The 63,304-nt window shown below is 41.3% G+C and overlaps 1 protein-coding gene across 1 annotated transcript; it reads left to right on the top strand.

The window, feature by feature from the left end:
• Window positions 1–2,710: 2,710 nt before the first annotated feature.
• On the top strand, window positions 2,711–35,549 carry LOC137880132 (dapper homolog 3-like). Its single transcript, XM_068721289.1, has 3 exons — window positions 2,711–3,096; window positions 31,291–31,420; window positions 32,704–35,549. The coding sequence occupies exons 1-3, from the start codon at window positions 2,842–2,844 to the stop codon at window positions 34,260–34,262; spliced, it is 1,944 nt and encodes a 647-aa protein (XP_068577390.1). The 5' UTR covers window positions 2,711–2,841; the 3' UTR covers window positions 34,263–35,549.
• The last annotated feature ends 27,755 nt before the right edge of the window (window positions 35,550–63,304 follow it).

Genomic DNA, 63,304 nt, shown 5'->3' with positions numbered 1-63,304 from the left:
TAAAGTAATGTTATATTCAAACAAGAAGAGGGTCTAAACATTGTTGTTTGGCATACAGCAACATACAAACAGCAGTGGCGGACTGTGCATTTTATACGTGGGCCTTCAGTGCTGTCCTACTACAGTTGAGCCACTTCCTAATAACCTCATTATGACGCCACAGCTATGGTTATTATTTGTTTCTAGGGGGTGTAACAATACACATATTCGTATTAAACTGTTCGGTACGAGGCTCACGGTTCAGTAAGCATTACGAACCGAACAATACGTTTCAATAATACTAGTGCATTTGGAAAATGCAGAAGCTTAAATTGTGGGAAATATAATGTTCTTTAGGTGGAGGCACTGCGCTCAACCTGGCAACCCACCCAACGTAACAGACAACTGTCTGACACGCCCACCATGGAAGAAAAATATTGTACTCTGCTGAGGCGCGTGTTCTGGGATGCACACTATGCTAAACTAGTTTAGCAGGAAACCAACAGCAGCACACACGCTACAAACTCTCCCCGCAGCGTTTAGCTTTCCCTGCTGATTCAAACAGGGCTAAAGCAATCGCCACTCAATCCCCATTTCTCCAGACCATAATTCTTGCTTTGTAAAAGAAAAAAGATACATGAATACGCGCATGACGGGATGCTTCATCATTAACGGACAATGCATATAGTCAAAATCAACGTAATTAACATAATGACAAGAACAAACTCACAAGAACCAGTCACATATATTTATATGAGCATGATAAATCAATCCAGCAAAACTGCTGTGCTAAAACACAAAGTAAGAGGTCCTCCTGCGAACGTGTACGTTGAGTTGTAGATCCACTCGGGTCTCAGCAAAAGTTTTCAAAAGCACCAGAGCTTGTAAGTATCCTGTCATGCTATGGTGTCTTGTTGCTGCCTCGGTTAGCAAATCTAGCGTAGCTCCAAACACCAAGACGCTTAGTTGCAAATAAAACGCATTCTTAGCCATAAAATGTGCAACGCTTCTCCGACACTGTCAGCCAGGAATACCGTTCGTACGAATCCTTTTCCTGGCTGGGTCAGGGCTGCTAGCTGTGAAGTTGGCCGACCCTTTTTTACGATGTCCAGCTTTTTTGGAAATGTTCTTCTCCAGAAAGGCATTGCCAGTAACTCCCAAATCTGTTTCTCCTTCTCCTTCAGCCATTGAGTGTTAAAAAAACAAAGCTACACCAAGCAAAACGCTATAAATGTCATGTCAATGTCATAACTTCTTACATATCTTTCAACTTGAACTCTTACTACTACTAAGTTCTGCTAGCTAGCTTGAGCTTCACAACAGTAATGCTAGCCCACTAACCAATCACACCGCACGTTAATGCTGAGCTACACGTTAATGCTGACGTACTTGTATGTATTACCTTGGTAGCTCTGACATGTCAAAGAATACGCCCAACATGTCAAACTAAAGATCTGATTGGTTGAAGACTATGACAATCAACAATATCGTCCCCATATACTTTAATCTGCAAAGGCGCCCTACTGGGCCTCGGGCCTCTCTTCTTACCTAGAGACAACATAGAGGTGAAATCTGATTGGATACAAACTGCATTTGAAGCAGCGCTGCAGGCTGGAAGCAGAGCAACTGAGGAAGACAGTAGCTGCGCAATGAGAAAATAAGCTAATGGGAAAAATAATTAGAATACATGTAGTGTATTTATGAAAACTTATTAAATAGCTATAACTTTGTGATTCTATTTAGGCCAGCAGAGAAGGCTTTGCTGGCCCTGATGGCCCACCACTGAAAACAGTGTATACTATGTAATATCCCAGTGAGCATTTTTACATTGAAGAGACGTTTAGAAAACAACGATGTTCATTGGTGAAAAGACGTTCAAAACGGGTTCAAAAGTGAATATTTTTTTCTAATACTTATTTCATTTACAGATGTCCACCTTAAATATGGCACACCATCTGAACCCAATTCCTGGTTGGCTTTGACAACAACATTTAAAGGACAGAGAGATGTTATTTTTTTTACTGTCAACAATCATGTATTTTCTATTTCATTGTAGTCATAGTTAAAGAACATTGTTAATGTTATATTTCAATTGTTGTTGCCTGTGTCACATGGTTTTCTTTGTCCTTTAAGTGGACACTGTTGACGGGTTAATATATAAATTGATACAATTTTAACAGTGAGCATTTTTAAGGTTAAAAGGCGTTTAATAGTTATGGTGAAAAGATGTCAAACGTTTTTCATCAACTATTGAAAACGTTAATTAAACGTTCACATTTAGACCATATTTCAAGGGATTTGCAATAGCTTTTACCTGAGATATGTGGATGTGGTTCTTTAGTTAGGCTCTAAAATGAAACGAAATGCTGTTATTATCATATTGTAGTGGATGAAAAAAATGCATTAATTCAAATCGAAGTGAACTATGGGCTAAATTTAAACGTTTTATCAATGTCTTATTATAATAATAATCTGTTCATCTATTTATTTATTTTACAATTTTAAACGTATTTTTACTGGTGACAATAGTCGTTTTTTAAAACGTCTTTTCAATGTAAAAATGCTATTTGGGCGCTGGGTTCATATAAAGTCTATGGTCTGGGCTGAATGCCCGTCAAATATCCAAATGAAAACTAACTTCACTACGATACTTGGGAGCTCAGGCTAGAGGAGGGGAATGGGTCCGAGTCAGACAGCGGTGAATTCAGCAGCTGAAACATCTACCCTCAACTGCTCCGCTGAGGAGGCTGACTCCAGACAATAAGAAGAGTGGATTAACATTGCAGCAGATTAATTTCGTCTCCCTGAAGAGAAAAAACGGGAAGTTAGGATCTGAACCAAAGCTGCAGCTTCTTTTTAGACATGTTCCTAGCGTCCTCTCTGCCCATGAAAGCGGAGCGCAGACGGAATAAGGAGCGTCTGGAGGCCAGCTTGGCCGGCTTGTGTGAGCTGGAGCTGCTCAAACAGAGGCAAGAATGCCGGGTGCTGAGCGCTCTGTGCCTCGGGGATTCTCTGGTTCCCGGCCGTCTGCCTTGGGGAGCTCTACGGTCGGCATGTTGCGCCCTGGACGCACCAAACGCCAACGCGTCGGATGACTATAGCCGCAGGCTCCAAACTGTAAGTTATGTTTGTCTAATAATGGTTATTTTAGATTGCGATGACTATAATCGAAGTCGTAAAAGTAAAGTTGACTTAAGAGTTGTGTCGCGTTTTCGTAAACTTACATGATCATATGAAGGGCACCGCTATCCGTTTGGATTACAGACCCACAATTTCATGAGATTCAGTCTTGTCTGAAGGGTTTTTGTAGTCAGATGTCACCATTAATCAGCTATACTCTGCAGAGATGTGTGCACAGTGGAGGTAGTGTTCTTTATACATTTACTATATGCTGCCTTGTGTCATGGCTTTGACACTTTAGTCTGTTGTGAGAGTCTCTTCTTGAAACGCTGGAGGTCCCTTAACCTTCCCGTAGTAACTGGATTCGATTACCAAGCACTGATTACATGTGAATAGAGAATCCCCTAAACTCTATTGACCTCAGTGTGCAGATATGAAAAACGCCATCTCGGAAGGCTCCTAAAGTCACACATTACCATTTAAGGGCAAATTCGGGGGTAGCTTCATTCATTTCACGTGGAAGACAATGCATTATCCAGACGTCTCTATCCCTAGAGTGCTGCTTAATTAATCATCACTCAAATGGAATAAATAATCACATTAAAGCTAACTTTTCATGAAGACTGCTTTACTCCATATTTGGTCTTGATTACTTCAAACTCTTTCGAACTCTTTGAAATACATTATAAAAATAACAGTCACATGAGCTATTTTGCTGTTTGGTAGGGAAAAAAGTAAACAATTGTATGGCATCTATACTTATAATGCCTGTTTTGCAAGTGCTACATTTCGGTTTGAGATGTCAAAACAAAATTCAGACTTGACTTGACTGTTTTTTTGAAGACGTTGTTTGAACGTTCACGTTAAGACCATTGCAATACAACATTTTTTCCTCCTCTACATTGTGTTATAATAGTTTTTCTTCATTTTAGAAGTTTACAAAGAAACCGCATAAACATTTTTCAGTTGAAAGTCAACATTTCAAATCCCGGTGAAATATTTAATCAACGTTTTCAAATAGTTGGTGAAAAAATAATTTTGAACCACTTTTAAACATCACCGTGTTTCAAAATCTTTTAAACGTCAAAATGCTCATAGTAAAATATGTAATTAAATACATAGTCATAGTAACACATCAACTGTTTCCACATACAGGACAAAGAAGACCATGTGACACAGGCAACAATTAATTTGTATCTATTAAGTAACAATAATATAACATGACCAGTGTTCTTTAAATACAATGAAATACTCGATTGTTAAACAAAATCTCCCTTTCCTTCTTTAAATGTCGGAGACAGAATCAGATGGTCTGCCATGTTTTCAAGGTGGACATCTGTAAATAAAGAGTACAAAATAAGTATTAATAAAAAATATTGACCTTTGGACCAGTTGTGAACGTTTATAAAATGACCATAGTTATTTTATAAACCTCTTTTCAACAGAAAGATGCTAACTTGGATATTACACAGTATAATACTTTATATTGTTTGTATATTGCTGTTTGCCAAACAACAATGTTTTGAAGCCTCACGTTTATTCCGTCAGCTCGTTCACTTTGCTCCGCAAGTCCTGTGCCAAGATTCCACACTTGTGCATGTCTTAAAGTTTTAGAAGCACTCTGAGCCAACGTTCCTGCGCATGCGTGTTCATACAGTAAACATACACTTGTTTTTTACATGAACATTCAGACAGAATGTACACTGCTCTCATTACGATGTCCTGGGAGCATCGTGTTGGCAGGATACAGTCTGTAGTTCCATATTCATGATGTTTTGTATGAAACATTAAATGCATTTAAATTATGTGTTCCTGTAGACCAGTGTAATATGACTTTGGAGAATTACGTTTACAGTAACCAATATCGTGTCTCTTCAATCTACAACTGAACACACCATCAACAAATTGGTGTTTTGACATGTGGATTTTGTAACTGCAATTTAGCCGGTTGAAAACATGGCCGAATCTTCAGACCGAATTTGAACCAGTTTTCAACCAGAAATTGATGTTGAAATCCCGGTTGGTGCTCACTGGGTGGCTTGATTTTCAATTACAAAAATGAAAATGTAAACAAATTGTGTGTTTATTGGTTTGTGTCTGCTAGAGCCATACAGCCCCAAGCTGTGGCAAACACTGTCAAATTTGGAAGGAACATTCTATGAGTGTCATTTCACATTTCCTCTTGGGATCCGTCCTTGCAATTTTCATCCTGTGTGAAGTTTTTAGCTGTATCTGAAATTAACAAATTTGTATGGGATTGTTCCTAAATTCTCTTTTTTACTGTGTGTGTGTACACCTACAGTAGGTGTATTAATGTACTTTTTAAAAAATTTTTACATTTGTGAGCCTATAAGTCTATATAAGCCTATACTTTTGTCTAAATTTATCGTCTTTTTGTTTTCACTGATTACTGATACTAATGGTATATGATAGAATACACTTATGAACATTGAAAAAGGAAGTGTGGGTATTGGATTAAGTGCAGCGGACCAATCACCGTCCATGGTTGACCACCCAGCCAGACCTACTGGACCAAACGCCACTAAAAGCTGTGTCGACTGCCCCAGGGAGGAGAGCCGAGATGGAAGCTAAGCTCCCCAGCCTGCTCCTGGCTGTCTGATGTCCGGTCACAGGAAAATTAGATGAATGAAATAAGACTTAAGGCGAACCCAGCAACAGGAGGTTGATGACTGTTGTGTCCACATGTTGACAGAGACCTGGCTCCTCCATACGAGCTGCACTTGATGGGCTGACTGCCAGATGGAGTAGAGGAGAAGAGGTGGACTCTGTCAATGACATTTGGTGCTCAAACATAGTCAAAGTTGATCTAGAACATTGTTGATGCTGGCCATATTATCTGCCCAGATCTGCCCAGATTTTTTTATTGCTGTTCCTCCTAATGCCAATTCAAAAAATGCACTACAGGAATGCAGTAGTTTTTTTTTTTTGTTCCTTATTAGGGCCCGAGCACCGACAACGTCGGGCCGCGAGGTCCCTATTGAAACTGTAGGAATTATTATTATTATTATTAGGGCCAGAGCACCGACGAAGTCGGGCGAAGGCCCTATTGTAATTCAAAGAATTATTAGGGCCCGAGCACCGACGTAGTCGGAGCGGAGGACCTATTGTTATTCTAATGTTTTTTATTATTATTAGGGCCCGAGCACCGACGTAGTCGGAGCGGAGGACCTATTGTTATTCTAATGTTTTTTATTATTAGGGCCCGAGCACCGACGTAGTCGGAGCGGAGGACCTATTGTTATTCTAATGTTTTTTATTAGGGCCCGAGCGCCGACGTAGTCGGAGCGGAGGACCTATTGTTATTCTAATGTTTTTTATTATTATTATTATTATTATTATTATTATTATTATCGTACCAGTTTCATCTCAAAAAGGAGGTGCTTGGGATACTGGGAATCTTTTGAAATTTGGCACAAAATTCAATCGTGGTGAAAATTCCAGTATTATTGGGGTGTCCAGCTGCGGCATGACATTTTGGCTCGATAGCGCCCCCTACAGAGTAGCCCCAACTTTGGGTTTCACCTAGCTGTATGAAATTTGGTAGGTATGTGGAACGTGATGGGACTTACAAAAAGTCAAAAGGAGGTATATCCTAAACCAAACAGGAAGTCGGCCATTTTGAATTTTATGACGTTTTTGGACCGTTTCAAGGCACCGTACTTTAACGAACTCCTCCAAGAGATTAAACCCGATTGCCTTCAGATTTGGTCAGTATGCTCTTGAGACCTTGGCAGTGAAACGATACTCAAAGATCAAAAAGTTATCGAACTATGTGTCCGTGGCGTGGCGGCAAAAAAACACCATTCGCCATGAAACAGGAAGTTGTTGTAACTCGGCTGTACATTGCTTAATCTGCTCCAAATTTCTCAGATGTCATAACATCCTGACCCTGAACACATGTATGTGACAATTTAGAATCATAGTAATAGCGCCACCTAGTGGCAACTGGAAGTTGTACGTTTTGTACTTTGACATCCTGCTCCTCACAGATTATTCCAATCCCTCTAAAGTTTTGTCAGAAAAGCCTTAAGATGTTGATAATGCTTCATTGTGAAGATTGTAAGAACTTGTCGAAGGGCGGCGACGTGGCGGCTCTGCGAACTTCGATCCTTCGCCATGAACGAATAAACTGATGTAACTCGACTCCGCATCATCAGATCTTTACCAGATTTCACATGTTTGATTAAACTCCAGGCCTGAAGACATCTGCAAGCCAATTTTGAATCATAGTCATAGCGCCACCTACTGGCAACAGTAAGTTAAAGTCTTTATCCTTTGGCTTGTTTCTCTTAGTTGGAAAATCAGATCAACATCAAATTTGTTCCACACAAATGTAAGAAGTTCATAATGCCAGTTCTCTAAGCTTTTGATGTTTCGTCGAACGCCGTTGCCGTGGTAACGCAGTCTTCGCCGTGAAAAACGATGGTCATTTGGAGAGGTTAAAAAAGCTCGAAACACAAGCAAACTTGACACACAGATCACAAGGCCAAAATGTAGTTCTATAATATGATTTTATTCAATCAGAGTGTTAAATCGGCTCAATAGCGCCCCCTACAAAATTTTGACGAAGCAGCCCTCGCAGTACGTTTCACATAGATTAACAAAATTTGGTAGACACATGTATCACATGTGGACTTATATAAAAGTCTCTTGGGGCCATGCCCTAAACCCAACCGGAAGTCAGCCATTTCGAATTTAGTCTGAATTTCTAGTGTCGTTTTTGCAATTTCCAGGCGCTCTACTTTAACGAACTCCTCCCAGGGAATTAATCAGATCAACTTAGAATTTGGTCAGAACAATCTCAAGACCTTTGTGATTAAAAGTTACTCAAAGCTTGTTGTTTCGTGAAATGCCGTTGCCGTGGCGATGCATTCCTCGCCATGAAAAACAAAGGTGTTTTTGAGGGGCTAAAAATACTCAAAACAAAATCAAACTTGTCACACACATTTAAAATCCTGAATGTAGTTATCTGATGTGATTTTAATGCTTCAGAGTGGCAACTCGGCTCGATAGCGCCCCTTACAATATTTCGACGATGCAGCCCTCGCAGTACGTTTCACCTAGATGTATAACATTTGGTAAGCAGATGTATCACATGTGGATTTAAAAAAAATCGTAGGGGTCCATGCTCTAAACCCAACCGGAAGTCAGCCATTTCTAATTTTGTATGAATTTTTCGTGTATTTTTCCCATTTCCAGGTGCTGTACTACCAACTAGTCCTAGGTAATTAATCAGATCAGCTTAGAATTTGGTCAGAACAATCTAAAGACCTTTGTGATTAAAAGTTTAGAATTCATCAAACATGGACTTGGTGTAGCGGCCATTTTACATGGTTCGCCGTCATCCACCAAGCTGTTGTAACTCAACTGTGCTTTGACAAAACTGTCCCAAACTTGACATGCTTGATTACCGTCATGATTTTATGACTTTTGCATGCCAATATTAACTCATAGTCATAGCACCACCTACTGGCAACCACAGAAGTAAGCAGGATTCTTTAATTACAGCAGCCCAAACACTGAATTTATTTAAAGGGTTCGTGGGTACACCATGAGAAAAAGACTTCTCTGATCTAAATATGTGCAAACTAAGATGCTTGGAGAGCAAAAGTTAGACAACAGTGGTTCTCAAACCATGTTAGTGGGCATATGTATAAATGATCTGTCCAGAGCTTCTACACGAAAATCACGTTAAATGTTACAATGAATGCTTCACACTACAATCTAAAGTTATAGAAGAGCTTAAAATGAAAACAGTGTTAAATTAAAGTGTTAAAGTAAAAGCAAATGACAATACTGTTCTGTTAACTTTCATGTAAGAAAGTCAGCAGGACACTGCAGGGAGTTGAACCCCATCCCAGTAAACTGACGGTCTGTTATTTTATAAACACTGAAACACATTCACACATATTCATTTTCTTAATGATCTTAACAGGCTTACATTTATGATTGTATCGGAGGTACACTCAAAACATTTGAGGCTTAAGACCTGGCAACATGATCTTGCTACGCTGCTGGTTGAGGCAGGAAATATAGTTTAACTCGTGCACACAGTTTATGATTGTCACAGAAATGCATGGCCGCGTCAACCAGAGTCCTGCCAGTACCAGGAAATACTGTTTAACTCGTGCACGCAATGTATGATGGTCACAGAAATGCATGGCCGCGTCAACCAGAGTCCTGCCAGTACCCTCGACGTGCGTGAAGTTGCGAGGGCCCGATCAATGCTGCTTGCAGCTTTAATTATTATTATTATTATTATTATTATTTTTCTCTCAAATGAATTGCCTTTTTGGGGGCTTTATCATATCCCAAAACTCCCCATATCTGGCAAGCATACCAGAATAGCGGGAAATTTGATAATTTATGGGTCCCATGCTTAAGTTTGAAAAAATGGCTCGCTAGCGCCCCCTAGAAATCTGACCGGCAACACCTTGCGGCAACTCTTACCCATTGTGTCCGATTTACTTGAAATTCGACAGACATGTCCACCTCCACCTACTCTACAAAAAAGCCAATCAGACCCCTAAGCTCCGCCTACCAATATTTTCCGCCATTTAGAATTTTGTGAAAAACACATTTTCACAAACTCCTCTTACAAGCTGGGTCTGATTGGTACCAAATTTGCTTTGGATCATTATTGGATCTATATCATCAAAATGTACTAAAAGCTTGTTGATAACCCATTGCAATAGGAATATATGGACCAATGAATTTCATAAGGGCGTTGCCTTTTACAGCAATACATATAACTTCAAAACCATGTGGCCTATCGTCACGAAATCTGGTGTGTATGTCCACATTATGTTCTGTAACAAACATTCACATTTTTATTCCATACAACCACTCAGGGGCCATACAGTAATACTCCCATTTTTTTGCATTTTTAGGCATTTTTCATTGTTTTCAGGCGTTGTACTTTAACGAACTTCTCCCACAAAATGTATGCGATCAACTTCAAATTTGGTCAGGGTGATCTAAAGACTTTAATGATGAAAATTTGCAAAAATGGTCTACTGACATTGAACGACCTTCGTTTTATGTGGCGCCCATGTCACGCACATTTCGTGCCGTTCGCCACGAAAGAGGAAGTTGTTGTAACTCCAAGGTACTTTATTCAATCTGCCCCAAACTTGTTATGCATGATGCTGGTCCAGTCTTGAGCACATTCCCATGCAAACATTTTCAAAAAGTCATAGCGCCACCTACTGGCAAAAGGAAATGACAAGTTTTATACTTTGATGTACTCTGACTAGGAAGTTACCCAGATCAGTCTTTAATTTGGTAAGGTAAGCCCTAAGACATTGATGATGCTTCATCATGAATATTGTGAGTTGATGCAAAACGCTGTTGCCGTGGCAACGCGTCATTCGCCGTGAAAAATGAAGCTTATTTTTATGTGGCTTAGGATGCTCAACAAGCCTTGGAACTTTACACAGGTGTCATAGGTGATGTAAATAAATATTTCATTTGGCTTTTTGGCTTGACTGTTTCAAATTGCCTCGATAGCGCCCCCTACAAATATTCAAATACGCAGCCCCAGTGCTACGTTTGACCTACATTTATGAAATTTGGTAGGCCCATGTTTCACATGGAGACTTAAAAAAAGTCTTTTGGGACCATGCTCTAAAATTAACAGGAAGTCGGCCATTTTGATTTTTGTGTGAATTTTCCCTTGATTTCCAGTCGTTATACTTTAACGAACTCCTCCTAGGGAATTAATCAGATCGACTTCAAATTTAGTCAGTACAGTCTGAAGACCCTTGTGATGAAAAGTTACTCAAAGATTGTTATTTCGTGAAAGGCCGTTGCCATAGCGATGCATTATTCGCCATGAAAAACAAAGGTGTTTTTGAGCGACTAAACATGCTCCAACCAGAACCAAACATGGCAAACACATTTAAAATCATGAATGTAGTTTTCTAATGTGATTTTAATGTTTCAGATTGGCAAGTTGGCTCAACAGCGCCCCCTACAAAATTTTGCCGATGCAGCCCTCGAAATACGTTTGACCTAGATGTATGAAATTTAATAGGCACATGTATCACATATAGACTTAAAAAAAAAAAGTCTCTTGGGACCATACTCTAAAATCAACCGGAAGTCGGCCATTTTGATTTTTGTGTGAATTTTCCCTTGATTTCTATTCGCTATACTTTAACGAACTCCTCCTAGGGACTTTGTCAAATCCACTTCAAATTTGGTCTGTACAATCTAAAGATCTTTGCAATTAAAAGTTACTCAAAGCTTTACGTTTGATGGAATGACATAGCTGTGGTGTGGCGGCCATTTTACGTGATTCGCCATTAAACAATAAGCTGATGTCACTCCACTGGACTTGCTTAAATCTGTCCCAAACTTGCCATACTTGATAACAGTCACTGCCTGAGGATGTCTACAAGCCAATTTTCACTCAAAGTCATAGCGCCACCGACTGGCAACAGGAAGTCAGCGTTATGTGACAGACGGAATCCGATTTACATGACATTGACATGTGGTCTGCACTTGATGTAGAGCAACGTAATGCATGTTTGCGTGTGTTTTGTAGCGCCACATAGTGGATGCAGAAACTGGTGGAATATTTGCACTACATAATTTCCAGCATCGCAGACTCCAGCGGGGAAAAATATGTTAAACTCCGGGACGCGTTGTCCGATGATCAAAGACATTTGTGGCCGCGTCTGCCAGTGTCCTGCCAGTACTCTCGAGACGCGGGAAGGTGCGAGGGCCCGTCCATTGCTGCTTGCAGCTTTAATTTTTCTTGTGTTTCAAATGGACTACAACTGCATTTTCTTGTGCATCCCGGTGTTGCATAATAACAATAAATTATCCTTAAATCCTTGAATTATATAGGTTTGTAGACTCACAAATGTCATATGTAAATCTGTAAAAATATTGATTGAAATTAATAGTTTGACACGTATGGAACTAGTGCCAGGAGGTAGGGTTGGGTCGATGTTAAAACCGGTTTGATATTATACCAAACACTGGAACAATTTTTTGGTGACCAGCAGCTGGGCACAATGGCTTCCTGGAGTCTTGTTGTCACCGCGAGGTTGCCAGGCAACCAACAGAGACTGCAGAAGGTCACTGCACCTGATAAAACCATTCAGAATTTTAAAAAACTTGAAGCTGCCAAAATTCATCTACTCCTTGTAATACATATTTTAAGTGCCAAAGTCAGACAATCTGGAACAGGATCTGCCCACCAACTGAGCTAGGATCCCGGCCACACGGTGTCAGACACACCATCATCCCGTCTCGCCCGCACCGAAAAAATACACCAGTGGAAAAAAAGATCTAAAACTGAAAAAAAATATTTGAAACCAAAAAAATAAGATGAGAATAAGAACTGAAAAGGCTCGATGGCAGTCCTGCTTGTGTTTGTCCCAGAACCAGCTTGCTGAAGGAGCATCTTTCTAAAGTCTCTCTCTCTCTCTCTCTCTCTCTCTCTCTCTCTCTCTCTCTCTCTCTCTCTCAAAAACACTCGTCTTTGTCTCAGTATTCTAATGGTCTCAGTCAGTCCTCAATTCAAAATCTATTTCCAAAATTCACAGCATGTTTTTATCTAACAACGTATTCTGCTTCAATCCATATTTGTTTGCGTATGGCCTCTCAAAAACATTTTCACTGTGGCCATAAATCTGTATCAGGCAAGAACCTAAATTAACAGACATTCAAACTTTCATTTGAGAACCTTAATATATCCTCAAGCAAACCTCAAACTCAAACGCCTCTTAAGTAAACCGTACTCAGACGTCCTCAGGAAGTGGTCTGAGTACGGCGCGCCTCAATTCTGCATCGCGGATCACTTTAGCTGAGCATTGTGAACAAAAAACTCTCCAGGTTGGCTTTTTCCTTTGCCATTGTATTTTAGCCCTCTGAGCTTACAATAGACATATCACATTCTATTGCACTGCGATGCATGAAAAAACAAGCGCCGGCTGCCAGCCGAATAGCTAACTATTCATGTCAGTCCAGCCGCCTCCTTTATTACACTTTTGACTTTATTACACAATCTTTACTACACATTTTTGATTCTGATCAAATTGATCAACAAGTTGTGATTTGATGTGCGTGTACATTTTACAACCTCTAGCCTCCGCCTCTAAAGGATGTGAGCATGATGATATAGAAATGTGTGTGCTTGTTTTGTGCCGTGCAGAAAGTTGTTTGACAAATATTAGCAATTTTCCATATTTTTCACACAGATGTTTATGGTCTCAATTTATTTCATTAGGGCCACAACTGCAGTGCCACATCAAATAAAAAAAAGTAAGATTTGAGCTCCAGAGGAAATGTAGCGTAAACAGAAAGAGGACTAAGGCCCCATCAGAGCTACAGTGGACACGAAAGAGAACTGAATCCTCTTTCAGCAAGTTGTTATTGATCACCGTCCAGCGATTGTGTCGCCGATTCTGCACTTTTGCGTCTCTGTATTCATGTCCGACACAGTGTAGATGGTCGAGTCCCACCTGTCAGCAAGCTTTTTTTTTACCCTTTTCCTTCCTTTTGGCCAAGAGCACCCTGTCACCGATTTTGATTTTGGATCCCTTTACTTTCTTTTGTACAGCTGAGCATGTCGATTCTGCTCTTTTGTAGCATGGAGCTTTCATATCATTGGTGAGACTTGCCACATACTTCTCATAGCTCATCACAGAAGAGTCATGACTCTTCAGTACTAAAGAGGACATCAACTTGTAGGTGGGGGATCCACCCAAAAATGAGGTAAAAGGGAGAATAGCCTGTTGTATCATGGGCTGTGCAGTTGTACATGAACGCCATGTGTGCAAGCGTCACGGCCAGTCAGCCTTCCCTTCTCTTCAGGGGGCAGTACACAAATCATGCCACCCAAGGTCCAATTGAATCATTCCACACTCCCATTTCCCATTGGGTGGTAGGGGGTTGTGTTAGATTTCCTGACACCCGAGTCCCTGAGAAGGTCACTTATCAGCAGACTCTCAAAGTTAGCACTTTGGTTACCTTGAATCCCTTCCAGAAATCCAAAGACACAGAAGTACCGTCCCCAGAGAACCCTTACCACCTGCTTAGCTATCTGGTCTTCACATGTAAACGCCTGAGCCATCCTCTTGAAATTATCAGTTATCATCCAGACATCGACAGACTTGTTCCTGGAGTCTGCGGCCGACCAAAAGTTAATGCAGACCAAATCCAGCAGCCTGGTTGTTGTTATGCTCTCCAGGGGAGCCCATCCCTCAGGCTCAACTGTCTTGCTGACGACGCATCGCTGACAATGACGAACATAGTCTCTTACGTCTTTGTCAAGGTTTGGCCAGAAAAACCTCTGTCTCGCCAAGCTGAGGCTCCTGAACTGAGCTTTATTTCCGGCCCTATCGTAAATCCCCTGGAGAACCTCAGCCTTAAGTGAGTCAGGGACAACATATTGGAAATGCTTTGCTTTGGTTTTCTGATCCTTTGAAATCCTGTACAACACACCATCGTTCACAGTTAGCCTATCCCAGTGTTTCAGGTACCTTGTGACAAGGACAGACACATTGAATCTTTCCCGTCTAGAAGTCCTCCAACGTCTCTCAACATAGGACAGAACACAAGAGAGAGAGTTATATCCACCAACTGTGCATTGTTACTCAGAGGAGACGTTTCCTTGTGACGACTGGACATAAGAATTTGACATCTTTGACCTCTGTAAGACCTGCATTGGGTTCAGCGAGCACCCTGTGGCCAACACATGCCTTGACAAACGGCACACGGCTCAGGGCATCAGCCACGATGTTCTGCTGACCTGGAACATACTTGATGTCAAAGTCGTAACTCGCCAACTTGACTACTCAGCGTTGCTCATAACAATCTAGCTTTGACTTTGTCAGGATGTGAGTCAACGAGTTGCTGTCTGTCCAGACTGTGAATTTGTGGTCTTTCAGCCAGTGACTGCACTTTTAACAGACAGACCATTTCAAGGCCAGAAACTCTAACCGATGAGCTGGGTAGTTCTTTTGGGACTGAGATAACAACTTGAAAGTAATGGGCCTGGCTCATGCTTCACCCTCCTGAATTTGACAAAGTACCGCACCTATGCCATCTAAGGATGCATCAGTTGACAGCATGAAGGGACGGGTGAAATCAGGATGAGCCAAGACAACACTGTGAACCAGTGAAGCTTTCAAAAAACTGTCCCTTCTCCGGTGTCCAGTCAGATGCACACAACTTCCTGCTTGACAGTTTGTTTTTATGTTGTTTACTTTTTCTTTTCCCACCTTTCAACAGGTCAAACAGCAGCTTGGCAATGGCAGAGTATCTGTGCACAAAGTGTTGATAGTAATTTACCATCCCTAAAAACGATCGTACCCGTTTCCATGAGGTCAGTGCTCGTCATGTTTGTAATGTTCTCAACCTTACTGGGGTCTGTTGAAACACCATTCTCATCAATAAAGTGTCAAAGAAACTTTATAGACCTCCTGAGGAAGAAGCCCTTTTTGTTCTGGCTATGCAGTCCCTCAAACATCATCTAGGCGCAGGAAGGCAGTCACCTCATCAATTAAAACACCAACAAGTCATCCAAATAGCATAGCAGACTCAAATAGTTTTGGTCTCCAAAATTGCTGGTCATCATTCTCATAAAGTTCCCAGGGCTGTTGCAGAGGCTCTGCGGCAGACGATGGTTATACTCATACAGGCCCATGGGATTGGTGAAGGCAGAGTACTTCCTGTCGTCCTTGTGGAGTGGAATGTTTAAAACCCGGAGGTCAAATCCATCGTGCTGAAAAGGCAGTTGCCTCCTGGCGCTGCCAAACAATCTGCCTGGTGAGGAATGGGGTGAGCGTCCTTCAGGGTCCTTTTATTCAACCAACGAAATTTTTTACAGATCAGAGATCTCCATTTTTCTTTCACACAAGCACCAATGGTGAAGCATAATCACTGCTTGATTTTCTAATGATCTCTTTTTCCTCCATCTCGCTAAGTACCTGCCGCAGCTTTTGATACTGGCCAGCGGGAACTCTCCTGTATAGGAGTCTGAATGGTCTGTTGTCTGACAGGTGTATGCGATGTACAAAGTCCTTTGCCTCCTAACAATCAAGATGGTGGCATGAAAGGATGTCCTCATACTGCAAAACAAGATCAGCCATCCTTCTCTTCCAGCTCACCGACACTTCACACGACTCAATGTCAACGGTACTGAGCCCAACTGAACCAAGCTGATCTTTGGCAGAATCTGCAGCAACAGCAGGGGGCACGGCTGATTGGGTGCAACTGGCCAGGGGAACCTCTTTGGTTCAGCAACTTCCATGTCCTCAAGAGCTACACATGTGTAGACATCAGCCAGCTTTGCATTGCGCCTCAACAGCACAGGTCTGTCAGATGTGTTGATGAGCTTTAGCGGGACCTGGCTTTCTCCTCACAGTGTAGTTACAATCTAGGAGCTAGGAACTGAGCAGGACGACGGGGAGCTCTGTCATGACAGTGCTACCTGGGGAAATAGCAGTGTTCTTGGGCAGTTTTCCCCAGATGAGATATTCACAGCCAGGCTCGAGGCAGGCAGCTGAGTTACATCTGACTCTACCGACCTTGTCAGGAACATATCCAACTGTCCGGGGGCTCAGACTTGAGAGCATAGACAGGAAATGTCTTCCAATGGGACTCGCATAGCTTAGACTGATGCATGATGTGTTTTATAACATTTGTCCCTAGAATCAACTCATCATGCTGTCTTGGGACAACAAGTGTGGGAACAAACATCCTACAGCCATACCCATCTCCACACCAAAAGCACACTTGGGCCCAACACGAAATCCGCCACATCCATCTGTTTTTGGTCAGTTATCACTCAAGCATCTCTCAGTTTAATCTCAGCTGTTTCATTAATGCTACATGCCATGGAGCCACTGTCCAACATGCCACCTATTGTCACCACCCCATCCATCACCACAGGCGTGTAGAAAAGACTGTCACTACTGCCAACTTGGTAAATATTTTGATAAATATCAACCTCAGATTCATCACATGAGTCTCTCGCAGACATGTAAACAGTCTCAGCATCAGACATGTCATCTGTTTAGGAGTTTGTTGTGTGACCTGTACTGCCTCCCTCTGAATACAGGTCAGCTGGTTTCCCTCAGTCTGGGATTGGATGGAGTTTTTGGCAGGGCAGTTCAGTCTGGTGTGGCCAGAGGCATAGCAGACAAAACAGTCTCTTGGACATACAGTGTGAAATGGTGGTGTGGTCTGAGTCATTACAGACCTTACAAACTGCTTCTCTGGGGCATTTTTCACAATAGGCACGCTGGAACCTCCCACCTTGAATTGGATGCAAAGTGTCGCGCAGCTGCATTTTCTCCATCATCTCCTGAAACATGTTGACCACACGAGTGAGAAGTTTCTCCTCTGACTGTTGGGAGATTTTGTGCCACAGCTGGTACAGAGGGATGCATGATGGGGTTTGCCTTGAACTGGGGCAGATGCTGCAAAGGGGCAAAGAGGATGACACTCATGACTCTGGGCATGGAGAGAGGAAGGTGAGGGACTCGGAGTAAGTCACTGCATTGACACCGCCTAGCTTGTCGATGGCTGGCTGGGCTGCTCAGAGGCCACTGCGGTGATGTTGTTTTTCAGTTGTGCAGTACAAGCGGCTCTGCCACTAACCCTCAACTCTCTGATAATCATCAATCCTCAGCTGAACATCACGTGAGGTCCACTAATGAAGCAGCTTACACTTTAAGGTGCAGGACAGCTCTAGGTCAGGGCAGTGTTTGACGAGCATGAGAACCACTTCATCATTCATGTTCTCCGTCCGCTTCCCTTGTCCGCTTAGGCCTTCAAGAGCTAGGTCAGCAGCTTTGATAGACTATTGTGAGGAGAAGACACGGCTACGGAAGCGTAAGAAGTGACATTTTTGAAGAAAACATTCATAAAAAACGTAACGCTAAATTAAAATAATTTATTAAGATAAAATGTACACATACTCAACAGGATCATTAAATGATGAACAAAATTCAAATATTACAAATTGGAAATAAGAAATGATGAAGTGCATTTATAACTCTTACATATATATGCATGTGTGTGTAGATGAAATAAATGGTTGAAGAGAGAGAGAGAGAAAAACAGAGTTATGCAGAGAAAGAATGCATGTTTGTCTGTGTGAGAGGAGCTGTTGACAGTCATGTGGCAGGTGACTGGTGAGTCTGTGCTCTGCATAGTCAACAATGATAATTGTGCCAGTGTATTGCAGGCCCTGCAGCCCTAAATAGACTCCCTGATGGGCCTAAGTATTGTGGAAGATGTTTTTTAACTAAAATGTGTTATACAAGTAGCTAACTTCTTTAAGGAATAATTCAGTGTCTATGATGTGTGGTTAACCTTAGCCATCGTGTGGTAAAGAGAGAGAAGCTTCCTTAGCCCCGATCATTGAATTTAGTATCTCCTGAGACCCAATCAGATACTTATATTTTCTGTGATAATACAGCTGCACAGTGCATACACAAGTACATCAAAGTTACTGAAACCAATCCATTTTATATGCTTGACAATTAAATAGCTCTGCATTGGTTTAAGAAAAACAAATTGCCTCCATCCAAGCCATCCAATTAATGTTTTTTTTACTTTTTGTATTTGAAAAAAATAACAGTCTCTGTAATCTTTAATACTGTGTGGAGAGAATCTCTCTCTCTCTCTTTAAAAGTGTCATCCAGTGTTTGTTACGTTGTTACTTGACGTTGTTAGTTACCTGAATGAACTGTTTTCCTTTGAATGTTTATGTTCATTGCCTGTACATCATTTGTGCAGATTACATTCATAAATTACTCTTACTATTTTTTTGCTCACTGTGCTTTTGTTGCACTTGCAGTGGCGTGGTGAGTGTGGTTGTTGTCGGCTAGTGGTGCAACGGATCATAAAACTCACTGTTCGATCGTATCACTGATCAGAGTCACAAATTGGATCACAGATCGGATCAGCGCCAAAGAAAAAAGTGAGCCAATACAACTTTTAGAGATCCCTGATCTTTGTCACTGATACGAATTGCTGATCATTGATGATCCATATTAGCTGATACAGATCCCTTTGTTGTTTGATTATAGCAGCTGGTCTACAAGGCTCCAGACTTTTTTCTCTTTTTTTGCCACCGTCCCAAACATTATTTTAACCACTCTGAAGTCAGTGTAAGTTTCTAAATGTTATTCTTTTACTTTGTTAAAGTAATTTATAGTATTTTTTTAATGAAAACACATAAATTAAATGATAAGGAAATAAAAGTTTGTATTTTTATTGATTAAAAAAAAATTGTCAGTAGTTTTAATGATGTGTCATACGCTGTCTAAAGTGTGTGTAAGGAAGTTAAACAGCTCATAAATTGTCTCTAATATCTATTTATGTTGTTGTGAAAACATCTCCTTCAAACAACTGTATTTATTAAAGTTTCTCACCAACATTACATTTTACGAGATTACATTTGAATACATCATAAAGTTATAATTTACCTTCACCCAATACTCATTTATACTGAACAGAGCCTTAACGCATCATAGTGTATCTGAATGGAACCTTCATTTGTTAACCTATAGCCGTGCTGCTAATGTTGCTGCTAATGTTGCTAGCTCTTTTCCTGTCAATTTAACAGTCAACACGGATTGGTTGTTTTCAATGTAACATTATCAGAGATCGGCGACTAGAAAAGCATAAAAATAAATGTCCTGATCGCATATTTTACTTAATATTGGCGGATAACGATGGTCAGTAAAACTCTATTTCACACTGTGATGGTTCATTTTAAACTGTGTAATTAATCAGCGGTTCACATGCGTGCCGAATCGTGAGGGGGGATCTGTATGGATCACAGATCGACAATGGTCTGTGACACCACTTTTGTCGACTCTCCACCAATGTCTGTCTGTGCTATTTGCGATGAAACACTATGTTTTATAGATGACAGCAAAACACAAGAGACTCACACTGAGCTGAAATGACACAACATAAATTAGGTAAATAACATAGATATACAGTCTCATACTAAGTTTTTCAGTTTCACCCCTGCTCACACACATGGAGTTCATGGAGGAAAGACAGACAGTGGAGAGTTGACAGCGGCTGCACTCGTTTTGTTGCTGTGCATAAAAGCTTTGCTATGATAAAGTTGATGTAAAATGAAGGATTGGATCATGCTCAGTAGCTCAATATAGTCGATACTGATCCATTAAAACTGCCTTTATCGGCTTGGATAACAATCTTTGAGATCCAATCGAAACATCCCTAGCTGTCGGTAAATAAATGCTTAGACCCAAGTCAAGTTCCCAGGTCTTGCTTGCAACCTGCTGATTAAAGTGAAGGGGGTTAGCCCTAAACTTCTGCTCAGGCTCGCTTAAGGTGGACTGATCTTTTAAGGAGGGCAGCAAATCTAATTTTTGTGAAAAGCTGCTCCTCTGAGGTCTAAACAGCCTACCCTCCCAAAAATAGATGTTTTGCTGGCGGGTCAAATTGATGAATTAGAAGTTTATACATATCATGTTTTGCAATGAGGTAATCTATATAACAGCATGAGGTAAAAAGGATGTGTTGGTTGAAAGGAATGAAAGTAGTGAAAATGGAGGCAGGATTAGTGTAGCAGGATTATGAATGTGGAGTTGCTTAATTAAACAGCAGAGCAGCTGGCAAAATACAATGAGGAGAGTGAGCAGAAACACTGCCCTTCCACAAAAGCTGATTTTGAATTGCCGCTGACTGTCCCAGTGGCCAACAGTGGAACACTGTGGGTTTCCTGGACTGAGTGCATGTGTGTACTTGGTATGGTGATGTAAGTGGTTACACTGTGTGCGTGTTTGTGCTGTCATCTAATATAAATGTCTCAAATTGAGACCTTTTGTAGTTGTGTGACCAACTTGTCACTGAAGCCAACACAAACATTCTCAACTGTAATGGATGTGTTTTGCTTACGTTTCACACCTTGCTGTTTTGAGCAAACACAGTAGTATGTCTGTAGCTGTTTAAGCTAGTGGGGTAGAGAGATGGGACTGGGGGGTCTTCTCTAAGCTGGTTGGTCACTTGTGAGGTCTCGAAAACAAAAACTACCACTTGGTTCCTTTAAGTGACAGCTTTGCAGCTTCAGGGGTGTGAATGGCACAAAGAAAGAATTACAAGCCAAAAAACAATAGACACAGATTGCAAGCTTTGATGATAAACCATTCTCAAATTTGTTGTTAGAGGTTAAGATTGTAAAGGTAAACCAAGACAAAAATCATACAGTCCTAATATATAATTTAACCAAAAACACAAAAAAGCCGAAAGCTTATTTCTACAATGGTCCTCGTCGTAAATGACAAAATTTCAAGTTAGGCGAGAAAGAAGAAATGGTCTGAGGAACAATCAAAGCTACAGCATCTACAAACAGCAAAGAGGAATGTATAGCTAATGTAGGAAACTTAGCTAAACAGAAAACTCAACTTGAAAAGTGGCATACAGACTGCTTGGCAATTGGGTCTGCACACATCATTGTCTTATATTAAACAGAACTCTCAATGTTATTGCTCTGACACATTCCATATTGAGTACAGTTCACCCTGAAACTCACCGAGAGTGTTAACTATGTGAAACATCTTCAAGTAAACATAGCTCAGACAACATGAAGTAGCCAATAAAATACAGCATGTCAGAGGTTTGGAAAAGTCTTGATTTTAAGATGCATTGCCATGCAGTGACAGGACATAATTGGGAGTTTGGTTTAAATTCAGCTCATTGGGAGTCTTAACTGCATTTTGCTGTATTTAACAGTTAACTGTTAACTCTCTTCTCTCGCCTCTTTTTCACCTCTCTGTTGGTGTTTCACTGAGGGTAGAGGTTTGCAAAGAAACACTCAAACAAATACATGTGCAGAGCATTCAAACTCTTTCACATACATGTCACAGCACAATGCAATCAATGTGTGGTTCAAGGAACATGTTTTCACGATCAATACGTCATACAGTAAGCCTAAATAGGCTATGTGTTCTGGCTTTAATCAAGTGAAAGAAAATTACCATGATCTACCACGTCATTTACGGTGGAAAAATGTCTTTCGCACTAACTATTAAAATTTGTGAATAAATGTTTTGCAGTTTGAATAATAAAAACTGCTTAGCATAAGTAAGCTTTTAAAATACATTTTAGTGACAATTGAAAGTGACAAATATTGGTTTTATGATTTTAGAGACCCCACAAAATGTTGCTACTGAGGCTCTCAGGGGGTCTGGAGTGTCAATCAAGGGGTCTTGGACCCCCTCAAGACCCCCCGTATTTCGCACACTGCTCTTTTCTCTCTGCCTTCAACATTACATTCTTCTGTTCATTTCTCTTTCCATCCTCTACTCTTTGATCTTCCTCATCCTCTCATTTCACTGTTTGTCCAAACTTCCACTAAAAGTTCATCAGTCTACCATTGGATGGATGGTATTAACATTAGCTGGCCAGCTAGCTAGCTAGCTAGTCAGCTAACGTCACTCAAATGAAACTAACTAGCCGGCATCATGATGGATTGCCACTGTTAAACGTACCATGACGGCTAGGTGAATGGCATTGAACTTCAAGCAGTTTCACAAGTAAAATTCTCTAGTTCCCTGAATTATGCTTTGCATGGATTCAGCTGCCTGTCCTCAAATTGTTGATCAAAGAACCACCATGTAAAGTAAAGCTTATAGTGACCAAGATCATCCACTTTACCACCCACCCACCCAGACACAAACAATAACAGTGATAATATAACTCGGTAATCTTGGAGTTCCAAAGTAAAGTTATTTTTATTCAATTATTTCATAACTTTTATTATATACACCTAGTAGGCCAATACTGACAGTAAGTCCATCATTGTTATTTATCTTTACTCTATATTTTCACTAAAAAGAGCTAAAACTGACCCAAACCCAAACAATCAATTCAAATACATTGTAAATACTTGTGTGGAACCCTGGTGTGACCCTCTAGTACAGCGGGTGCTAGACTCATGGATGTTAAACTTTCATGATTGTTAGGGCCTTCACATCTGTACTGGCCACCAATTCATGGCAAATATTCCAAGGTGACAGCTTTCGGCCGTTCAATGTGCATTGATTTCATAAAAGATTATCTGTTAAACGGCACTTTATGGCACTTATATTTAATTTAATTTCAACAAATGTCTGAGTGAACATTTTGCAGATATATCATATTATATTGAATTGAATTTATTTAATATATTCCTTTAATTAATAGAAAGCTTTATGGGGCGCAATACAACATCCAAAACACAATATGGCACTTAAGCATTGTTTTATTGTTTGATACAAAAATGCTGTGTTAAAAAAGTTGGCTTTTGCGTTTTAATAATAAAGTGTTACTTTTCCCCCGGAGTGACCATCTTGTCTCCTATCGGCTGCAGTCTCTTAGCTGAGAGAGCAGTGTCCCAGCTCTGGCTGCCGCTGGCCACCAGCCCACTGTTGCGCTCATTTGTATCTTGATTAGTGGTGCAACAGATCATAAAACTCACGGTTTGGATCGTATCACAGATCAGAGTCACGGATTGGACAAAAAATACTAATTGCAGATCATTGATGATCCATATTGGCAGATAAAGATCTCTTTGTTGTTTGATTGTAGCAGGTTCCAGGCTTTTTTTGCCACCATCCCAAATCATTTCAGCCACTCTTAAATCAGTAAAAAAAAATGTATCCTTTTACTTTGTTAAAGTCATCATAATGTTTTTTTTCATAAAGGCACACAATTCAAATGATTAGAAAATAAAACATTGTATTTTCATTGATTAAAACAAATCTTGTCATTAGTAGTTTTAATGATGCATTATAAGCTGCTAGAGGTATTGTAAGCATGTCATAATTCATCTGGTTCCTGTTCCTAAGAAGACGACACCATCTGGCCTCAATGACTACCGACCAGTTGCCCTCACATCCCATGTGATGAAGGTGCTGGAGAGGCTGGTCTTGGCCCACCTCCGACCGCTGGTGAAATCATCACTGGACCCTCTGCAATTTGCATACCAGCCTCATGTGGGAGTGGACGACGCCATCATCTACCTGCTGCAACGAGCTCAGTCGCACCTGGATGGAACCGGTGGCTCTGTGAGAATCACTTTCTTTGACTTCTCCAGTGCATTTAACACCACCCAACCAGTGCTACTGAGTGAGAAGCTGCGGGAGGTGGGGGTTAACGCGTCCACTGTCTCCTGGATCACTGACTACCTCACAGGCAGACCACAGTTTGTCCGACTGGGCCGTGTGCTGTCTGATACGGTGGTTAGTGATACTGGAGCCCCACAGGGAACTGTTCTGTCTCCCTTCCTGTTCACCTTATACACCACTGACTTCCAGTACAACTCAGGGTCATGCCATCTGCAGAAGTTCTCTGATGACTCTGCAGTGGTCGGGTGTATAAGGGACGGACGGGAGGAGGAGTACAGGGCAGTAGTGGATGACTTTGTGGAGTGGGCCGGTAGAAATCACCTGCTTCTGAACGTGGCCAAGACCAGAGAGATGGTGGTCGACTTCAGGAGGAGGACGACGGCTCCACAGCCACTGAGAGTTCTGGGAGAGGATGTGGACATGGTGAAGGAGTACAAGTACCTGGGTGTCTCCATCGACAGCAGACTGAGCTGGAAGGCCAACATCAACGCTGTGTACAAGAAGGGGATGAGTCGACTCTTTTTCTTGAGGAAACTTCGATCCTTCAACGTGTGCAGCAAGATGTTGGAGATGTTCTATCAGTCTGTTGTGGCCAGTGCACTGTACTTCGCCGTAGTCTGCTGGGGGAGCAGCATTGGAGCCGGAGGCACCAACAGACTTAACAAACTGGTTAAGAAGGCCGGCTCCATCATCGGCTGTAAACAAGACTATCTGGAACAGGTGGTGGAGAGGAGGACACTGAAGAAACTATCATCCATATTGGATAACCAGGACCACTCTCTCCACCACCTACTGCAGGGACAGCGGAGCACTTTCTCCAACAGAATGATCCAGCTCCGCTGTCATAAGGACAGGTACAGGAGAACATTCCTGCCTACTGCTATAAGACTGTACAATAAATCACCTCGGGCCAAATCAAATCGTTAAACCTCTGCACTACTGTTTATTTAGTTGATTTAATATTATTCTGTTCTATTCACTGTGTATATAGTGTGCATTTTTTATATAACATCTTTACTATATTATAACTGTATATATTGTGACATGTGTATTTTTCTTGTATTTTTCTTTTTATATAATATTAAGATTTTTTACCTGTGACCTATTGCTGCTCTGTAACCTATTGCTGCTTGTAACAAAATAATTTCCCCTCGCGGGATCAATAAAGTTAGTATCTATCTATCTATCTATCATCTCTAATATCTAAAGTAGTGTAATATCTATTTAAAAATAATACAATAATAATAATATCTATTAAAAAAAAAAACGTATTCAAGTTTCTCATAAACATTACATTTTACGAGATCATAACATCATGATAACGTTATAACTTACCTTCGCCCAATACTCATTTTCACTAAACAGAGCCTGAACGCATCATAATGTAAGTGAACGGAACCTTCGGTCGTTGTCCATTACCCACTTTACTAGCTCTCCTACGGTCATTTTCAACACAGATTGGTTGTTTACAATGTGACATTATCAGAGATTGACGACTAGAAAAGCGTAAATGCAGATGTCCTGATCGCATTTTTTACTAAATATTGGTGGATAACGATCGTCAGTGCAACTTTATTTCACACTGTGATGGTTAAAGTAAAACTGTGTCATTAATCTGCGGTTCACATGTGTGCTGAACCGTGAGGGGTGATCCATACGGATCACAGATCGACAATGATCCGTTACACCACTAATCTTGATGTACGTAAAAACAAGCTTTCTAGTAGATTTTACTAAGTATAATTTGTCCTCACAGTTGAATGCAGTTAAAAAAACTCAAGACTGGTAAATTGGGTCAGAAATATTCAGACTTTACTGTTCAAGTCCATATGGATTATATGTTATGCACAGGCCTGTTTGCAGTGTACTAGAATGCAGTAGAAAAGTGATGATGATGATGAGAGAGTGATATAAATGAGACATTAGTGATTGCATTCAATCCTTGGGCAAGGCACTTATTGTTACTTAAATTGCAATTTGTGTGAATTTGCTTAGTCCTGATGGGCAGGTGGCACCTTGTATGGTAGCTATTGTCATCAGTGTGTGAATTGGTGTGAATGGGTGAATGATGACATGTAGTGTTAAAGCACTTTGAGTGGTTGGAAGACTAGAAAGGCACTATACAAATGCCAAAGTTAATTTACATATTGGTTTACTTTATTTACTTAAGCATTTCTCTCACCGTGTAACTAAGTTGTTAAAGTGATAAAATGTGATTGATTTCACTATGATACTTTGGACTGTTGCAGGATCATGTTTGAGTGTTAAACTCCAATGTTTTTTTGTTTTTTTTATTATCATTTATAGTATCGTTTATTGGTAACTTGTGGGTTGTGAGCCCTGAAACTGTGGTCGGTTGGGTGTTGTCTTGCCTTATTGGCATAGATTAAACAAGATATATAAACTATAGTTCACCTATTACCCTGAGCCAAAAGTGTCTGGACAACAAGGCACTTTAAAGTAATACCAACATTTGATACTTTGACTAAGCTAGTGAGCTGTCTTTCTACTAGCATGTTTACATGCATGATACTATATGCACATGGAGAACCATGGTTATGATGTAACCCTCCAAATATAATAACTCAAGCTAAGAAGCTTAGCTTGAGTTAAGATGATAACATCTGTATTTATATTATATACCTATGTCTCAAACTCATCTTCCAAAACAATCAAACTATGATTAATGGGGTTTGTTTATACAACTAAACAAACCTAATCCAACTATTACCTTAATATTGACATTCACAGAAATCAAATACTTGTGTGCATGTCAACAAACTGTGTCTCTTTAGTTTGTGTGGGTGATTAGGGGGCAGATAGAGAAGATGTGAAGATCTTGTGTTTTTACAGTATAACAATGTCTGGTAATAGTTGCCAGGGGACTGTGTTTTCAGTCTGTCTGGTTGTTTTTACTCTTTTAAAACATCTCTTACATTAATCCATGTTTCCTGTTTCTGTCCAGCTCAAATGTTTTCCTCCGTCTCGTCCTCTCTTTTTCTACTCCCCTTACCTTAGAAGGGATAGCCTTTCTCCTTTTAAATCCTGATCTTTACCTCTTCATATTTGGTGACAGCAGCTATTTATTTCTTAAATATTGTTTTTGATTGATAATCTGATGTTCAAGGTGCCTGCTTATTAGTACAAACACAAATACATGTCCTGCATAACTGCAAGTCACCACTGTAAAATGACCCTTCATTGAGACAGTCTTCTGAAAAAGCATTCCTACCTCCACATCCAACCAACACTAACACACACTCAAATAGTTTGTCTATTCATCTGTGCTCGTGTTTCAAACAGACATGTCTCCATTTACATTTTAGAGTTCAGTAGAGCACATCTCTGCCATGCCTTAATTCTTGTCCATGTTATAGAAAAGTCAGGTTTCATGAAAAAACAATAAAGCCAGTATTGCAAGTCACCATAACTTTACATACCTCATTAATAGTCTGTGTCAACTCTTAATTGTATGGTTGAATTCATTCTTAAAATGCATCTTTGCTAGGCTATGCATCACTATACAACTGTTTGTGAGAAATTGACAAATAAAATGTAATACCATATAAGCACACTGTTGACAAATGCATTTCTGTGAAAAAAGTCAGCTTGTGTTTGTGACATTATGTTCATTCTTTGTGTGGAACTGATGGGTATAGTTTCATGTGTTATTAGTCAGAAATTAGTATATATTATTCTTGTCAACTTAAAAGACTAAAACTGAAAAAACACACTTATTGGAGAGAGGATGGAAAACAGTGTGTATTGTCTGAGACACAGTTGTACCAATGCTTTAGAGTTTTACACCTGTAGAACCACTGAAAGTGCATTTGTCAGCATTACGGCTCGAGGCGTCAATGGTACTGACGGTGTGTATATGTGCGCAAGCATGCATGTGTGCATTTATTCATGACTGCGTGTTTGTCTAGACATGACATGAGCATGTGTGCGTAAGCATGCACTCACATGAGGAGAACAAGCAACCATTGAGCCAGCATGGTCTCACATAAGTAGCTGCTTAAACCCACACACAACCCCTTTTATGCATAAACCCAGCTTAATATAGCATACACAGGCATGTACACACAAACACACACACACACTGAATCCTAAGCCTGCATGTGTTTGTGCATCACAAGACTCTCCGACTAAGTTTGTTCATGATTTTAATCTTAAAGAAGAGAAGTTGGCATGTTGTAGAAAGTCTTCTGTTTACACTTTCAATCAAAATGTATTTGTATAGCACATTTTAAAATACAACAAAGGTTGCCCAAAGTGCTGCACATACAGTAGATAAGCAGTCATACAATCAAAGACTGGATTAATGACAGTAAGTGACATTAAAATCAAGACAAACTGACACAAATCACACAAAAGTGCCATGTTAAGATCAAAGGTGATAGTCCAGGGAAAATAAATAGTTTTTTTAAATGGCTTTTAAACATTGGTAAGGTGGATGACAACCTAATATGAAGGGGAAGGCTGTTCCAGAGCTTAGGGGCAGCAACAGAGAAGGACCGGTCGGCCCGGGTTGTCTTTTTTGTTTTCGGAACAACTAAAAGCTGTTGGTCGAGAGATCTTAGTGAGCAAGGTGGGGTATAGGGCAGCAGCAGGTCAGACAGATCAGGTCAGACTGAGGCGGTGCCATTTGAACACTTAAAAACTAATAACAAAATTTGAAAAAATTAATTCTGTACTCCACAGGTAGCCAATGAAGGGATTTTAAGATCGGTGAAATATGTTCACGCCTGCGTGTACCAGTTAAAAGTCTTGCTGCAGAGTTCTGCACCACCTGAAGGCGTGATAGAAGTGTTGTGCCGATTCCAGCATACAAAGAATTACAATAGTCCAGCCTGTAGGTGATAAAAGCATGAATAACTTTCTCCAGGTCTTTTGAGGATAGAAAGGCTTTGACTTTAGCTAAGAGTCTTAGCTGAAAGAAGCTGACTTTGACCACGGACGCAACTTGGAGGTCCAATACAAAAGATGAGTCCAAAATCACACCCAGATTTTTTACATGGAATTTGCAGTGGGTTGCCATGGAGCCAAGACACAATGAGGAACTGTCCAGTATAGCAGCTGAAAGGCGAGAGGGATTTATTAACATGATCTCTGTTTTACCTTCATTGAGGCATTGAAGATTTAGCGAGAGCCAGCTTTTGACATCTGCCAGGCAGCACATTAAAGAATTTATTGAGGTACTGTATATTCGAATGTCGTCAGCATAGAGGTGATAAGAAATGTCATGTTCAGTGTTTCCCCTAGGTTTACAGCTTTATTTTACTGAATATTGGCGCATAACGATTGTCAGTAAAACTTTATTACACACTGTGATTCTTAAAGTAAACTGTGGAAATAATCTGAGGTTCACATATGTGCCGAACCGCAAGGGGGGGGTTTACGGATCAGGTATCGGCAATGGTCCGTTACACCACTGAAAGGTACACAACTTGGGACTGTCCTCATCTAGTTGTATTTGCCAGAATCCATGGTTTGCTTCCAACACCAACAAAAGCTTTGTATTTGGCACCTCATGTCACCTCATTCACTGCATTCACTTTTATCAGACACTGCTATTCTTGGGCTTTTTTGTAGCTTGATTTTACTTAGCTTGTTCACCACTACATCATTTTCTTCATGTAACGCTTTCAGGTAGCTTTGTATGGCTTAGTTAGCTCTGCTGATATCAATGGCTTTAGGCCCAAATCACACTGAGATACGTTGCTAGAAATGCATCGCCATTGTTTTCCTATGGTACGGCGAGCCTGGTGTGCACGTCACGTTTTTCTAGGATTTGTGTATGTAACAGTTATTTACCTATTTATTTTAAGCAATTTGATTGCTTTATAGACTTGACTTGGCTAATATTATCGAAAAGAGGAAGAAGGATAAAACAGACTGCTTTAGCTGAGATTCTGTCTTTTGACAAAAATTGATGTGAAGAGAAGATGAAAAATGATCATAGCTAATTGCATCTGGTTTTCCTTCTGACATCGGATTGATGACCTCTGATTTACATTCCAGAGTTTTACAGATGGCCCCTACATGGCAAAAATAAGTACGACAAGCGTTTCCTCACTGACTATATAACCTTTTGTTTTTGATCTTTTTTATCTCCTGTACTACGGGGATTCCTGAGGTATATAATTTTGACAGAATTATTTTGTGCAGACTTATTTGTTTTTAGCATTTAAATTATTTTTATTTGTTAATTAAAATGCTATAACACAGACTGTATTGATCCAGTTGGCAGCATTTGCTGGATTTGCTGCAGTAAGCAGAATTTGGAATTTGTAGAAGTATCTCAAATTTGAATTTGAATTTGGTTGAACATGTGAGGGCATCTATGGAAATCAGCAGACCAACTGCTGTGTCTGAGGAGTTATCTGATGTTGTTTGTGTCATTGTTGACACAAGTTGTTTTTATGTAATGGATGGTCAACTGTTATTTTATTCATGCAGTGAAACGTTTCATGAATGGGAGTGTTTTAGAACCAATATTTATCTTTAGTGATGTTGATCACTGTGCACTGTTTTTTGATAATATGTGGTTGTGGCCATAGCTGTCTGTGAATGTGAAGGTTGTTGCTCTCTGTGTCTCTACCAATCCTTTTGGAAGAGGGACAGGAGTTTGATATGCACACACCATATGACAAAATAATTGCCTATTTTAAGTTTATTCACGTATTTGTCATGATGCAGTTTGGGTTGTGGATTTGAAGGTGTTCCCCTAATCTTATCCAAATTCATGGATAAGGACAAAAAATTAAACATTCATTTTCTAACAAAGTTATTGTATAGTGTATAGTTGGGTTGAGTTAAAATAATGCACAGATCTTTGGGAAATGTCCAATTTCCGGTTGAAATGTTGCTCTTCATATTTTAACGGTAATGGTGTAATACGACTGAGTTCAAGCATGGAGCATGGAGCACTGGAATGAACATAAACGTGTTTCTCTTTTGTGTGCATGCTCCGTAGAGTGTTTTGATTGTGCTTTTCAGAGTATTATTATTAAGTACAATTTTGTGACTGACTATCTCACTGTGTGTATTTCAGAGCAGTCTCCAGTGTATGCCCTGGGGTATAAAGGCGTCTTTGGAACAGCAAGTGGCAGAGCTTAAGGTGAACACTGAGGTCCAATCCGCAGATTACCCAACTGATCTAGAGGACTGCCAACTAATTTCAGGTAAAATAATCAACTTTGCTTCCTCCCAAAAACAAAATTCCACTGCCAAACACATGCAAATGTTAAGGCGGACCCAATGTCAGTTGATTTTAACACATACAAGGTTTTAGTACTTTGTAACAGTTATACATCTCAATTTTGTTCAGAATACAAATACTGAACAAATCTTCTCCAGCGACTTAATGGATTAATCACTGATTATAATCTTTTCAAATACTGACTTAATTTAAAAGTCTTGATGAGGTTCACGCTGCATGAAAGGATAATTAGCTATTGTGTGCTTTAGTTGCTCTAAAACATCCACCAGGTGACAAACAATCATTATCAATAGCAATGGATTCTTTCTCTCTTCTCTAAGGTTTAGGGTCTGGCAAACAAACATCAAGCAGACAAATCTATTACCCATCCTCAGTGGCTAAGCATCCTTCATAATTGAAGTGTCAACACGTCTAAGCCCATACTTCACGTTTATAAAGCAGAGTAGACACAAATGTGAGCATATTGGGATTTAAAATGACAAACAGTCCTGTATGTTGCACCACAGAGGCAGTCATTTCATGGTGCTGATTATATATTATGTTATATTATACTATATTATATTATATTTTATATTATTACTGTAAGAGTACTACAAGTAATGAATGCACTTCCATCAATGCCTTCCCAAAGGTGTGTTGTTATTGTTAGTTGTAAGATTTTAAAGTTAACTTCTCTTAGTAATGTTAGTGTAAGTAAAATGTTGGTCTTTTAGCTATATAATGTCCAGTGCAATGAGAAGTGACCAGTGTTTCTCACAGAATTCTACCTGTGCTCTTCATGAGTGGAGCACAGCAGCACATCAGGTCGTCGCATGTCCAGCCTGGACAGCTCAAGCAGAGAGATCCGAGGCTGAGCCGTCAGAGAGCTCCCTCCGCCACAAGTTAATCCATCACTGTGATTTCTGGAACACATAAAAAAAATTAACTAAAAAATGCAAAAATGGGTCAACAAATATGCTTTTAGGGCCATTAATATACCTGGGCCGCTTGCCAAAGTAAAGTCTATGTGTGGAAAACTCTGGTGTCACATTAATGCAGTCTTTTTCTTTTCTTTGAAAATGGTCAAGATTTGTAGACTCAGAATGTGTTTTGTACATCTGTGGAAAGTGGAATAATTGTACTTAAGTGGTAACAGCAAGAATGATTCTTATCACTAACTGTCAGGAGAGGTCCTTGTAGCCAAGAAAAGAAAAAATGGATCTCCTGAGTCAAATTATCAACCTTTGGTCCATTCTTCTTTCTCAGCATCTGATGGGACAGGAGGGACAGAGACAGAAGAAACAGACCTACCAAGAGGGGCCATGGTTACTGGTGCTTTGGGGGAGATGAAGGATGTTGACCCCAGTCAGGAAGATTCTCAGCAAACCCACAAAGTTAAGACTTATATATTTCGATTGATCCAACGCCAAGCTCTACCCACACACTCCTCAAAGCTCCGTACCAGCCTGGCACATGATGCCAGAGCTGTCAATGTGGTGAGGCAGAGTAGTATATGCCGCATGGAGAAGCAACATTCACCAAAACAGGTGTCTGTTCAGGAGATCTCTACTCCATCCCAGGGTTCAGAAGGAACTGCTCCACAGGCTTGCCATAAACTTGATCAGGACCCTTACATGGGGACAGGGTTTACTGAAGATGTTCCACCCCTGTACCACCACAATCTCCAGCAAAGTATCCAACATCAACCAGGGCTTCATCACAGGCCCAGGCAGGCTTCCATGACTAACACCTCCCAGTCAACATTTCTGGACTATCCATCTTGCAGAGTGCTGCAAGCCCACCCAGACTCATGTAATGACAAGCTTGATTCACCTCAACATTACCACAACTACCCTTCCTCTCCAGGTCTGTCAAAGCCTCTCCAACCACTTTCACCTGAAGAGCAGCTGGTCAAAGCAGAGTATATTCCAGCCCATCCTTGCCGAGCCTTTACCAGAGTTTATGCCCATCACCACTCAAACCCCTACAAGGGGCCTGGGGTGCCCAACCGAACCACATATTCTCCAGAAAGAAACCGTCACCAACAAGAGCAGCAGCCCACAGCATCTCAGATCCAACCTTCCAGATCCAGAGGGGGGCCAAAGAAGTGTCACTCGAATGAAGACAGAAATGGTTTCAGCAGGAAGCCGGGAAAGAAGGCATGTAGGTCTCAGTCAGAGAATAGCCTGCAAAGGGTTCCAGATCGCAAGTACAATACAGTAGAAAGGAATGGTGGAGGAAGTGGAAGCGGTGGAAGGGGAAGCCGTAGTAGTCAATCCAAGAGCAAGAAACAACAACAAGGAGGTGGTAGCTGTCGGCGCTGGCAGTCCACCCTGGAGCTCAGCCAAGATGAGACTGATCAGCCGCCCATGCAGACACCCATGCGAGGCTCTTCAGCTTCAAACCAAAGGGACCATTGTACAAGGCGCACACGCAAATCTCGCCCTACACATGCATCGCATGCCTACCCACACCATCACCACTCTCCCCATCATCAGCACTTTGAGTACCAGTTAGAGAGGGAACAAGTGCCACTGTTTCAGCCTAGTGGGGAATACCCCAACCTACGTCAGGGTGAGTCTGAGTCAAGCATGAGCGAAGCTGACTCTCCAGAGTCCAGCTCTTTGTCCAGTGATTCAGATGAGAGTGGTGGTCTCGTTTGGCCCCAACAACTACCCCCTCAACTATCCCTCCCTTCACCATCTGCCCCACCTGGGCCACCTCTGCAGCACAAGGCTTTTGTCAAGATTAAGGCTTCACATGCTCTTAAGAAGAAGATCCTGCGCTTCCGCACTGGTTCACTTAAAGTAATGACCACTGTATAAAGTGGAATACTGGCCAAACTAAAATGGACAGCAGATCTTTGGACAACATAGAACTATAGACCACAAACTACAGTGAATATAAAAAACAATGTTCTTGTTAAAAGAATTGACTGGATTGCTTTAGATAAGCCTTTAGAAGCATTGAAGGAAATTGGCATCACCATATCAGTTGTTTCAAAAATGGGATGTAAAATTGTATATGAAGTGTTACATTTGACTAAACATCTTTTATGGATGACTCATGTTTCATCAAAGGATACCATAATTGGCCACATTGGCCCCTAAATATCCCCACCCTCAACATGCACACAGCCAGCAATAGAGTATAGCATAGTCCATGCTGGCATTGTCTTTACGGTCACACAGAACCGTATTCCATGACTCTAATACACCTACCATTGTAAGGGACTTTATGCAAGAACACTTCCGTACTCTTATCCTAAACTTTCATATGAGTGTCAGATTCATCAAACTGTCTTAACCACTCAAATTATTTTGTTTCAACCTGACTAATGCCACCTGTTAATGGGTAGCTGTGTATTTGTGAGATGTTGTCATTACCATAACCAACACTTTGCTATATACAGATTTTTTAAAAAGTACATTTTGATTGCTAGGTTGACTGTCACCATTTAAAAGGACACTTTGTTTCCAAGTTTAACATTCTGGTTTCTCTCTTGTTTTAAGCTAATTCTACAAAGATACAAATGTGTATGTATGAAACTTATTGTTGGAAATATAGTAGCCTACAATGCTGACACAGACTACAGTTTGGGCCTTATATTTTGATTGTTTTGTTGCTAAAATTATCCGTACCTGTTATTATTTGAATTTTACTTTATTTAAATAGGATGATAACTCAAGGCAACATTCATAAGTTAGTACTTTTTACATGTTTTTCTGCATAAACATACAGCTATTAAATATATTGTGGTTGGAAATAATTGTAGGACTTGGGAAATTGTGATCGTATATAAAAATGAAGGAGTAGATTGTTAGTACAGTTCAAATGTATTGCCAGACATTTTGTCTTTTAACCAGCTTCTAGCAGCAGACACAAACCAACATCAAGATTGATCTTATCTTATCTATAATAATCTTTTTAAAGTTTTGGAGAGATCAAATGTCTCACTCACAGAGTTAAGTATTCTTGAAATACTTGAATGTTAATAGCTACTTGCAGACTAATAAAAATGTGTCTGCCCAAAGAATGCATCATTATAATGTCACTTGAGTGTTTGACAGTATTATTAATTAAAGTGCACTGGCCAACCAACTATTAGCTTATTTTTGTATGGAATTTGTTTGACAAAATGTATTATATGAAATAAAAGTGTTTTAGAAAATACCAAAACGATGGTGCGTGTTTTTTCTTTATTGCATCATGCTTGGTGTTACACTGCACACCCAGGAGCGATTTAATCTTTTCATTGGGCCCTAGGTTTGGCTAAGCCCATTAGCCCTTTCGCTGCCCGAAACCACATCCACTACCACAACGAACCGATTTACCTCTGCACATAGTGATACTGCTAAGCCAAGCCTCTCCACAACAAACATACTGTACATTATTTAATTTAATTTAAACATCTTTCAAATAACATAAACATCTCTCCAACAGTATGACGTGTCACACTTTGCAATTTCAGTTCAACTGGGAAAATTATCAATATTTCTACAACACTGCAAACAATACCATCAATACCACAGACCACACCAGATGAATTGCAAGGAGCATAAACAGTCTTGCATATTAATGCCATAGTAACATTAGCATTGATATGCAAGACTATACTTACCCTTAGAAGTGTCTACGACTGGTTTCCTTGGCAGCAACATTCTTGATTAACTCCTTAAAGTCCAGTTTCTGTACAATGTCACTCTTCTTCAAAACTGGCATTTTGCAATAGGGAGATCTGCATGTCGACTTCTTGGCTAACGCCACTGTCTTGAGACACCATGCTAACGTCAGCACTAGCCACCGCATAGTTGTTGAATAGCTGAGTTGCAGGACACACCTGCCACTATATTGCTTTCAGCCTTTATTTTCTCTGGACATTCCACTTTCGAGCACCGCTGTAGCGTCTCCACCATGGTTGGGTATTTCTTCAATTGAGAGGCTCATAATGCCCAGGTTTATATAACACCAAACTGACCAAACAGTGTCGACAAATACTCCCCTTGGCAACAAACTGGCTAATGAGATTAAATGGCCACTGCGCACACCATGTGGTGAGAAAACACATATATGCTCTCACACTCACACAACAGTCGGCAGCCCAAGTGTTAGTGATGGACGTGTTGAGTGAGGAAGAATCAGAGAGAGGGAGTGGGGGAGATGACAGACAGTGTGCTGTTGCTTAAGACTAATGATGCCAATATTCCTCTCTTAAGTGTCACCAACAGAACAGAAGGAGAAGATTTGATTGAACTGTAGTGAAACTGTGGTTCCTGGTCCTTTGGATGTCATGATCCATGAAACTAAGGCTGTTAAGAATGTGTTTACGGATACATGACTGCTACCTTTATTATTACTACTACTGATAACACCCAAATCATTACTACTACTATCTCTATACATTTGGTAATGCCACTATTGCTTGTACTACTACTACTACTACTACTACTTATTCTACAGCAACTGAAACTATGATGAGGTTATTTTTGCTATTACTACTTCAACTACTATTTCAACACGATTACTACTATATCACAACTATTAAAATTGATATTACTACCACTGACAATACTTACTGCTACTATAACTATTGGCACTACTACTACTACAACTACTACTGCGACTCCCTCTATTACTACACTATTACTATTAGCGCGATTAGTAGTAGTAGCCATCCCACTACTATTACCAATGTACAACTTTTACTAGTATGACCACCATGATTACTTCTTGTAGTGCTACTGTTGATTACAAAAATGTTGCTATAACTACAGTATACTACTTGTAACAATAAAGTATATATACATAATAAACCTTTTTCTGTCTGTGAAAGTAAGTGAGATCCTATAGTGTTTGTGTGTGTGTGTGTGTGTGTGTGTGTGTGTGTGTGTGTGTGTGTGTGTGTGTGTTTGTGCACCAGAGTGATGAATTACAAGGGGATTTTAATGAGCTTGGCTGTTTTATGACATTAGGATTGAGTTCCAGCTGCCTACGTACATTCATTCCAGTGGTAGAGAGAAAGCAGAGAAAAAGAGGACAGGAAAGAAGAGGAGGAACAGCTCATATAAGTTCTGCTCCAATTGCAAATAACAAAACCTCTCACAAATGAAATATTTGAAGCTTTTTATTATCTTGCAACCAATCTAGTATCAACAACATTTTCCCAGCCGCCATCCTCTCACTCTCATATTCATCCCTTCCCTCTTCGTCCCTCCATCTGTTTGTGGTTAAAAGAAACATGCTCCCTTCAGTGCCAGAAACCTGTAGTATTTCCTGCCTTGCCAGAGAGCAAGGGGGAGAGAGGCAAGAGTGGAGGAGGAGGAGGAGGAGACAAAGGGGAGAACAGAGAGGCACTGAGCGACTGAGTTGAGAGAGGGAGGGAAAAGGAAAGAAGGAGGCAGTTGAATGAAGGCCTCGTGCTCATACATCTGGTTTTGATTAGCTAGACAGAGAGGGTGATGGTAAGAGAGAGGAGACAGAGGGGCTTTTATTTTTTACACTTTTGGGGATAGAGAGTGATTGACCTATTTATTCTCCTCTATCGTCTTTGTTCTTTTTTTTACTCCTACACAGTTCATCCACATTTCAAATCCCTGGATTCAACTTTCTTTAGTCTCCGGTCTCCGTAGACAAAGAAGCACAAAGGCAATTCAAGGCGCTACCCATTTTACATTTCTTTTATTTTCTTTTTCCCTGCTCCACTCATCTCTGTCTCATCTACACACATTGTCTGTTGGTGCCAAGTGTAACTTTACTTATGCCATGTCTTTACTTAGGATTGAAATTGAACCAGCCAGCCAGAACCAGCCAGAAATCCGTATTTCATCATTAACCATGTCTTGTTTATTTTTAGCTACTTTCCAATCTCTGAGGATAGGAGTTTATTTAGAATACAGTATGAAAATATGTTTTCTTTAACATTGTGTTTTCCAAGAATCTCAAATCATTTATTTGATTATACTTGTGAAATAACAACTATGGTAACAAGCTAGCCAACATCCATGTGTTACCAAGCAACAGAATGGATAAACTCATTTCATTTTAGAAATTCTATAGCTGCCAATAACTAATTAGCTTTCAGAACATATGACTCAATGATCATGAAATTTGTTTCACTTGATGAGTACATTTATCAGCATGTCTGCAAAGATATGTTAGAGATAATGAAGTGGAACCACAACTACTAAACTAAATGTATATTCCAATTTCCTATTCCATCATAGCAAGCAAGTTACTCCACCTTTTACTTTTAGGTTTATATTCATTACAGCTGATTACATATGAAAAAATACATTTGAAAAAAGAACTCTTGGTGCTAGTGGGCATGTATTCTCATCCTAGGATAGTCTTCAGGGGCCCCCATCCCCCAAGCTTTAAATTCAACTCTGATAAATGTGAGACCGACAAGAGAAGATACGGTGCTGTGAAAAAGTATTTGCCCCCTTCCTGGTTTCTTATTGTTTTGCATATTTGTCACACTTAAATTTTTCAGATCATCAAACTAATTTTGATATTAAACAAAGATAACCCGAGTAAATACAAAATGCAGTTTTTAGATGATGATTTAATTTATTAAGGGAGAAAAGCTATCCAAACCGACTTGGCCCTGTGTGAAAAAGTAATTGCCCCCTAAACCTGATAACTGGTTTTGTCACCCTTGGCAGCAACAATTGCAATCAAGTGTTTGCGATAACTGACAATGAGTCTTTCATGTCGCTATGGAAGAATTTTGGCCCACTGTTATTTGCAGAATTGTTTTAATTCAGCCACATTGGATGGTTTTTGAGCATAAACAGCTTGTTTAAGCTCACGCCACAGCATCTCAATCAGATTTAAGTCCAGACTTTGACTAGGCCACTCCAAAACATTCATTTTGCTTTTTTTTAGCCATTCAGAGGTGGACTTGCTGGTGTGTTTCGGATCATTGTCCTGCTGCATAACCAAAGTGCGCTTGAGCTTGAGGTCACAAACTGATGGCCGGACATTCTCCTTCAGGATCTTCTGGTAGAGAGCAGAATTCAGGGTTCCATCAATTATGGCAAGTCGTCCAGGTCCCGAATCTGCAAAGCAGCCCCAGACCATCACACTACCACCACCATGTTTGACTGTTGGTATGATGTTGTTTTTATGAAATGCTGTGTCAGTTTTACGCCAGATGTAACGGGACGCACACCTTCCAAAAAGTTCAACTTTTGTCTCGTCAGTCCAAAGAATATTTGCCCTTAAAGTCTTGGGGATCATCAAGATGTTTTTTGGCAAATGTGAGATGAGCCTTTGTGTTCTTTTTGGTCAGCAGTGGCTTTCGCCTTGGAACTCTCCCATGGGTGCTATTTGTGCCCAGTCTCTTTCTTATTGTTGAATCATGAACACTGACCTTAACTGAGGCGAGTGAGGCCTGCAGTTCTTCAGATGTTGTTCTGGGGTCTTTCCAGACTGATACATGTCAGTTACTTTGTCTCTCATCTGTTCTTGAATTTCTTTAGATGGAGGCATGATGTGTTGCTTTTTGAGATCTTTCAGCCTACTTCACTTTGTCAGACAGGTTCTATTTAAGTGATTTCTTGATTCAACAGGTCTGGCAGTAATCAGGCCTGGGTGTGGCTAGTGAAAATGAACTCAGTTTTCCAAAAAAATCACAGTTGATTCATGATTTATCAAGGGAGGGCAATTACTTTTTCACACAGGGCCAGGTAGGTTTGGATAGCTTTTCTCCCTTAATAAATGAAATCATCATTTAAAAACTGCATTTTGTATTTACTTGGGTTATCTTTGTCTAATATTAAAACAATTTTGATGATCTGAAACATTTAAGTGTGACAAATATGCAAAACAATAAGAAACCAGGAAGGGGGCAAATACTTTTTCACAGCACTGTATGTAATATCTTACACAACAACTGCTCAGCATTTATGAAACAAAGGCACATATCAGAATGGAAGTTGACCACAGTATCTACAGTATTATTGATTGATATAGTCATATGTCCGACAGTGACATGAGGGAGGAAAAAAAATCACTTTCTCATTTTCTCATTTCGGTACCACACAGCCTCTCTGTCAGGATGATGTCTGAAGGGAGTGTCTGTAATTTCTGCTGAGTGAGGAGATAGCATCATGTAGTTCTGCAGGCAAAAGTAGCAAATGAAAAGTCAAGAAAAGTTTGACTTCTGTGTTTGAATCCTACACTTAATTCTTAATAAAATCTTGAGATAAAAATGCCTTTAAATTCATATGAAATACATTTTCTTGAAGGTACTTATTTCTGGTCTCTTATGCATCTCATCATGCAATGCTAATGTTATGCTATGTCCAGTTTTATAATAAAGTGCTGGTGGCAATTTATTTTCTCCTTGTGTCACCCCCATACATTCAACAAAATGAATATTGCAGTTTGGCTAAAAGTCCAAAAGAGGGTGCCAAGCACCTGCATGAAGAGTCTGTAGTCAGCAGAGAGGAAGACAAACAAGAGTTTCTATGTGTATAGGCTTCGCCTTCTAAGAGCTGTGGCTATTGGGTTCATCCCATGCCATGCGCATTCATGAAGATATTTGTGCACCATTTTGCCCTGCATGGGCCCCACTTTCATCCACAATAGTGACATATAACAGCCATGTAGCCATAGTTCTGCTTAAAATGTTTCTTTGTCATAAAGCAGGCAAAGAGTGAAGAAGAAAAGAAGATGAATATGTCTAGTGGTTTCCGCCGCAGAAGCCGATGAAGCGGAGAGGATGAGGAAACACACTTTCTGGAGCAAAGCTGCACTCAACAACATGCTGGTGCCTCATCCTCCCCTGCAGAGATATCGAGATATCCTCCTCCGGCGTTTGCGGCTCAGCAGCTCTGCGCCATCACGGTAAGAGCTAGCGGATGGCCAGCGCCTGGTCCAACCCTGTCATTGCCCTACAAACAATGGCATCAATGGAAATGACAGGATATGGGGAGCACATGTCTCATTGTAGCTGAGCAATGGAAACACAATGGCCTTTTTCATGGCCATCCACTTTTTCTTTAAAGAGCCATTTCCTCTCAGCAAGTATGCTTAGGCTCCCACTGAGCATTTTTCAGCTCCACAGTTCACAAAACTGAGGCTCACTGCTGCACGCACAGCAGCAAGCATAAACCAGTCAATTCCTCGTATTTTCACAAGTAATAATCGTCTTTTAAAATGTGCATTACAGACCTTAAAGAACCACCTCCCACTCATCGGGGTGAGTTAGTGGTAAAGTGCCAGCACGACTTGTGTCAGAATCAGGGTTTGAACAGTTTGAGTTGAACGCTGACGCTGTCATGCATTTTCAATGCCAAGGCCCAGCACCAGTCTTTTTTCACATGGGCTGTGGGAAAGAATACTCGTTTCACACAGCTCTGGAGAAAGCTTAGCTACAAACTATGCTAATAATCAGACATGTGTTGGAATATTTGTGTCCCGGCAATTGGTTCACTTCCATTGACCTTAAAACAGTTTCCCAAGCCCCCTGTGCTGCTACCTTATCTTGTGCATTGAAGGCAAGGCAAGCAAGTTTATTTATATAGCACATTTCAACAACAAGGTAATTCAAAGTGCTTCACATAAAACCATTAAAAGCATCAAAACATAAGGCAAAAGAAAAGGAGATTTAAAAACAAGGGAGACCATGACACATTATGAGTACAACATGAGTGTGTACTCGTGGATTAAGGTTCCGCAAGAACAAGGGCTCGAAGGTGGAGTTTTCTTCTTAGCCTAGTGCGTGTGCACCACTTCCTACGGTTCTCTCTGGTTGAGGGGCTGCAGCTAAACAGCTGTCATTACTCTCATGGTAGTGTGAAAAGGAAGCTAACTAACAGTCCTGAAATGTTCTAGTCCCCCCTTCAGAGGGATGAGTACTGATAAATGTGTTGTGCATTAGTGTGTGAAAAACACAGGGAAGAATCAAATAAGAGGGTAAACTAAATCTCCTCGATATCTGTTTCAGAGAGATAGGGAGTCAGGCAGCTGTTGGCTTTGTTTCTTAGTGGAGGTTGAGGATCTGACTCCATTTCCAAAGATTCAGGGTTGGTTGGGAATTGTTCTCATGTTTTGAATGGAGAGGCAGTTAACCTTTCAACAAAGGAGGATTGTGAATTGGAGTTACTGGAATCACATTGACCTTGCCAATTCCTCCTTGCGTGAGCAGGGATCTACTTTGCTGAATGGAGGTCTTCTAAGTAAATTACACTCCCCGCGTCAAATAGTCCACTTCTGTGTTTTGTTTGTTTTCACGCCTGATGCAAACCAGACCCATGTACACATGCACCATATTCAAACCCATAAAACAAACTGGACTTTAGGGTCAAGTGTACTTTGATCAGGGTCAATGATGGTGCAAGCCTCTTTAGAAGCAAGCATCTTAACCCTCTGAGGGTCAAGGGCATTTCCTAGATTTTTACATATCCTTAAATTTACCAGTGCATGTCTTCTAACTACCGCATTTCTTATCAGCTATTGTGATAGAGCCCCTGCGCTCTTAGGGACTCTTACGTCCTTTTCTAGTCCACCTTTGCTCTAAATCAATCAAAAATCAATCGAAAAGTTTAAGTCTGATTTTTGATATTTTTCAAAGTTCTTCTAAAAACAAACCTTTTCTCATGTGGACGAATATTGGTGCTTGAAATAGGTTTACCAAAGCCTTAGGGTCACAAGCGTAGTGTAATATATGAATAAAAGGGTAGATAAATGTATAATTCAAAGTGTATAAAATGAAGAAAGAAAATGTATCGTTTTTTTTAGCGCAACCCTACTCAGAACCTCTTTCTTCTCTCCCTCCTTCCGTCTCCTCCTCCACAATAAAAGCACAAAACACATACACCGGAACACTGCTTCTTAACATACTCAACATAATAGCTTACATATCTCCCCTCCTCCATAAAGAAACGTCCTCGTTTCTAAACATTCTGAATGCAAAAAAAGAAAAAATCACATTTTCCAACCCTAGTAACATGTCTTTATAACACAACATTTGGTAGTAAACAACATTATACATCCTTCTATCACCCAACTGCACAGCCTCCAGAAAATATGCCCCATTAACCCCAATAGACACCAGACATAGCTGATACCCCATAGTGTTTGGACACACCATCCATGTGCATGTGCTGCTACAATGAAGAAACATGTTAACAGACATATACACACATTTATCACTCAAAAAAATCAGTTAGCGATATGTGACAAAGTCCTTTAAATATGCTGGTTGTCTCACAAATCTCTTTGGACGAGACACAGTCTGTTGTGGTTCACTGGTGCCCGTCACCAGAACAGTCTCTTTGCCACCAGTGACCCATGGCTCCTCAACCCCACAGTCCTCCTCTGGAGACCCCTTGTCCTGCAGCGAAGGAGCATGGTGAGGAGAAGCTGGGAGGCTACTTGAAGAACCAGCAGGCCGTAGCAAAGTGTACGGTTTTAGTCTGTCATAATGAACAACCTGCTCCGGTCCGTGGAGGTCCAGAGGACTGCCAATGCGATAGATGAGTCCCTGTTCTCCTTGAGAGTCCAACACAGCCAGGACCCTGAAGGGTCCCTTCCAGTGGGGAGCAAGTTTCATGCGGTCCTCCGTGGGATTATGCAGCCATACAAGGTCCCCTTCTCGATACGGCTGATGACGGGGCGTTCCATCATAGTACAGTTTTTGTTTTTCACGGGCATCAGCACCACACTGCCTGGCACCACAAAAAGCCGTCTCCAGCCTTTCCGCCAGAGAGGTCACAAAGTCAGCATGAGAAAGAGGCAAGTCCAAGCGCACCATTTGCGATGGCACCAACACATCCACCGGTACACGAGCTTCCCGTCCGTGAGTTAAAAAGTAAGGAGTGTAGTTAGTGGAAGCATGAACAGATGTGTTATATGCAAAAGCCACAATCCCAGATTCAAACTGCCGGCCCTGGTCATTGTGAACCACTTCTGGAACGCCATGTACCAGCACGCAATCCTCAAACAGACACTGTGCTACTGATTGGGCCGTTTGATTAGGAAGCGCATACAGGTTTACAAACTTGGAAAAGTAGTCTTCTACTACTAACACATATCTGTTGCCCTTAGCAGTCACTGGTAATTCAAGAATGTCCATTGCCACTCTCTGGAATGGTCGAGTTGCTTGGGACCCGCCCATTGGTGCCCGGTGCTTGGGCACAGGGGCTCTGCGGGTCTGACATGGGAGGCACTGCTCGCACCACTGTCAAATGTCTTTGAACATAACGGGCCAGTAACAAGTTTGCCTTGCTCGTTCCCAAACTCGTTCCGCTGAGAAATGCACCGATACAGGGCCTCCATGAGGATGGTGCAGCACATCAGGGACAAGCGATGAGGGCACGACCACTTGATACTGAGCACCCCCTGTGAGGGAGGAAGTCACTCTCCGGCAGAGTAGGCCATTCACCACAGAAAGATGAGGACATTCAGTCCATAACTTTCGCAGCCACCTGGAGCTGCCTCTCATCTGACCTCGAGGTGGTCGAGAATCCCTCCAATCCAACACCGTAGCAATATCTGGGTCAGCTTGTTGTAGTTCTTTCAGTCCAGTCCCATCATGTGAAAGTGTATGAATGAAAGACTGGTCATTTATCTCACTGTCTGGTTTCGACGGCTGCCCCCCTGTGATGAGGTCAGAGGTCGGGAGGTTCACCGCGGATGGCGGTGTCAACAGACTGTCGGCTTGGGGAACACCGGACTCCTTGTCTGAGCCTACTGCATTCACCTGTGTGGTGTCATTCACCGTACCAGCCACAGGACCCTGTGGCCGCCGTGAGAGAGCATCAGCATTAGTATGCTGTTTTCCATCCTTATATTGAATGACCCAGTTGAAAGGATCCAGCTCCAATATCCACCGTGCTCTTCTTCCAGTGGGATCTTTGTCAATAGACATACTGCGGAGGCCCAACAGAGGTTTATGATCGGTTACAATGGTGAAGGCAGCCGCTCCGATGTCTGAATTGGCGTACAGCCCACACTATAGCCCACAGTTCTCTGTCAAACGTGGACCAGCGCCTTTCAGTGGGAGTGAGCGACTGACTAGCATACACCACCACTCTCTCTAGTCCTTCCCTGTCTTGAGCCAACACGGCCCCCACTGCTTCCATGGAGGCATCTGTGTACACTTTAAAGGGGATGTTGAAGTCAGGCATAGTGACAATCGGGGCCTCTGAGAGCACCCCTTTAAGATACTCAAAGGCCTCATTGCATTTAGTGGTCCATTGGAAAGGCGTGCCTTTACACATTAGGTGGTGCAGAGGGGCTGCACGCTTGGCAAAGTCCTTCACAAAACATCTATAGTAAGAGCATAAACCCACAAACGCTCTCACTTCAGTCGGATTCCGTGGTGTAGGCCAAGTTCTGACCTTGTCAGTGTTTCGAGGGTCTGGCTGTAGGCCGTGGCGAGACACGACATGCCCCAGGAACACCACATGATCTTGAGCTAGGTGGCACTTTTTAGGGTTTAGTTTGAGACCTGCCGCCTGGATCCTGGAGAAAACTTCACGCAGACTGGAGAGATGGCTCTCAAAGGTGGGGCTGTATATCAGAACATCATCGAGATACACCATACACACCTGCCATGGCAGCCCTCTGAGCACCAGCTCCATCATCCGCTGAAACGTTGCAGGTGAGTTGGTGAGGCCCATAGGCATCGACCGCCACTGGTAGAGGCCCCTGCCTGTCGTGAAAGCCGTTTTCTCTCTGTCTTCCTCAGCAACCTCAACCTGCCAGTAGCCATTAGAGAAATCTAAGGTGCTAAACCACAGGGAGCCTGCTAACGCATCCAATGTATCATCCACCCTGGGAAGGGGATGACAGTCTTTCACCGTTACCCTGTTCAAGCGACGGTAGTCAATACAGAATCTCCACTCACCATTCTTCTTTTTTACTAGGACGACAGGCGAGGCCCAGGGGCTGCAGCTCTTTTCAATTACCCCGTCAGCCAACAGGGCTGCCACCTGCCTGTCTATTTCTCCTCTCTTTTCTGGTGAGGTCCGGTAGGCGCGCTGTCGCAGGGGAGGATGATTGCCCGTTTTGATGTGATGTTGAATAAGCGTGGATTTCCCAGTCACTCCTCTGGATGTGCTGAATATCTCCTGGTGTTCTGCCAGCAACGCAACCAATTGTGCCTTCTGCTGCTGAAGGCAGCACTCTTCCAGTGACACAAAAGGCACTTCAGTGGGTGAATTGGCAGAAACTGTCTCCACTGGGATCTGAGGGAGTGACACCAGCTCAGACTCATTCACAGAGAAAAACTCCCCTAGATGCATTCCCTTTCTCAGTATCATGTCTTGATCTGTAGGATTTAACACACGGGCGGTAGTAACTCCATCCTTCACCGAAGTCACTGTGTGAGCAACGACACACTCACTTTTACTCCGGAGGTTAGGCGCTAAGTAGCCCACGAAGTCAGGCAGCTGGTCAATGGCCCCGGCTGGGGACACACACACTGGTACCAGCATCTCGCTGAGGGGTGGCAATGTCATAGCAGTTGCGATTGAGACATTATAACACTCAGGAATCAAGTCTTTGCCACTCAAAAAAGGAATATCAGTGTCCCATAACTGCAGTCTGCCACAGGAAAAATCCAAGAGGGCATGATTAGGGACCAGAAAATCCAGGCCCAGCAGTGCTGCTTGTGTAGACCCCCGAAGTACGTAGAAAACATGCTGCCAGGATTCATTACCCAGATGTAGGGTTGTAGTTATGGTGCCCAATGTGTCAAGCATCTGGCCATTCACAGCACGTGCACCAATAAAGTCAGCATTTATGGGTCGCTGGCGCAGCGCTGGAACTGACATGCGAAAATCAGCACTGATAAAGGACTCTGTAGCTCCTGAGTCCACCAATATGTTGATTTCAGTCCCTTCAATGCTCCCCCTCACATATAAGGTACTCTGTCGCTTTGTCGCGTCTTGTATCGATGCATTACTGGCTGAGCCCATAGGTGTGGTAGCTGGTGTTTGGGCCCCAACATCAGCTACATTCCGTTTCCCGACCGATCGGCTGGGTCCTCTCTCTTGGGAGAGAGAAAACGCACTCCTCTCTTCCTCTGTGTTTCCTCATTAAAGGGGCCCCTGGTAGATCTAGGGCCCCTCCAAGTTGGAGAGCCAGCTCGGTTATCGTAAGGCGCCCGGTAATCCTGTTTTTCTCCGGAATCTCTTTCTGCTCCACGTTCCCGCCATGCATGGTCAGGGGAACGTCCTCTCTGTTCACCCCGCAGGCGACGTGACTGGCAGCCCTGCTCCCCGCATAGACACTGACACTGACCTCCACGCACTGAATGAGAGGTTTTCCAGTCGTCCTTCCAGCCACTGGATCTCAGTCGATTGTTTTCCTCTGACATTCTCCTCATTTCCATCGTCATTTCTCCAGTGAGGAGGTGGCTTGTCCAGTTTGTACAAGCCACCTCCATCAGATATTGACTGTACCATTGTTGCTGTACCGTTTCCTGTAAGCGGCTGGCTTACATGGGTGTTGACATAGTCCATCTTTAGAGTCTCTCTGGCCATTTCACATCGGCCAGCGATGACCAGGGCCTCATCCACATCAGTAGCCCCCCTGCTCGTGACATTTAGCTCTCAGATCGAGCCCTGCCATAAATCTGCGGAATTTCTCCTCTCTGTGAGCTATATCACCGTAGCCCGGGAATGCTTCTTGAACTAGCTTGCTTATATCTGCTGCATACACTTCCAAACTCTCACCTGGAGCACGGACACAGGCAGAGAGGTTTGCTCTGAAACAATCCAGAAAATATCTTTGTCCAAAAGCCTCCTGTAATTTCTCCTTTACTGCAGAATAGTCGGTCTGCACGGCCTCTGGCAGGCTATCCCACAGGAGAAAAGCAGCCTTGGTGAGCCGCATTGGCAAGATCCTAGCAAGTTCATAATCATAGTCACCTCCGTTGTCTCCTACCAGCGCCTTCACAGCTACTTCATACTGTCTGGCCCAGCAGGGGAAACTTTGTTTTTCCTCCCCGGCAAATGGTGGTGGAAGTTCAATCCTGACATTGCTGGCGAACGGCTGATCTCCGCGCCGCACATTGTAGCCCAGCGGGTCCTCTTCGTATTTCCACATTTTGTCTTTTCTTATTTTACTCTCTGTGCTTACTACGGCGATGGAACATGAGATGTCCCCACGCAGACACGGCACGGAATCTCCGCCTCGTGTTAGCTAAACACTGTACAAAGTTAAGCTAAGCGGGTGTTAGCAGTGGCTAATGTTAGCTAACTAGCTCAAACTTCGGTGAACTGCCTTCTACACTTATCTGCCGATGGGTCTTTTCAGTAGGAAAGCGATCCCACCGTTGCCACCAATGTAGCCGAGGGTTTATATTGCGCCTATACTTTAGAATAATAATAAAATGACAGCCACTTTAATCCTTCTCACACCCTACTCAGAACCTCTTTCTTCTCTCCCTCCTTCCGTCTCCTCCTCCACAATAAAAGCACAAAACACATACACCGGAACACTGCTTCTTAACATACTCAACATAATAGCTTACATTAGGTATTATTTTTGACTCTGAATTGACTTTTGATGCTCAAGTGACCAAAGTTGTGCAGATCTGCTTTGCTCAATTGAGACAGCTTGGCAAAATCAGGTAATTCCTTTCCCCTACAGACCTGGAGAGAGCCATTCATGTTTTATCTCCTCAAGACTCGACTACTGCAATGTACTCAATTCTGGTGTCAGCAGACAAAACATTCAAAGACTACAATTGATACAGAACTCTGCTGTCAGGCTTTTAACTTGTAAGAAGAGAAGTGACCACATCACACCAATCCTTGCGGCCCTTCACTGGTTATTTAGGATTGATTTTAAGATTTTACTGCTCGTTTTTAAAGCCTTTAACGACCTGGCTCCTTCCTATATCTGTGATCTGCTGATTCCTTATGAGCCTGACCGCTGCCTGAGATCTTCGAGCAGGGCCTTACTAACAGTTCCAAATCCAAGACCGGTCACTAAAGGTGACCTGGCCTTTGCTGTCCGGGCCCCTAAGATGTGGAACTCCCTTCCTGGTAATCTAAGGCAGGCAAATCCAGTATCCTCTTTTAAATTTCTTCCGAAGACTCGCTTTTACCAGGTGGCTCATTTTTACATCTGACAGATTTTATTTTATGTATTTATTTGTGTATTATTTTACCTGTTTGATTGTGTTTCTTATTTGCTTTCATGTTTCACTTTCTAACTTCGTTTTGGAAAGGTGCTATATAAATAATGTTATTATTATTAGTATTATTTTATATTTCCCTTCGCAAAGCATCAGCGTCTCCTGCAGGTGCAACTTACTACACTATCAGTGTTAATGTATTACTTATCTTAAGTGTTATCTTGTTTCAGTCACTGTGAGCGTATGTGTGTTGATGTCCCAGCCAAACTTCCCTTCTTGAACTATGTCCACCGTCACACATATCTATATGTATATTGTTTATTTTATAAATAGAGAAAAAATCATTAGACTAATGTGTTGTCATGGTTGTTGCTACAACCTTCTATACAATGGAAACATTTCAGATTAACTTCAAAGAAGTGGTGGATTGAGCTGCAACATCTACAGAAAACAATCAAACGTAAGCATAATGGAAATAAAGACACAACTAATGAATTCTATATGACACTAGCCTTTGATGAAAAAACAAATATGCTAGCTGATGGTGTCTCCATTTTATTGTGAACAATATTAATTGATAAAAAAAAAATTTCAATTGGAATGTTTCGATAATTTTCATATTGCCACACTGGATGACATAGCTCACTTCAGGCCGTGATATATTGTAATTACGTCACAGCTAAGGGGCCTTGCCTGAAGGGAAGCAAAAAGCTGGTGTGAGCTATAATATAAGTATATTGTTGATAAGCATTGTGTATCATTTATTTATTTAGGGCCCGAGCCTCCGACAACGTCGGGCCAGCAAAGGTCCTATTGAAATTCTATGGGGTATTATTATTATTATTATTATTATTATTAGGGCCCGAGCACCGACGAAGTCGGGCGAAGGCCCTATTGTAATTCAAAGAATTATTAGGGCCCGAGCCACCGACAACGTCGGGCCAGCGAAGGCCCTATTGAAATTCTATGGGGTATTATTATTATTATTATTATTATTATTATTAGGGCCCGAGCACCGACGAAGTCGGGCGAAGGCCCTATTGTAATTCAAAGAATTATTAGGGCCCGAGCCACCGACAACGTCGGGTCAGCGAAGGCCCTATTGAAATTCTATGGGGTATTATTAGGGCCCGAGCCACCGACAACGTCGGGCCAGCGAAGGCCCTATTGAGATTGTATGGGGTATTATTAGGGCCCGAGCCACCGACAACGTCGGGCCAGCGAAGGCCCTATTGAGATTGTATGGGGTATTATTAGGGCCCGAGCCACCGACAACGTCGGGCCAGCGAAGGCCCTATTGAGATTGTATGGGGTATTATTAGGGCCCGAGCCACCGACAACGTCGGGCCAGCGAAGGCCCTATTGAAATTCTATGGGGTATTATTAGGGCCCGAGCCACCGACAACGTCGGGCCAGCAAAGGCCCTATTGAAATTCTATGGGGTATTATTAGGGCCCGAGCCACCGACAACGTCGGGCCAGCGAAGGCCCTATTGAAATTCTATGGGGTATTATTATTAGGGCCCGAGCACCGACGTAGTCGGAGCAGAGGACCTTTTGTTATTCTAATGTTTTTTATTATTATTATTATTAGGGCCCGAGCACCGACGTAGTCGGAGCGGAGGACCTATTGTTATTCTAATGTTTTTTATTATTATTATTAGGGCCCGAGCACCGACGTAGTCGGAGCGGAGGACCTATTGTTATTCTAATGTTTTTTATTATTATTATTATCGTACCAGTTTCATCGCAAAAAGCAGGTGCTTGGGATACTGGGAATCTTTTGAAATTTGGCACAAAATTCAATCGTGGTGAAAATTCCAGTATTATTGGGGTGTCCAGCTGCGGCATGACATTTTGGCTCGATAGCGCCCCCTACAGAGTAACCCCAACTTTGGGTTTCACCTAGCTGTATGAAATTTGGTAGGTATGTGGAACGTGATGGGACGTACAAAAAAGTCAAAAGGAGGTATATCCTAAACCAAACAGGAAGTCGGCCATTTTGAATTTTATGACGTTTTTGGACCGTTTCAAGGCGCCGTACTTTAACGAACTCCTCCTAGAGATTAAACCCGATTGCCTTCAGATTTGGTCAGTATGCTCTTGATACCTTGGCAGTGAAACGATACTCAAAGATCAAAAAGTTATCGAACTATGTGTCCGTGGCATGGCGGCAAAAAAACACCATTCGCCATGAAACAGGAAGTTGTTGTAACTCGGCTGTATATTGCCTAATCTGCTCCAAATTTCTCATATGTCATAACATCCTGACCCTGAACACATGTATATGACAATTTTGAATCATAGTAATAGCGCCACCTAGTGGCAACAGGAAGTCATAGGTTGTGTACTTTGACACCCTACTGCTCACAGATTAATCGGATCCTTCTCAAATTTTGTCACAAAAGCCTTAAGACCTTGATAATGCTTCATTGTGAAAATTGTAGGAAGTTGTTGAAGCGTGGCGACGTGGCGGCTCTGCGAATTTCGATCCTTCGCCATGAACGAATAAACTGATGTAACTCGACTCCGCATCATCAGATCTTTACCAGATTTCACATGTTTGATTAAACTCCAGGCCTGAAGACATCTGCAAGCCAATTTTGAATCATAGTCATAGCGCCACCTACTGGCAACAGTAAGTTAAAGTCTTTATACTTTGGCTTGTTTCTCTTAGTTGGAAAATCAGATCAACATCAAATTTGTTCCACACAAATGTAAGAAGTTCATAATGCCAGTTCTCTAAGCTTTTGATGTTTCGTCGAACGCCGTTACCGTGGTAACGCAGTCTTCGCCGTGAAAAACGATGGTCATTTGGAGAGGTTAAAAAAGCTCGAAACACAAGCAAACTTGACACACAGATCACAAGGCCAAAATGTAGTTCTATAATATGATTTTATTCAATCAGAGTGTTAAATCGGCTCAATAGCGCCCCCTACAAAATTTCGACGAAGCAGCCCTCGCAGTACGTTTCACATAGATTAACAAAATTTGGTAGGCACATGTATCACATGTGGACTCAAATAAAAGAATTTCTAGTGTCGTTTTTTCAATTTCCAGGCACTCTACTTTAACGAACTCCTCCCAGGGAACTAATCAGATCAACTTAAAATTTGGTCAGAACAATCTAAAGACCTTTGTGATTAAAAGTTACTCAAAGCTTGTTGTTTCGTGAAATGCCGTTGCCGTGGCGATGCATTCCTCGCCATGAAAAACAAAGGTGTTTTTGAGGGGCTAAAAATACTCAAAACAAAATCAAACTTGTCACACACATTTAAAATCCTGAATGTAGTTATCTGATGTGATTTTAATGCTTCAGAGTGGCAACTCGGCTCGATAGCGCCCCCTACAATATTTCGACGATGCAGCCCTCGCAGTACGTTTCACCTAGATGTATGAAATTAAGTAAGCAGGTGTATCACATGTAGACTTAAAAAAAGTCTTAGGGGTCCATGCTCTAAACCCAACCGGAAGTCAGCCAATTTGAATTTTGTATGAATTTCTTGTGGTTTTATTTCCTTTTCCAGGTGCTGCACTACGAACTCCTCCTAGGGAAATAATCCGATCAGCTTAGAATTTGGTCAGAACAACCTAAAGACCTTAACGATTAAATGTTACTAAAAGCTTGATGTTTCATCGGATAACATGGACTTGGTGTCGCGGCAATTTTTCATGATTCGCCATCATCCATCAAGCTTTTGTAACTCAACCTTACTTTGTCAAAACTGCCCCAAACTTGACATGCTTGATTGCTGTCGTGATTTTAGGACTTCTGCATGCCAATATTAACTCATAGTCATAGCGCCACCTACTAGCAACCACGGACGTAAACAGAATTCTATAATAACAGCGGCCCAAACAGGGTTTGTGGGCACACCATGAGAAAAAGACTTCTCTGATCTAAATATGTGCAAACTAAGATGCTTGGAGAACAAAAGTTAATCAACAGTGTTTTTCAAACCATGTCAGTGGGCATTAGTATAAATGATCTGTCTAGAGCTTCTACATGAGAATCAGGTTAAATGTTACAATGAATGCTTCACACTACAATCTAAAGTTACAGAAGAGCTTAAAATGAAAACAGTGTTAAATTGAAGTGTTGAAGTAAAAGCAAATGACACTGCTGTTCTGTTAACTTTCATGTAAGTCCAAATACAATCAGCAGGACACTGTAGGGAGTTGAACTTCGTCACAGTAAACTGACAGTCTGTTATATTTCAAACATTGAAGTGCATTCACGCACATTCATTTTCTTAAAGATCTTAACAGGCTTACATCTATGATTGTATTGGAGGTACACTTAAAACATTTGATGTTTAAGACCTGGCAACATGATCTTGCTACGCTGCAGGTCGACGCAGGAAAAATGATCTAACTCGTGCACGCAGTGTATGATGGTCACAGAAATGCATGGCCGCGTCATCCAGAGTCTGACGGTCACAGAAATGTATGGCAACGTCAAGCAGAGTCCTGCCAGTACCCTCGACGTGCGTGAAGTTGCGAGGGCCCGATCAATGCTGCTTGCAGCTTTAACTATTATTATTATTATTATTATTATTATTATTATTATCGTACCAGTTTCATCGCAAAAAGGAGGTGCTTGGGATACTGGGAATCTTTTGAAATTTAGCACAAAATTCAATCGTGGTGAAAATTCCAGTATTATTGGGGTGTCCAATATTTGCATGACATTTTGGCTCGATAGCGCCCCCTACAGAGTAGCCCCAACTTTGGGTTTCACCTAGCTGTATGAAATTTGGTAGGTATGTGGAACGTGATGGGACGTACAAAAAAGTCAAAAGGAGGTATATCCTAAACCAAACAGGAAGTCGGCCATTTTGAATTTTATGACGTTTTTGGACCGTTTCAAGGCGCCGTACTTTAACGAACTCCTCCTAGAGATTAAACCCGATTGCCTTCAGATTTGGTCAGTATGCTCTTGATACCTTGGCAGTGAAACGATACTCAAAGATCAAAAAGTTATCGAACTATGTGTCCGTGGCATGGCAGCAAAAAAACACCATTCGCCATGAAACAGGAAGTTGTTGTAACTCGGCTGTATATTGCCTAATCTGCTCCAAATTTCTCATATGTCATAACATCCTGACCCTGAACACATGTATATGACAATTTTGAATCATAGTAATAGCGCCACCTAGTGGCAACAGGAAGTCATAGGTTGTGTACTTTGACACCCTACTGCTCACAGATTAATCGGATCCTTCTCAAATTTTGTCACAAAAGCCTTAAGACCTTGATAATGCTTCATTGTGAAAATTGTAGGAAGTTGTTGAAGCGTGGCGACGTGGCGGCTCTGCGAATTTCGATCCTTCGCCATGAACGAATAAACTGATGTAACTCGACTCCGCATCATCAGATCTTTACCAGATTTCACATGTTTGATTAAACTCCAGGCCTGAAGACATCTGCAAGCCAATTTTGAATCATAGTCATAGCGCCACCTACTGGCAACAGTAAGTTAAAGTCTTTATACTTTGGCTTGTTTCTCTTAGTTGGAAAATCAGATCAACATCAAATTTGTTCCACACAAATGTAAGAAGTTCATAATGCCAGTTCTCTAAGCTTTTGATGTTTCGTCGAACGCCGTTACCGTGGTAACGCAGTCTTCGCCGTGAAAAACGATGGTCATTTGGAGAGGTTAAAAAAGCTCGAAACACAAGCAAACTTGACACACAGATCACAAGGCCAAAATGTAGTTCTATAATATGATTTTATTCAATCAGAGTGTTAAATCGGCTCAATAGCGCCCCCTACAAAATTTCGACGAAGCAGCCCTCGCAGTACGTTTCACATAGATTAACAAAATTTGGTAGGCACATGTATCACATGTGGACTCAAATAAAAGAATTTCTAGTGTCGTTTTTTCAATTTCCAGGCACTCTACTTTAACGAACTCCTCCCAGGGAACTAATCAGATCAACTTAAAATTTGGTCAGAACAATCTAAAGACCTTTGTGATTAAAAGTTACTCAAAGCTTGTTGTTTCGTGAAATGCCGTTGCCGTGGCGATGCATTCCTCGCCATGAAAAACAAAGGTGTTTTTGAGGGGCTAAAAATACTCAAAACAAAATCAAACTTGTCACACACATTTAAAATCCTGAATGTAGTTATCTGATGTGATTTTAATGCTTCAGAGTGGCAACTCGGCTCGATAGCGCCCCCTACAATATTTCGACGATGCAGCCCTCGCAGTACGTTTCACCTAGATGTATGAAATTAAGTAAGCAGGTGTATCACATGTAGACTTAAAAAAAGTCTTAGGGGTCCATGCTCTAAACCCAACCGGAAGTCAGCCAATTTGAATTTTGTATGAATTTCTTGTGGTTTTATTTCCTTTTCCAGGTGCTGCACTACGAACTCCTCCTAGGGAAATAATCCGATCAGCTTAGAATTTGGTCAGAACAACCTAAAGACCTTAACGATTAAATGTTACTAAAAGCTTGATGTTTCATCGGATAACATGGACTTGGTGTCGCGGCAATTTTTCATGATTCGCCATCATCCATCAAGCTTTTGTAACTCAACCTTACTTTGTCAAAACTGCCCCAAACTTGACATGCTTGATTGCTGTCGTGATTTTAGGACTTCTGCATGCCAATATTAACTCATAGTCATAGCGCCACCTACTAGCAACCACGGACGTAAACAGAATTCTATAATAACAGCGGCCCAAACAGGGTTTGTGGGCACACCATGAGAAAAAGACTTCTCTGATCTAAATATGTGCAAACTAAGATGCTTGGAGAACAAAAGTTAATCAACAGTGTTTTTCAAACCATGTCAGTGGGCATTAGTATAAATGATCTGTCTAGAGCTTCTACATGAGAATCAGGTTAAATGTTACAATGAATGCTTCACACTACAATCTAAAGTTACAGAAGAGCTTAAAATGAAAACAGTGTTAAATTGAAGTGTTGAAGTAAAAGCAAATGACACTGCTGTTCTGTTAACTTTCATGTAAGTCCAAATACAATCAGCAGGACACTGTAGGGAGTTGAACTTCGTCACAGTAAACTGACAGTCTGTTATATTTCAAACATTGAAGTGCATTCACGCACATTCATTTTCTTAAAGATCTTAACAGGCTTACATCTATGATTGTATTGGAGGTACACTTAAAACATTTGATGTTTAAGACCTGGCAACATGATCTTGCTACGCTGCAGGTCGACGCAGGAAAAATGATCTAACTCGTGCACGCAGTGTATGATGGTCACAGAAATGCATGGCCGCGTCATCCAGAGTCTGACGGTCACAGAAATGTATGGCAACGTCAAGCAGAGTCCTGCCAGTACCCTCGACGTGCGTGAAGTTGCGAGGGCCCGATCAATGCTGCTTGCAGCTTTAACTATTATTATTATTATTATTATTATTATTATTATTATCGTACCAGTTTCATCGCAAAAAGGAGGTGCTTGGGATACTGGGAATCTTTTGAAATTTAGCACAAAATTCAATCGTGGTGAAAATTCCAGTATTATTGGGGTGTCCAATATTTGCATGACATTTTGGCTCGATAGCGCCCCCTACAGAGTAGCCCCAACTTTGGGTTTCACCTAGCTGTATGAAATTTGGTAGGTATGTGGAACGTGATGGGACGTACAAAAAAGTCAAAAGGAGGTATATCCTAAACCAAACAGGAAGTCGGCCATTTTGAATTTTATGACGTTTTTGGACCGTTTCAAGGCGCCGTACTTTAACGAACTCCTCCTAGAGATTAAACCCGATTGCCTTCAGATTTGGTCAGTATGCTCTTGATACCTTGGCAGTGAAACGATACTCAAAGATCAAAAAGTTATCGAACTATGTGTCCGTGGCATGGCGGCAAAAAAACACCATTCGCCATGAAACAGGAAGTTGTTGTAACTCGGCTGTATATTGCCTAATCTGCTCCAAATTTCTCATATGTCATAACATCCTGACCCTGAACACATGTATATGACAATTTTGAATCATAGTAATAGCGCCACCTAGTGGCAACAGGAAGTCATAGGTTGTGTACTTTGACACCCTACTGCTCACAGATTAATCGGATCCTTCTCAAATTTTGTCACAAAAGCCTTAAGACCTTGATAATGCTTCATTGTGAAAATTGTAGGAAGTTGTTGAAGCGTGGCGACGTGGCGGCTCTGCGAATTTCGATCCTTCGCCATGAACGAATAAACTGATGTAACTCGACTCCGCATCATCAGATCTTTACCAGATTTCACATGTTTGATTAAACTCCAGGCCTGAAGACATCTGCAAGCCAATTTTGAATCATAGTCATAGCGCCACCTACTGGCAACAGTAAGTTAAAGTCTTTATACTTTGGCTTGTTTCTCTTAGTTGGAAAATCAGATCAACATCAAATTTGTTCCACACAAATGTAAGAAGTTCATAATGCCAGTTCTCTAAGCTTTTGATGTTTCGTCGAACGCCGTTGCCGTGGTAACGCAGTCTTCGCCGTGAAAAACGATGGTCATTTGGAGAGGTTAAAAAAGCTCGAAACACAAGCAAACTTGACACACAGATCACAAGGCCAAAATGTAGTTCCATAATATGATTTTATTCAATCAGAGTGTTAAATCGGCTCAATAGCGCCCCCTACAAAATTTCGACGAAGCAGCCCTCGCAGTACGTTTCACATAGATTAACAAAATTTGGTAGGCACATGTATCACATGTGGACTTAAATAAAAGTCTCTTGGGGCCATGCCCTAAACCCAACCGGAAGTCAGCCATTTTGAATTTAGTCTGAATTTCTCGTGTCGTTTTTTCAATTTCCAGGCGCTCTACTTTAACGAACTCCTCCCAGGGAACTAATCAGATCAACTTAGAATTTGGTCAGAACAATCTAAAGACCTTTGTGATTAAAAGTTACTCAAAGCTTGTTGTTTCGTGAAATGCCGTTGCCGTGGCAACGCATTCCTCGCCATGAAAAACAAAGGTGTTTTTGAGGGGCTAAACATACTCAAAACAAAATCAAACTTGTCACACACATTTAAAATCCTGAATGTAGTTATCTGATGTGATTTTAATGCTTCAGAGTGGCAACTCGGCTCGATAGCGCCCCCTACAATATTTCGACGATGCAGCCCTCGCAGTACGTTTCACCTAGATGTATGAAATTAAGTAAGCAGGTGTATCACATGTAGACTTAAAAAAAAGTCTTAGGGTCCATGCTCTAAACCCAACCGGAAGTCAGCCAATTTGAATTTTGTATGAATTTCTTGTGGTTTTATTTCCTTTTCCAGATGCTGCACTACGAACTCCTCCTAGGGAAATAATCCGATCAGCTTAGAATTTGGTCAGAACAACCTAAAGACCTTAACGATTAAAAGTTACTAAAAGCTTGATGTTTCATCGGATAACATGGACTTGGTGTCGCAGCAATTTTACATGATTCGCCATCATCCATCAAGCTTTTGTAACTCAACCTTACTTTGTCAAAACTGCCCCAAACTTGACATGCTTGATTGCTGTCGTGATTTTAGGACTTCTGCATGCCAATATTAACTCATAGTCATAGCGCCACCTACTGGCAACCACGGACGTAAACAGAATTCTATCATAACAGCGGCCCTAACAGGGTTTGTGGGCACACCATGAGAAAAAGACTTCTCTGATCTAAATATGTGCAAACTAAGATGCTTGGAGAACAAAAGTTAATCAACAGTGTTTTTCAAACCATGTCAGTGGGCATTAGTATAAATGATCTGTCCAGAGCTTCTACATGAGAATCAGGTTAAATGTTACAATGAATGCTTCACACTACAATATAAAGTTACAGAAGAGCTTAAAATGAAAACAGTGTCAAATTAAAGTGTTCAAGTAAAAACAAATGACACTGCTGTTCTGTTAACTTTCATGTAAGTCCAAATACAATCAGTAGGACACTGCAGGGAGTTGAACTCCATCCCAGTAACCTGACAGTCTGTTATGTTACAAATACTGAAGCACATTCACACGTTCATTTTCTTAATGATCTTAACAGGCTTACATTTATAATTGTATCGGAGGTACACTCAAAACATTTGAGGCTTAAGACCTGGCAACATGGTCTTGCTATGCTGCTGGTTGACGCAGGAAATATCATCTAACTTGTGCATGCAGTGTATGATGGTCACAGAAATGCATTGCCGCATCAACCAGAGTCCTGCCAGTACCCTCGACGTGTGTGACGTTGCGAGGGCCCGATCAATGCTGCTTGCAGCTTTAATTATTATTAGGGCCCGAGCACCGACGTAGTCGGAGCGGAGGACCTATTGTTTTTCTAATGTTTTTTATTATTATTATTATTATTATTATCGTACCAGTTTCATCGCAAAAAGGAGGTGCTTGGGATACTGGGAATCTTTTGAAATTTGGCACAAAATTCAATCGTGGTGAAAATTCCAGTATTATTGGGGTGTCCAGCTGCGGCGTGACATTTTGGCTCGATAGCGCTCCCTACAGAGTAGCCCCAACTTTGGGTTTCACCTAGCTGTATGAAATTTGGTAGGTATGTGGAACGTGATGGGACGTACAAAAAAGTCAAAAGGAGGTATATCCTAAACCAAACAGGAAGTCGGCCATTTTGAATTTTATGACGTTTTTGGACCGTTTCAAGGCGCCGTACTTTAACGAACTCCTCCTAGAGATTAAACCCGATTGCCTTCAGATTTGGTCAGTATGCTCTTGAGACCTTGGCAGTGAAACGATACTCAAAGATCAAAAAGTTATCGAACTATGTGTCCGTGGCGTGGCGGCAAAAAAACACCATTCGCCATGAAACAGGAAGTTGTTGTAACTCGGCTGTACATTGCCTAATCTGCTCCAAATTTCTCATATGTCATAACATCCTGACCCTGAACACATGTTTATGACAATTTAGAATCATAGTAATAGCGCCACCTAGTGGCAACAGGAAGTCATAAGTTGTGTACTTTGACACCCTACTGCTCACAGATTAATCGGATCCCTCTCAAATTTTGTCAGAAACGCCTTAAGACCTTGATAATGCTTCATTGTGAAAATTGTAGGAAGTTGTCGAAGCGTGGCGACGTGGCGGCTCTGCGAATTTCGATCCTTCGCCATGAACGAATAAACTGATGTAACTCGACTCCGCATCATCAGATCTTTACCAGATTTCACATGTTTGATTAAACTCCAGGCCTGAAGACATCTGCAAGCCAATTTTGAATCATAGTCATAGCGCCACCTACTGGCAACAGTAAGTTAAAGTCTTTATACTTTGGCTTGTTTCTCTTAGTTGGAAAATCAGATCAACATCAAATTTGTTCCACACAAATGTAAGAAGTTCATAATGCCAGTTCTCTAAGCTTTTGATGTTTCGTCGAACGCCGTTGCCGTGGTAACGCAGTCTTCGCCGTGAAAAACGATGGTCATTTGGAGAGGTTAAAAAAGCTCGAAACACAAGCAAACTTGACACACAGATCACAAGGCCAAAATGTAGTTCTATAATATGATTTTATTCAATCAGAGTGTTAAATCGGCTCAATAGCGCCCCCTACAAAATTTCGACGAAGCAGCCCTCGCAGTACGTTTCACATAGATTAACAAAATTTGGTAGGCACATGTATCACATGTGGACTTAAATAAAAGTCTCTTGGGGCCATGCCCTAAACCCAACCGGAAGTCAGCCATTTTGAATTTAGTCTGAATTTCTAGTGTCGTTTTTGCAATTTCCAGGCGCTCTACTTTAACAAACTCCTCCCAGGGAATTAATCAGATCAACTTAGAATTTTTGTCAGAACAATCTAAAGACCTTTGTGATTAAAAGTTACTCAAAGCTTGTTGTTTCGTGAAATGCCGTTGCCGTGGCGACGCATTCCTCGCCATGAAAAACAAAGGTGTTTCTGATGGGCTAAAAATACTCAAAACAAAATCAAACTTGTCACACACATTTAAAATCCTGAATGTAGTTATCTGATGTGATTTTAATGCTTCAGAGTGGCAACTCGGCTCGATAGCGCCCCCTACAATATTTCGACGATGCAGCCCTCGCAGTACGTTTCACCTAGATGTATAACATTTGGTAAGCAGATGTATCACATGTGGATATAAAAAAAAGTCTTAGGGGCCCATGCTCTAAACCCAACCGGAAGTCAGCCATTTTGCATTTTGTATGAATTTCTCATGTATTTTTCCCATTTCCAGGTGCTGTACTACGAACTAGTCCTCGGTAATTAATCAGATCAGCTTAGAATTTGGTCAGAACAATCTAAAGACCTTTGTGATTAAAAGTTTAGAATTCATCAAACATGGACTTGGTGTAGCGGCCATTTTACATGGTTCGCCATCATCCATCAAGCTGTTGAACTCAACTGTACTTTGTCAAAACTGTCCCAAAGTTGACATGCTTGATTACTGTCATGATTTTAGGACATCTGCATGCCAATATTAACTCATAGTCATTGCGCCACCTACTGGCAACCACAGACGTAAGCAGGATTCTATAATTACAGCGGCCCAAACACTGAACTTAACAAAAGGGTTTGTGGTCACACCATGAGAAAAAGACTTCTCTGATCTAAATATGTGCAAACTAAGATGCTTGGAGAGCAAAAGTTAGACAACAGTGGTTCTCAAACCATGTCAGTGGGCATTAGTATAAATGATCTGTCCAGAGCTTCTACACGAGAATCAGGTTAAATATTATAATGAATGCTTCACACTACAATCTAAAGTTACAGAAGAGCTTAAAATGAAAACAGTGTCAAATTGAAGTGTTCAAGTAAAAGCAAATGACACTGCTGTTCTGTTAACTTTCATGTAAGTCCAAATACAATCAGCAGGACACTGTAGGGAGTTGAACTTCGTCACAGTAAACTGACAGTCTGTTATATTTCAAACATTGAAGTGCATTTACGCACATTCATTTTCTTAAAGATCTTAACAGGCTTACATCTATAATTGTATCGGAGGTACACTCAAAACATTTGAGGCTTAAGACCTGGCAACATGGTCTTGCTATGCTGCTGGTCGACGCAGGAAATATCATCTAACTTGTGCATGCAGTGTATGATGGTCACAGAAATGCATTGCCGCATCAACCAGAGTCCTGCCAGTACCCTCGACGTGTGTGACGTTGCGAGGGCCCGATCAATGCTGCTTGCAGCTTTAATTATTATTCTGATTTTTATTTTAGATCTTTGGGAGCATATTTGGGATACTTGCCATGCATGAAAACTCACCAAATTTTGCAGACTTGTCAGGCCTAGTGAAAATAGAGGTATGATATAGGTTTCATATATGTGTGAAAAGAAATGGCTCTCTAGCGCCCCCTCAAATTTGGACCGGCGACGCCCCTCGGCCAGTATGTCCGATTTACTCGAAATTCGACACACATGTCCAGATCCACTAGCTCTAAAAAAAAGCCTCTCAGACCTCTAAGGTCCGCCTACCTAGATTTTCCGCCATCTTGAATTTTGTGAAAAACACATTTTTGAGAACTCCTCCTACACACTTGTTCCAATTGCTACCAAATTTTCTGTGGATCATTATTGGATCAAGATCACATGCAATATTCAAAAGCTTGTTGATATCTTAAAGTGTTAAGAAGATACGTACCAATGAACTTCTTGGGGCGTGGCTTGTTTTTCAATACACATAACTTCTCAACCGTGTATCCTAAAATCACCAAATTTGCAGTACTTGTGCATATTGCATGGTGGAACATACCCTGCAATTTTCATTCCTTTCAATCAATAGGGGGCGCTACAGTAACTCACTGAATTTCAGTTTTTTGGTGATTTTTCACATTT

This window comes from Cebidichthys violaceus, unplaced genomic scaffold, assembly GCF_023349555.1.
Source record: "Cebidichthys violaceus isolate CVI_PGR_0920_01 unplaced genomic scaffold, fCebVio1.0.p SCAF_27, whole genome shotgun sequence".
Taxonomy (NCBI): Eukaryota; Metazoa; Chordata; class Actinopteri; order Perciformes; family Stichaeidae; genus Cebidichthys; species Cebidichthys violaceus.
The sequence above is the reverse complement of the archived record's forward strand: the minus strand, read 5'-3'. Positions and strand labels throughout refer to the sequence as shown.

Excerpts from the sequence above, each read along its gene's own strand:
- LOC137880132 (XM_068721289.1), top strand. The coding sequence starts at position 2,842 with ATGTTCCTAGCGTCCTCTCTGCCCATGAAAGCGGAGCGCAGACGGAAT. Across the intron at positions 3,097-31,290 it reads ATAGCCGCAGGCTCCAAACT|AGCAGTCTCCAGTGTATGCC; the intron begins GTAAGTTATGTT and ends TGTGTATTTCAG. Across the intron at positions 31,421-32,703 it reads GGACTGCCAACTAATTTCAG|CATCTGATGGGACAGGAGGG; the intron begins GTAAAATAATCA and ends CTTCTTTCTCAG.